The sequence below is a fragment of the Equus caballus genome, chromosome 12 (genome assembly GCF_041296265.1).
Source record: "Equus caballus isolate H_3958 breed thoroughbred chromosome 12, TB-T2T, whole genome shotgun sequence".
Taxonomy (NCBI): domain Eukaryota; kingdom Metazoa; phylum Chordata; class Mammalia; order Perissodactyla; family Equidae; genus Equus; species Equus caballus.
Genome location: NC_091695.1, coordinates 36,421,378 through 36,493,466, shown reverse-complemented (window position 1 = coordinate 36,493,466; position 72,089 = coordinate 36,421,378). Strand labels below are relative to the sequence as shown.

General features: G+C 37.6%; 4 protein-coding genes across 4 annotated transcripts; 1 reads left to right on the top strand and 3 right to left on the bottom strand.

The window, feature by feature from the left end:
• Positions 1 to 14,137: 14,137 nt before the first annotated feature.
• Positions 14,138 to 15,073, bottom strand: OR4D35 (olfactory receptor family 4 subfamily D member 35). The gene is given in 1 exon segment (NM_001391275.1): positions 14,138 to 15,073. A coding segment is annotated over 1 exon segment (936 nt).
• A 5,905-nt stretch (positions 15,074 to 20,978) lies between these two features.
• OR4D6 (olfactory receptor family 4 subfamily D member 6) lies at positions 20,979 to 21,922 on the bottom strand. The gene is given in 2 exon segments (XM_070230517.1): positions 20,979 to 21,589; positions 21,592 to 21,922. Coding segments are annotated over 2 exon segments (942 nt in total).
• Positions 21,923 to 46,739: 24,817 nt separating this feature from the next.
• LOC138916546 (olfactory receptor 5A1-like) lies at positions 46,740 to 47,697 on the bottom strand. The gene is given in 2 exon segments (XM_070229170.1): positions 46,740 to 47,375; positions 47,377 to 47,697. Coding segments are annotated over 2 exon segments (957 nt in total).
• Positions 47,698 to 67,689: 19,992 nt separating this feature from the next.
• LOC138916545 (olfactory receptor 5A2-like) lies at positions 67,690 to 68,649 on the top strand. The gene has a single exon (XM_070229169.1). It carries the CDS (start codon positions 67,690 to 67,692, stop codon positions 68,647 to 68,649), a length of 960 nt encoding a protein of 319 aa, XP_070085270.1.
• Positions 68,650 to 72,089: the final 3,440 nt, after the last annotated feature.

Sequence of the window (72,089 nt, the reverse complement as noted above, 5' to 3'; positions counted from 1 at the left end):
CCCACTTGATCATGGTGTGTGATTTTTTTAATGTATTGCTGTTTTCAGTTTGCCAATATTTTGTTGAAGATTTTTGCGTCTATGCTCATCAGTGATATTGGCATGTAATTTTCCTTGTTTGTGTTATCCTTGTCTTCTTTTGGTATCTGGGTGATGTTGGCCTCATAGAATGTGTTAGGAAGTGTTCTGGCTTCCTCAATTTTTTGGAATAGTTTGAGGATAGTTAATAAATCTTCTTTGAATGTTTGGTAGAATTCTCCATAGAAGCCATCTGTTCCTGTGCTTTTATTTTGGGGGAGGTTTTTGATTACTATTTCAACCTCTCTACTTGTGATTTGTCTATTCAGATTCTCTATTTCTTCTTGATTCAGTTTTGGTAAGTTGTAAGAGTCTAAGAATTTATTCATTTCTTCTAAACTGTCCAATTTGTAGGCGTATAGGTTTCCAAAGTATTCTTTTATAATCTTTTGTATTTCTGTGGTAGCCATTGTAATTTTTCCTTTTTCATTTCTAATTTTATCTATTTGAGACTTCTCTCGTTTTTTCTTAGTGAGTCTCCCTAAAGGTTTGTCAATTTTGTTTATCCTCCCAAAGAACCAGCTCTTTGATTCATCGATCCTTTCTACTGTCTTTTTTGTTTCAATATCATTTGTTTCTGCTCTACTTTTTATTTTTTCCCTCCACCCACTGAGTATGGGCTTTATTTGTTCTTCTTTTTCTAATTCTGTTAGGAGAAGTTTAAGGTTGCTTATTGGAGATTTTTATTGTTTGTTAACATGGGCCTGTATTGCTATAAATTTCCATCTTAGGATCACTTTTGCTGCATCCCGTATAAGCTGGTCTGATGCATTTTCATTTTCCTTTGTCTATAGTATTTTTTGATTTCTCCTTTAATTTCTTTAATCATCCATTTGTTGTTCAGTAGCATATTGTTTAGTTTCCACATTTTTGTCCCTTTCCCAGCTTTTTTCTCCTAGTGGATTTCTAGTTTCATAGCATTATGGTCAGAAAAGATGCTAGATATTATTTCAATCTACTTAAATTTATTGAGGCTTGCCTTATTTCCCAATATATGGTCTACCCTTGAGAATGTTACATGCGCACTAGAGAAGAATGTGTATTCTGCTGTTTTGGCATGGAGTGTTCTATATATAGCTCTAAAGTCCATCTGGTCTTTTCATTTAATTCCACTATTTCCTTGTTGAATTTTTGTCTGGATGATCTATCCATTGATTTAAAAGGAGTGTTCAGGTCCATACTGTTATTGTGTTGTTGGTAATATCTCCTTTTAAGTTTGTTAACAGTTGCTTTATGTACTTTGGTACTCCTGTGTTGGGTGCATAAATATTTATAAATGTTAATTCTTCTTGGTGGAGTGTCCCTTTAATCATTATATACTGCCCCTCTTTGTGTCTCTTTACCTATTTTATCTTGACATCTACTTTGTCTGATACAAGTATGGCAACATCTGCTGTCATTTATTTGTCATTAGCATGGGATATCTTCTTCCATTGCTTCACTCTGAGACTGTGTTTGTCTTTGGGGCTGAGATGTGTTTCCTGGAGGCAGCATATTGTTGGGTCTTGGTTTTTAATCCATCCTACCACTCTGTCTTTTGATTGGAGAATTCAATCCATTTACATTTAGAGTGATTATTGATATATGAGGGCTTAATGCTCCCCTCTCATTGCTTATTTTCTGCATTTCCCTTTTTTCTCGTCCCATGTATTTTGGATTACCAATTGGGTTAAGTAGTTTTCTATGATGATTTTCTCCTTATGTCTCTGTTTTAATTATTTGTTTACTGATTACCATTAGGTTTATAGAAATATCTTATAGATGAGCTAGTGCATTTTTGATAGCCTTTTATTTCATTAGACTAAACCAATTCCATCTCTTTCCTCCTCCCCTTTTAGGTTATCATTGTCATATCTTTTTCCATCTTGCGTTGTGAGTTTGTGTTAAAGTGACAAGATTATATTTATTTTGGTGTTTTCCTTCCCTTTATCTTTAATGTTATAGTTAAGTGTTTACTAATCTGTTCTAATAGACAGCTGCATTTTCCTGATTATTGCCTACCTATTTATCTCCTGGCTCAGGGCTTTGTAGCCCCTTTCCTTTTATTTTTCCACTATGAGGGCCTTACTGAGGATTTCTTGTAGGAATGTCATGTGGTGATGAACTCCCTTAGCTTTTGTTTATCTGGGAAACTTTTTATTTCTCTGTCATATCTAAAGGATATTTTTGATTGATAGACTATTCTTGGCTTAAAGTTTTTGTTTTTCAAAATTTTGAATATATCATTCCACTTTCTCCTAGCCTGTAAGGTTTCTGCTGAGAAATCCTCTGAAAGCCTGTTAGGGGTTCCTTTGTTAGTTGTTTTCTTTTGCCTTGCTTCCCTTAATATTTTCTCTTTGTCATTGACTTTTGCCAGCTTTACTAATATATGCCTTGGAGAAGGTCTTTTTACATTGATACAGTTAGGAAATATATTGGCTTATTTCACTTGCATTTCCAACTCCTTCCTCATGTTTGGGAAGTTCTCTGCTATTATTTCTTTGAACAAGCTTTCTGCTCCATTCTCCTTCTCTTATCCCTCTGGAATACCTATAATCCTTATGTTGCATTTCCTAATTGAGTCTGATATTTCTCAGATAATTTCTTCATTTCTTTTTAATCTCAGTTCTCTCTCCTCCTCCATCTGAAACATTTCTATATTTCTGTTCTCTAAGTTGGTAATTCAATCCTCCATAATATCAGCTCTATTGTTTAGGGAATCCAGATTTTTCTTCATCTCATTCATTGTGTTTTTCATCTCCACACAGTTCTGATTGGTTCTTTTTATAGTTTCAATCTCTTTTATGAAGAAGTTCCTCAATTCATTGAACTGCCTTTCTGCATTTTCTAGTTACTCGTTGAGTATTTTTTTAATGATAGTTATTTTGAATTCTCTGTCATTTAGGTTGTGAATTTCCATGCTGTTGGGGCTGATTGCTGGGTACTTGTCATTTTCCTTCTGTTCTTGAGATTTAATATCTTCATACAGCTTGATGGCCTGGATTTTTGTCTCCATCTCGTGATATTATCTTTTATTTTTTTTAGGAAGATTAACCCTGAGCTAACTGCTGCCAATCCTCCTCTTTATTCTGAGGAAGACTGGCCCTGAGCTAACATCCGTGCCCAGCTTCCTCCATGTTATATGTGGGACGCTTACCACAGCATGGCATGCCAAGCAATGCCATGTTCACACCCGGTATCCGAACTGGTGAACCCAGGGCTGCCAAAGTGGAACATGCACACTTAACTGCTGTGCCACTGGGCCGGCCCCTCATGATATTATCTGTTCACAGTTTCCAACTGCCACCACTGAATGGGGTCAGGCACTGTGTATTCTGAGCTTGCCACAATCTGCAGCTCCCTAGCTCAAAACAGACTCCTTTTCTGTTTGTGTGGCACTCTGGCCAGTTGCTGAGCTAGATCACTGGGCAGGGGGAGGGGCACTTTCTTTCACCTGTGTGATCCCCTCAGCTGCTGGCTACTTTTCTCTCTGTGCGGTGGTCTGTCTGATGGCAGAGCTGGAGTGCTGGGCAGGAGGAGGGGCACTTTCTGTTAAGATTTTTCTACTTTCTTTTAGTCCATTTTGGTAACCTATAATTCCCATGAAAATTATATACTTTAGTATATCCTGGAAATTTTAAAAATTGCATTTCAACGCACTGAGTCTTTACTTCTTTCTCTTGAAAGGCTGCAAGTCCATAGAGTGCATTTGTTTATATGTTCAATGAGAAAAGTGTAACTCCTGAATGTGCCTGGATCTTTGGGAAACAAAAGGAGGGTGTCTAGAAGAGAATATCTTATCAGGTTCCCATAAGATAAGTATCTTCATGTCTTCCAAAATGAGGAACTGTAGCTGTAGCATCTTTGGTCCCCTAAAGTGAGCAAAAATAGAAGTTTCACACTTTATTTTAATACCAAGAAAATGATGAACTGCGCATAAATAATGTAATGTGTTATTGACGATCAGAATTTGATTATAAAAATCTGCTTTGTACTAGTGAGTTGACCACAGTCTTCTGTGTTCCTAAAATACATGGCTGACAAAATAAAACTTGTTTACTTTTTACCTGTCTCTCTTTGGAAAAGTCTTTGTGTGTGACTGTGTGTGTTTGCATGTGTATGTGTGTGTGACAGGGACTGATTACCTCATACAGTCATGTGTTGCTTAATGGTGAGGATGTATTCTGAGAAATTCATTTTTAGGTGATTTCATCATTGTGTGAACATCATAGAGTGTACTCACACAAATCTAGATAATACAGACTTCTATACACCTAGGTTATATGGTATTAATCTTGTAGGATTACAGTCATTAATGTGGTCTGAATTGACCAAAATGCCATTATGTGACACATGACTGTATTTTTAAATATTCAATTTCTTGAGTTCTAAGATGAACTTTTCTTTCATATTTTAACATCCATGAAATTAAGATTTGTCTTACAATCAGTGAGTACATGTGATATGGAAATGCTTCATTTTTACTACTTAGCTGTCATTAAAGTGGCAAATACAGTTTACAGAGGATGACATTTTAAATTCTAATATGGTAAGTATAGTCAATATACAAAATGCTTGAGACTCCATCTCTGAGTCTCTTTTCATAAAGTCTAGGGGCACTTCAATTGATATCAAGTCATCTCACTATTAGCCAATTACATGTGGAATTTATGAGAGTGTTAAATTAGACCTTTACTTCAGATTTGAAGGTCGATTTCATCCTATACAGAGTTTTAAAGTGGTGACAGCTTGGGACTGGCTTCTCTAGCCCATTGCCCTTGTACTTGAGATTTGTGCATGGTGTGTTGCTCATTCTTAGGCTTTTGGGAGAAACATGTGGGCACCTTCCCTTGATTGAGCCCTGTCCCACCTCTGACCCTTTTTATTCATTTTTCTCTTTCTTTCCCTTTTCAGTCCATACAGCCCCTTCATCTCCAATTGAAGCATTCTCTTATATTAGTTTCCTACTACTCCTGTTACAAAATTTCAAAGAGTTAGTTGTTTAAAACAACACAAATTTATTGTCCTAAAATTCTGTAGGTCAGAAATCTGACATGGGCCTCACAAAGCTAAAATCAAGGTGTTGGCAGGATGCATTCTTTTCTGGAGGTTCTAAGGCAGAACCCATTCTTCTCTTTTTCTAGCTTCTAGAGTCTAGCTGCATTCCTTGACTTGTGGATACTTCCGTCTTTAAAGCCAACCATGTCAACTCAAGTACTCCTCACGTTGCTTACTCTGACCTCCTCTTCTGTCTACCTCTTCCACTTTTGAAGGCCCTTGTGATTTTATTGGCCCTCTCCCGATAATCCAGGGTAATCTCCCTCTTCCAGGTCAGCTCATTAGCAACCTTAATTCCACCTGCAACCTTAATTTCCTTTACTATCTAAATAGGATACTCACAGATTCTGAAGATTAGGATGTGAATATCTTTGTGGGGGGATTACTCTTCCTACTACAACTCCCTCTTACTCAGCTTCTGCATTTTTTGCAAGTCATTCTGAAATCTCAAAACTCTGAATGCTGGAAAATTTTTAGGAATACATTTGGCAGTAAACTCTGATCTGACATGAATTAATTTTGTTGCAAAATTTGATCTGAATTTATGTGACACCATGCACAGTTTTTATTTATTGCATGTTTGTGGAAATATTCATCCATTTGCCTGCAGAAATATTAAAGTGTGTGTGTATCAGATGCTTCCCATGGGAGAAATTACATAATACATAATACATGCACTGTATTATGTTTCTAAAATATAAGAAATTATAAATTAAAAAATCTAGCTGTTTCCAATAAATGAAAATGAAGGAATGCAGTCTTACATTATCATTATTATTATCATAATAATTAGCCTACTGCTACATTTCAATGAATCTGTTTACTTACTCAATCTTACTAGGATTTGTGCTCTAGAAGAAAGAGAGAGTAAAAAAATTCCATCCTCCCATATATGATTGTCAGGTATTTCAAGTGTCTGTCTGGACATACTCAAAGCACTGGTTTATTGAAACTCCGATTGAATGAATTTGTACATTCATTTTCCATGAATATTGCAAAACACTCATTTTTCCTGGGATGTTTCTATTCTATGGTGTACATGGGTCTCAACAAATGTTATTGAATCTAACATTTGATTTGGTGTTCTCATAAAGACACACACAGATGCCCAGATCTTGAGTATAAGATTGCAGATACTGTGATTCAAATACTTCCATTTCCTTTGACTTCCATGATGAATTATCTGTTCAAGAAACAGAGACAATTTTAAATACTAAAAACCAAGGAGGATCTCGTCAAGATGGCAGCATAGGCAGACTCTGAACTCACCTCCTCCCACAAACACAGCCAGATCACAACTATTCTTGGAAAAATTATCCCAGACAGACAACTGAAATGTGGATAAAAAGAACACCCACAACAAGAAACTGTCCTGACTGAGGCAGAAGAGGGAGAAATTACTTATGGAGAGAAAATGAAGCCCCCTTTGTGAGTGGTGGAGCTTCACAGCCAGCCAGATGGGAGCCATCCTAAGGTATGCAGCCTCCCTTGGAGAAGTAGGGCCCTTAGTAAGGGCACTGTACCACTATAAGCATCCTTCAGACTCAGCACAACTGAGATAAGTGTCCTACTATCTGGCTCCACTGGCTATTAACTGCAATGGGGAATAACCCCAGAAAAGCTATCAGAAGAAAGCTGGAAATATCCAGCTCTTAAAAGGCCCATACATAGATTCACCCATCTCAGACAGCAACCTAAAATCACCAAAAAGAAAGCTCCACAGTCCTTTGGTGAAAAGAGACTCACCTGGCAGGCTCTGGGTGCATCTCAGTGAGTGATGAGACCTCTCCAGAGACTGAGACATTAGTGGCAGCCATTGTTGTGACCAAGTACAGGAGAGCTGACATAGATGCTGGCAGATGCCATTGGAGTTCTTCCCCTGGCTTGTTAGTTCAAGGGTCTGCCACACCCCCGCACCCAATAAAGAATGGATTTAATTCAGTTCATCCCAGGCAGGCAGCCCACTCTAGGGACTGGAACCACGTAACAACAAGCCCTCATGCTACTTGTCAGCCTGCGTAGACTGGGTACCTTAATCCTCTACAGACAGGCTGGTGTGTCCACCTCTGTGGAGCAGGGCCTGTGTGAGGACCAGATGAACTGTGGGGGGCATTGGTGGAGGGGTGGGGGCATCTACAGTGGGGTTACAGAGTACCCTTCAGGAGATCAGGAAGTATTCATGAGCCAGGACTGTGTTTATGGTGTGTGTGGACTGGGGGCGGGGGGGGGGCTTATCAGTGGCAGAAGACTTGTGCTTCACAAAAACCCACAAACAAGATTTGCCCCACCTTCTGAAGCCTGAAACAGTTTAGTGCTCCCCATGCCTAGGGCCTGCCCCGCAGAACTGTGATTCTAAGAGAGCTGAGAATAGCCTTGCAAGCCTGAGGCCTACAGTAACTGTTATCCCCTGAGCCTAGCAACCAACTACATTGGGTACCTACTCAAGTAACAGGAAAACTGCAACAAGAGTGTGCTATTAGATCTTGTTGCCAATGCTGCTGGGGCTCCCCAAACCCAATTTACAAACAGCTGGCCAGGGAGTGAAAGACTAGACTCCTTGAGTATCTGCAGTAACAGCAACCCTGACACAGCAGAAGGACATAAATAGCACACACAGGGGTCACTCATGGGTCATTTGGATTGCTGATGAGAGGGAAGCACACTACTGGGCCTCTAAAGGCTTTTCTTACATAAAGCCACTTCTCCAAGATCAGTTGACATGGCTGACTCACCTAAAACATAGAAATAAGTGCAGAGAAAGAGGCATAATCAGTAGGCAAAGGAATACATTCCATGCAAAGGAACAGGACAACCCCCCTCCCAAAAAGAATTAAATGAAACAGAAATAAGCAATCTACCTGACAAAGATTTCAAGCAAAAACTCATAGGGATTCTCATAGATATTGGGAGAAGACTGGATGAACACACTGAGAACATCAACAAAAAATTAGAAAATATAAAAAAGAACCAGTCAGAAATAAAGAATACAATACTGGAAATGAAAAATTCACTAGAGGGACTTAATAGCCAAGTAGATGATACAGAAAGGATCAGCAAGCTGGATGAAAGACTAGAGGAAATCACCCAAGCTGAACACATAAAAGAAAAAAGAATTTAAAAGAATGAGGACAGTCTAAGAGAACTTTGGGACCATATCAAGCACACTAACATTCGTATTATGTGTGTCCCAGAAGGAGAAGATAGAGACAAAAGGGCAGATAATCTATTTGAAGAAATAATAGATGAAAACTTTCCTAACCTAAGGAAGGAAACAGACACCCAAGTACAGGAAACACAGAGAACACCAAACAAGATAATCCCAAAGAGACCCAGACCAAGACACATTATAGTTGAAATGTCCACATTTAAAGATAAAGAGAGAATCTTAAAAGCAGCAAAGAAGGGCCATAAATGACATACAAAGGAAAGCCCATAAGGCTATTGGTGCTCTTCTCAGCCTAAACCCTAAAGGCTAGAAGAGAGTGGCATGACATATTTAAAGTGCTGAAAGGAAAAAAAGCTACAGCCAAGAATACTCTCTTCAGCAAGATTATCATTCAGAATGGAAGGAGAGATAAAGAGCTTCCCAGACATGCAAAAATTAAAGGAGTTTACTACTATGAAACAAGTTCTAAAAGAAATGCTGAAGGGACTTATTTAAGTGGGAAAGAGAAGATCACAAATAGGGATAAGAAAATTATCAAAAAACCAAACAGATAATAAAAATCTCTGGTAAAGGCAAAAATACAGTAAAGGCAGCAGATCAACCACCTCTGAAGATAATATGAGGGTTAAAAGACAAAAGTACTAAAATTACCTATTTCAACAATAAGAGGGTAATGAATAGACACACACAAAATAAGAAATTAGATATTATTTCAAAAACATAAAATGTGGGAGGAGGGGAGTAAGAGATTAGAGATTTTACAAGAGCTCAAGCTAAAGAGACTATCAACTCAATATAGATTGCTGTATACGTAGAATAGTATATGGGAACCTCATGGTAATCACAAATCAGAAACCTATAATAAGTGAACAAATAAGTGAGAGGAAAGAAATCAAACACATTACTAAAGAAAGCCATAAAACCACAAGGGAAGACAGCAAGAGAAGGAGAATGAACAGAGAACTACTAAAACATCTAGAAAACGAAAAGTAACAAAATGGCAATAAATACATACTTATCAATAGCTACTTTAAATGTCAGTGGACTAAAGGCTCCAATCAAAAGGCATAGGGTGGCCAACTGGATAAAAAAAAACAAGACTCATATATATGCTGCATATAAAAGACACACTTCAGACCTAAAGGCACTCACAAACTGAAAGTGAAAGGATGGAAAAAGATATTCCATGCAAATGGCAAAGAAAACAAAGCAAGGGTAGCAATACTTATATCAGACAAAATAGATTTTAAAACAAAAACTATAACAAGAGACAAAGAAGGGCACTACATAATGATAAAGGGAACAAAGCAACAAGAAGATACAACACTTGTAAATATCTATGAAGCCAATATAGGAGGCCCTAAATATATAAAGTAATCATTAACAGACATAAAAGGAGAAATATGCAGTAACACAATAATAATAGAGAACTTTAACATTCCACTTACACCAATGGATAGGTTACCCAAACAGAAGATCAATGAGGAAACATTGGCCTTAAATGACACATTAGACCAGATTGACTTAGTAGATATATATATATATATATAGAACATTCCATCCCCAAACCACAAAATACATATTGTTTTCAAATGCACATGGGACATTCTCCAGGACTGATCACATATTAGGCTACAAAACAAGTCACAATAAATTTAAGAAAACTGAAATAATACCAAGCATCTTTTCAGACTACAAAGGTAAGAAACTAGAAATCAGCTACAGGAAGAAAATCAGAAAAGCCACAAAAATGTGATGAATAAACAAAATGCTACTGAGCAACGATTGGGTCAGTGAAATCAAAGGAGAAATAAAAAAAATACTGGCAGACAAAAGAAAATGAAAATACAACATGATAAAATCTATGAGGTACAGCAAAAGTGCTTCTAAGAGGGAAGTGTATAGCAATTCTGGCCTGCCTCAACAAACAAGAAATACCCCAAATAAACTAACAGTGCACCTAAAGGAAGTGGAAAAAGAAGAAGAAGACAAAGCCCCAAATCAGTAGAAGGAAGGAAATAATAAAAATCAGAGCAGAAATAAAGGAAATAGAGACTGAAAAAAATAGAAAAAATTAATAAAAGCAAGAGCTCGTTCTTTGAAAAGATAAACCAAATTAGCAAATCTTTAGCTAGAAGCACCGAGACAAAAAGAGAGAAGCCTCAAATAAACAAAATCAGAAATGAAAGAGGAGAAATTACAATGGACATCTCAGAATTACAAAAGATTATAAGAGAATATTATGAAAAGCTATATGCCAACAAATTGGATAATCTTGAAGAAATAGATAAATTGTTAGAATCATACAACCTCCCAAAACTGGATCAAGAAGAAGTAGAGTATTTGAATAGACCAATCACCAGTATGGAGATCAAAACAGTAATCATTGCCTACCAAAAATCAAAAGCCAGACGGCTTCCCTGGTGAATTCTACAAAACATTCAAAGAATACATAATACCTATCCTTCTCAAACTGTTACACAAATTTATAGAGGAGGCAAGGCTTCCTAAATCTTTCTATGAAGCCAACATTATCCTGATATCTAAACCAGACAAGGACAATACAAAAAATGAAAATTACAGGCCAATATCACTGATGAACATCGATGAAAATAAAACTCAACAAAATACTAGAAAATCTAATACAACAGTACCTTAAAAAGATCATACATCATGATCTAGTGGGTTTCATTCCAGGGACACAAGGATGGTTCAACATGTGCAAATCTATCAATGTGATATACCACATTAACAAAATGAAGAATAAAAATCACATGATCATCTCAATAGATGCAGAGAAAGCATTTGACAAGATACAGTATCCATTTATGATAAGAACTCTAAATAAAATGGGTATAGAAGGAAAATACCTCAAAATAATAAAGGCCATATATGACAAACCCACAGCTAATATTATTCTCAATGGAGAAAAACGGAAAGCTATCCGTCTAAGAACTGGAACCAGAAAAGGATGCCCACTGTCACCACTCTTATTTTACATAGTATTGGAAGTCTCAGCTAGAGCAATCAGGCAAGAAAAAGAAATAAAAGGGATCCAAATAGGAAAAGAAGTAAAACTGTCACTCTTTGCAGATGACATGATTTTATATGTAGAAAACCATAAGGAATCCACTAAAAAATCTTTTAGAAATAATAAATGAATACAGTCAAGTTGCAGGATGCAACATCAACATACAAAAATCGGTCCCGTTTCTATACACTAACAACGAAGTAGCAGAAAGAGAAATTAAGAATACAATACCATTTACAAGTGCAACAAAAACAATAAAATACCTAGGAATATCCTTAACCAAGGAGGTGAAAGATCTGTATACCAACAACTATAAAACATTGTTGAAAGAAATTGAAGAAGATACAAAGAAATGGAAAGATATTCCATGCTCTTGGATTGGGAGAATTACCATAGTTAAAATATCCATCCTTCCTAAAGCAATCTATAGATTCAATGCAATTCCTATCAAACTTCCAACATCATTCTTTCACAGAAATAGAGCAAAGAATCCTACAATTTATATGGAACAACAAAAGACCCCGAATAGCCAAAGCAATGCTGAGGAAAAAGAATAAAGCTGGAGGTACCACAACCCCAGATTTCAAAATACACTACAAAGCTTTAGTAAAAAAACAAGCGTGGTAATAGCACAAAAAGAGACACACAGATCAATGGAACAGAATCAAGAGCCCAGAAATAAACCCACAGATTTATGGACAACTAATTTTTGACAAGGGAGCCAAGAGCATATAATGGATAGAGGAGAGTCTCTTCAATAAATCATGTGAAAACTGGACAGTCACATGCAAAAGAATGGAAGCAGACTATTATCTTACACCATGCACAAAAATCAACTCAAAATGGATTAAATCCTTGAATGTGAGAACTGAAAACATGAAACTTCTAGAAGAAAATATACTCAGTACCCTCTTTGACATCGGTCTTTCCAGCAGTCTTTCAAATACCATGTCTGACCAGGCAAGATAAACAATAGTAAAACAATAAACCTACAGGATGACATCAAACTAAAAAGCTTCTGCACAGCAACAGAAACCATCAATAAAATGAAAAGACAACCTAGAAATTGGGAGAAGATATTTGCAAACCATATGTCAGATAAGGTGTTAATACCCAAAATATAGAAGGAACTCATATATCTCAACAATAAAAAAACTAACAACCCAATTAAAAAATGGACAAAAGATCTGAACAGAGATTTCTCCAAAGAAAACATATGAATGGCCAACAGGCACAGGCAAAGATGTTCAACATTATTAACTATCAGAGAAAAATAAATCAAATTGCAATGAGATATGACCTCACTCTGGTCAGAATGACTATAATTAACAAGACTAGAAACAGCAAATGTTGGGGAGGATGCGGAGAGAAGGGAACCCTTGTACACTCCTGGTGGAAGTGTAAACTGGTGCAGCTGCCATGGAAAACAGTATGGAGTTTCAGAAAATTATGAAATCAGAAAATTAAGAATGGATCTACCATATGATCCAGCTATTCCACTGCTGAGTCTTTATCCAAAGAACTTGAAAACACAAATTCATACAGATACATGCACCCCTATGTTCATTGCAGCACGATTCACAACAGCCAAGACTTGGAAGCAACCTAGGTCCTGATCAAGGGACAAATGGATAAAGAAGATGTAGTATATATACACAATGGAATACTACTCAGTCATAAGAAATGTTGAAATCTGGCCATTTGTGACAACATGGATGGACCTTGAAGGTATTACGCTAAGTGAAATAAGTCAGACAGAGAAAGTCAAATACTCTATGATCTCACTCTTAAGTAGAAGATTAAAAGAAAGGACAAACAAAAAGATAACAACAGAGACTGGATTTCTGGTTACCAGAGGGGAAGTGGGAAGGGAGGAGGGCAAAAGGGGTGATTAGGCACACATGTGTGGTGACGGATCGTAATTAGTCTTTGGGTGGTGAACATGATGTAATCTACACAGAATTTGAAATATAGTTTAATGTACACCTGAAAGTTTTATAATGTTATAATCCAATGTTACTTCAATAAAAATAAATAAATAAATTCTAAAAACCATGATTAAGTAGAACTGATGTCATACTCTTATATAAATTCCTTTCCTTCCATGCCACAAATTCAATGAACAAACACTAATAGCTTCTTACAGGTCAGGCACTTTTCTAGACACTGCGAATATAATGGAGAATTAGATCTGCTAAGTTCTCTGGAGCTCTTTAATGCACTGTGGTAAGGGAAATGACAAAGAAGTGCACATAGGAAAAAAATATTTATTGGCTTAGATACAGCTTTTCCTTTTTCAACTAGTCAAACTAACTTATGTCTGAGGCAATAGTATCAACAGTTAGACAGGTAGTTCCAGATTCTTACCCTTGCTGTAGGCATATATTGGAGCTTTAAAAATAAGACTGTATAAGTTCTAGGTCACATCCAACTGTTAGGAAGTCACAGGGAGTGAAAGACAATGAAGATCCTTAAAACTAAGTCTCTACACATACTGAATGGTTGTGTCCATGTTGCCTACTGCATGCCTGGACACCACAGTCCTATCTTTCATCCCATTGCCTGGACACCAAGAACTTCTACAGTATTTCACGTTTGTGCCCTGCTTGCTGTCAATTGCTCTTTAAGGACTATGTTCTGTCTGCTTAATTTCTTGCTGGTGTTCCTTCTCAATATCGTTGTGCCAGGTAGCTGATCCTTTGTGCCTGTGCCATCTTGCTATACTCGTCTATTTATGGTTGAGGCATGACAATATGTGACAGCTAATATTTTAAGAAAATATCTCAATTATATTCTTGCAGCTTGATCCACAATCTGTAATCAGGCTATCCCCTTTCAGAAAGCATGATTCTTCTCTTCAGTCTTCTCATGGATGACTTCATCTCTTGGTTCCTCAGGGTGTAAATCATGGGGTTCAGAACAGGGATGATGACAGTGAAGGTGATGGAGACAGCTCTGTCCATGGGGAGGGCAGTGAAGGGCCGGGCATAGACATAGATGCAGGGCACAAAGTGCAGTGTCACCACAGTGATGTGGGCTGTGCAGGTACAGATGGCTTTCTTCCTGCCTTCTCCAGTTTGAGTTCTCAGCATCATCAAGATCACTGTGTATGACACAAGAAGAAGGACAAACCACAGGGTAGTGACCAGGCCATTGTTGGAAATCATTAAAAGCTCAATGACAAAGGTGTCAGTGCAGGCGAGTTTGAGCACCTGCGGGACATCACAATAGAAGCCATCAACAACATTAGGTCCACAGAAGGGGAGGGGTGGCAAAAGGGAGATCTGCACAATGGAGTGGACAAAGCCCCCCATCCAGGAAGCCACAATGAGGGCAGTGCATCTCCCCCTACTCATGATGGTCACATAGTGCAGGGGCTTGGAGATGGCCATGTAGCGATCAAAGGCCATCACAGAGAGAGAAAAAATGTCTGCTCCACCGAGGAGGTGGAAGAAAAACATCTGTGTGATGCAACCGTTGAAGGAGATGGTCTTTCTCCTTGAAAGAAGGTCAGCTAGGACCTTCGGAGCAGTGATGGAGGAGAAGCAGATGTCCAAGACAGAGAGATTGTGGAGCAGGAAGTACATGGGGGTGTGAAGGCGAGGCTCACAGGTCACAGTGACCATGATGGCAACATTTGCTAACACAGTTGTTACATAAATCACAGCTGAAAATGAAAATAAGAGCAAGCTTAACTCTTGAGACTGGGTAAGGCCACAAAAAATGAATTCAGACACCCTGGTATGATTTCTCAGGGCCATTGGATGATATTTCCTCCTCCAAGTACAGCTTGGAAAGAAATAATATTACTTAGGTAATGAAATCAAAGTTTTACCTCATACAGAAAATGAACATACATAAATATATCTTATTCTTCATGAACTAGCTGTGTTACCAGGGAAATCACTCAGTTCTACTTGCTTCAGTTCCCTCATTAGTACAAGTTGAGTTTTGAGCTAGATCATTTGCTTTCCTACCGTACTTGATTGGGGACTTTGTGATCTTTTAAAGTTCACCCCTAGAAGTTGCTGAGGAAGAGATCTAAGGAAGGCTTTATGGAAGGAATTATGGGTTCCCTACATCTTCGTGAATCAGAGCAGCTCTGATTTTATTCAAGTTTCACTTTGTTTCTATGGCTTAAAAGCCATTGGAATAAATCAACCCTCAAATGCCTTTCAGTAACAAGATGATATGGGTCAATTTGAACAGCATATTATTGTTTTAAAAGCTACTGCACACTTAATTACAATAAAATTTCCTAATATCCCTCTGAGTTTAGGGAGAAAGCTGTTATTCCCACTTTAATAATACCAAAACTGAAATCAATAAGTATAAGCCAATTTTCCAAAGTAATTCAGAAAACCAGTGGCAGAGAAAAAGTAACAGTTTTCTTCTGTCTCTTAGTTCTAGGATCTTTCCATTATACCACACTGCCTGCCAGTTTCAAAATATATAAATCCATGAATAATTTGTGTAAGGAAGACTCTACAGAACTTTCAGTGGTGAGTTTTATTAGCTCCTCAATTTCCTCTTTCCATCAATGGAATTTTAGACCTTTCAGAAATGACATCTTCTCTTCAATGTTTTATTTCATTTCATAGATACTAAGAGGTCAAGGGTAAATGATGAATTTAACACAAAGAAGTTGACAAAGATGGTGATGGAGATGATTATGTTCACAAAGGTCCAGACATGCATACATAGAGAACGAGCATGAAATTCAAGGTTACCACAGAAATGTAGGCAGTACAGGTAAATGTGAATTTCCTCCTGTGCCCTTCCTATAAAAGATAAACAGTTTCTAGTGAGCTTGCGATTTTCACTTTCTGACGGAGTAAAATAAACACAAGATGGAAGCAATGGTTGTTCCCCATCCCTGAGGGTTGGTATGTTCTCTTACCATAGAGTCGTGGCTGAGGAGGAAGGGGCAGATCCAACTTAGAGGATTTTTATTTCCTTGTATTTTTCCCGTATGAGTCAGGAGTAAGCAACCCTTGGTTGTTTGAAGATCAATTAAGGAAAAATAAAGTTCTTAAGAGGCCCAAGTGACAAGTATAAGATCACGCAGGAAGCTAGTGATGGAGTTAGACTTTGACATTCAGCCCATGTCATTTCAATAATTTATAAGAAGATTTATGATGGTGGCAGTGGTCACAAAGTTAACTCAGAGTTATAGGTAAAAGCCATCCTCAGCCTAAGCATCTGCCTGAATCACCTGGCATTACCTTATTGATAGATGGTCACTGTCCAGATCAGTGCCCAACTGGGAAGCATCATGATTGGTCTGTGTAAAAACAAACTTTGGGAAGGTAAGAGTCTTGAAAAACTATGTGGATAAATAAGCCCAAAACACATGTTGCCTCTCATTTGCTCTGGAGAATTTGATGACTTGTCTTGTTTTCCCAGTTTATTCAGTCTCTGAGGACACACTTACCTCCACAGCATGTACTGATAGGCAGTATGTTTTATCCAAAAGACTTATATTGAGCCACCCACATGCAAGAGACCTGGGCACTGTTAAAACTCTCCTGAGGGTACTACTTTTTTCACTTCTCTCAATTTGTCCCATTCTCCTCATCCTCACTTAAACCTTTATCACTTCTCCTCAGATTGTTGCAGGAGTTCTGTAACTGGTCTCCTTTTCTTCGGTGTAGTTTTCTCTAATTCATCCTCTCTGTTGTTTGCAGAAATATCTTCACAAGTCATAAATGAGACCATTTATTCCCTTGCTGGAAAATTTCTAGTAGTTCCCTATTGCTTATAGAATAAAGATTAAACTTTTCTTATAGCATCTAAGACTTCCCTCCATCTTCGATATTATCTAGTGCCCTGTTTCCTTTGATTCTGTTTCAGGTGTTTAAATGTTATACACATTCTTATGCCTTTGGATCTGTGATCCTGTTGCTCCCTCTACCTACCGTATCCTCCCTACTCTCAGAATCTCCCATCTATCCGTCTTCACAAACACTGACCTTTCGACGCTCGGGTCCAGAGACTCCTCTTCTGTGAAAACTTCCCTGACACCCCTTTGTGACTCATTCCCTGCATTGACTTCTCTTCTGGTATTTTTAACAGTTTCTTCTAATTATATGTCTCTTTTCCCTTAGCACGCTATAATTTCCCTATTATACCTCAAGTTCATCCTGTCTGCTGAGTATTTCATCCATCCTAATATCATCAAATCTTCACTTAGTATGGGGCATGCGTTAGGTGCTCAATAAATGTTTTGTTGCTTTTTTAAAGATTGACACCTGAGCTAACATCTGTTGCCAATTTTCTTTTTTTCCCTTCTTTTCCCCAAAGCCCCCAAGTACATAGTTGTATATTTCAGTTGTGAGTGCCTCTGGTTGTGCTGTGTGGGATGCTGCCTCACCGTGGCCTGAGGGGTGCCATGTCCATGCCCTGGCTCTGAACCGGCAAAACCCTGGACTGCCCAAGCAGATTGCATGAACTTAACCACTCGGCCACAGGGCCAGGCCCTCAATAAATGTTTCTTAAATTTATAAATCTAGCTGGTAAGTGCACATCATTACTTATAAGCATTGGCATTGGAATGTGAGCGAGGGAGAAGGATCTTGACGAACACAGGCTAAGAAACTCTTTTGTTAACATCTTTGACATGGCCTGAGGGATGCCAGATAGAGATTTGTTTTCTGATCCAGGCTATAAAACACCTCTGTGACCTTGAGAAAGTCACATTGCCTCTCTGTTCCTTGGATCCTCAGTTGTAAAATGTGAGGGCAATCTAATGTGATGTGGTGTAGGGCAATGTTAAGAGTTTTCAGGTAGGGCAAATTTGGGTTGGAATTTTGCCTCTTCCTCATTTGTTACATGGAGCAAGTTCTTTATTTTCCTTCAATTTATTCCTCTGCAAACTGGGAAGCATACCACTTACATCAATGGGTGGCATAAGGAGTAACTATGATCATGTTTGTAAAGTACCAAGATCAGAGTGGACATTCAATTAACTTGATTCCTTTCCCTTTTTCCTGAAAACAGAATCTGACCTGCCTATCATGAGGGTTATTTATGAAGACATATGTAGAATATTCTATTGAATAGCAATAAAATGCGATTCAATAGAAGTACAACTTCTCTTTGAACCAACTTAACTATTTTTGTTTCCATGAACTTGCATGAATTAACCAAGTGGACTTGAGCCTTCAGCTCTGGGTCATTGGGTTCAGGAATAAGACAGGCTCTGGATCAAAGGCTAAAGAGACCCAGTGAGTCATGGGCAGTGTATGGAAATAGGGTTGCCTTTGAAACCTCCACAGTTTTTAAGATAATTTGAGGTTAAGATTATGTTTTTTAAGGAAGCACCAATGTTGTGGAAAGAGGCTCCATGATCCCATGGACAAACCCTAAGCTAGAATAAAATCTGCTCCTTATATGCAACTCAATTGTTCCATCAAATACGAGCTGCTTTCTCTTTTACCATGCTGACTCCATCTCTGTGGCTCCTTCTTCTTAAGGAGACATTCCTCCTTTTCCAGTATTTAAAATCTACTTCTTTGTTTTCCGTTACTAAAATTGTCAGCTATTTTTGCAATATCTTATACACTAGGTACATTTTCATGCACATCCTATCCATGTATAATCCACAATGTCTCACACTCTGACAGTTCAATGTTCTTACCCAAATCCTTCAGTATCCAAGCTGGAATTTATGCCATCTGAGACTGGATAGCTGGGCCTCAGTGTGTATGGTTCTGGGGAAATATCATGTTAGAAGTTGAAGTCCTTCTGCAGGTTAGTTACATTAGACTTCGGTATCTTCTCTTAAAACTTCACATTGGAAAGGGCAGACTCAGGGAGTTACATCATCATGGCTCTTCATCTGGTCCCAAAGCATCCCTATCACATACAGTAGTCCCTTAGGCTCAAGCCTAATATGAGAATTAGCAAAGGGAATTTTATTATATCTGAGTGTGGAAATAGAATGGACATTCTTATGACAGTGTTGGAGTTCCAGTGGGAGTTATTAAATATTTTCCAAGTCATTATTGGACACAAATCCACGCATATGTGCACACACATATATATGCATGCACTTACAGACACACACAAACAAAGATGCCCACATTTCTATGCTTTCCAAATTCTTGCAAGGCCCCAGAAGACATGTGCTATTTATTCTGTGATTCTTTGAATTTCGGGGAAACATGTTAATAGAAATATCTAATGCCATGTTATCATTCATTCTCAGTGTGGGCAATGTGACCAAGAGGGCAAAAATTGGTTATTGGTAGCCAAAAAATCTTAGATATTGCAATGATGTGTGGTCCTTCAAAGATCTTTGGTGTGTAAAAAGATATACAGTATATCTTTGGTATTACATTTTCTTGTGGGAAAGCAATTAGTAAAAATACCTAATAAAGCTCCTTGGGGGGGGGCAATAATTTTAAAAAGTTTGAGAAGCACTGCCATGTGGTTAAGAGTCTTGGCCCAATGTCTCTGTCTTGTAGGACTCAGAGAAAATCACAAATGTATGTCATCTACTAGGACCATTTTGCAAGTATTAATGCATCATAACAATTTCAAAAGAATGGTCTATATGTTGAAGTTTCCTGAGATTTCTTATTCCTCTTGGCCAATTTTTTAATGACTTTTGGAGGCTGAAGGGTAGAATTTGAAGCAGGAATAAAGAGAGAAGGGAGATTTATTGTCTCTCTACATAATTACATTTTTAGAATCGTCCTCTTTGGAGAGAGGTGGATTACAAAGAAGACCCAGTGGCTATTCCTAAATGGCCCTGCCTACAATGTGTTTCTTTTCTCTCCTGCTACAAAAAATGGATCTTGAGTGTGTGAAAAGGTATTTTTTTTTTTTTACCAGTGATTTATCTTGAATTGTCTGTGCATATATAGACAAAACTATAGTTTTGCTCCAGCTATAAAAGCCCTGGGAGTGAAGTGGAGAGAAGATAGAGGGAATAAAGAAGTTTAAGTTAACAAAAAATAAATTATCTTTGTGGATTTTGTGCAGATATAGCCCCAATTTGTACAAGTACTTTTGAGATTAATTTGAGTGAGAAAATCAGTAGAATGGATCTGAGAATGGTGAAATATATTGAAATATGTTGAAGATTCTGTACTCAAAATATTAAATCAAGAAGTGATTTTAATAATCAACTGGGAATAATCGGAGAAGGCAGAGAAATCTCAGAGACACTAGAGAAAGCATGTGAGAAAGAAATACATCCATATTCTGTATATATGCACATTTAGGAATATTATAACAGGGAAATCGTTTGTATGCCTGATTAATTCCAGGAGCAATACTAATTTTTGCAGCTATCATCCTCTCAACATTTGTAATTCTTCACTCTCTTGGCAACCTTGTGAGGAGACAATGTTATTTCCATATTACAGGTGGTAAAAGTGAGGTAAAGTATGTTGGCATGAGAGTCACAGATTACAACAAAATAGCATTAGGTTATTGATTTTAGTTTTATACCTCATTCCTCTCCCCAGTCTGCAAGCCCAATATCTCATGTTGTTCAACCTCATCTCTTCTTTTTGTTTCTATATTCCCTCTAATAGAGTTAAGCGTCTATGAGGATGTAGAGAAATGACCGTGGAGAAAAGAGATAGCTGTCTCTTACTCCCAGGATAGTGGTTTGAGAAATTAATCAGAGTTAGATTTCCATCTCAATCTGACTGCTCACCCCAGTTTACTGCTCTCAGAAAATCCAATCCTTCTCTGAAGTCTCTTCATGGCTGATTTCATCTCTTGGCTCCTCAGAGTGTAGATGATGGGGTTCACCATGGGGGTGATGACCGTGTTATTGGTAGACACAGCTATGTCCATGGGCAGTGTAGTGAAGGGCCGGCAGTAGATGTAAATGCAAGGCACAAAGTGAAGAGTCACCACCAGGATGTGGGAGGTGCAGGTGGTGAGGGCCTTGTGCCGGCCCTCCCCAGAGTGAGATCTCAGCATCACCAGAATAATAGTGTAGGACCCCAGGAGCCCGAGGAACCACAGGAGTGTCACCAGCCCATTGTTAGAGATCATAAGGAGTTCCAGAGCAAAGGTGTCAGTGCAGGCCAGTTTAACCACTTGGGGCACATCACAGTAGAAGGCATCTAGGACATTGGGACCACAGAAGGGGAGTGGAAGTAAGAGAATTATCTGGACAATTGAGTGCAAACCACCACCCATCCAAGAGGCGACCACCAAACCCACCCACATCGATCTCCTCATAATGGTCACATAATGCAGAGGTTTGGCAATTGCAAGGTATCTGTCATAGGCCATCACAGAGAGGAAAAAAAATCTGCCCCACCAGCAAAGTGGAAGAAGAAGATCTGTACCATGCAGCCATGGTAAGAGATGGTTTTCCTCTCTGATAAAAGATCCACCAGGAACTTGGGAACGGTGACAGCTGAAAAAACAATGTCCAGGACTGATTTGTTCCTCAGGAGAAAGTACATGGGAGTGTGGAGGTGGGACTCACAGGTGATGGTCAGCACAATGAGTGCGTTACCCAGCACAGTTGTTACGTACACAGAAAGGAAGACCACAAACAAGCAAAACTCTAGCTCCCGGAAGCGAGTGAGTTCCAGGAAGACAAATTCCTTCACGGTGGTGTGGTTGCTCTGGCCCATGATGGGGACTACCCTCTGCTAGCTCTACCTTAGGAGAAGATATGTCAGGATTAGGAGTATGCAGTCATGAGGCGGCAATATCATTTATCATATATTGTTATAAGGCTCTTGCAAGTATCCAGATCATAACGACTACTCAGAAAAACTGTGCTAGAGTCTCCCTTTTCATTGTGTGGAAACTCTTTATCCTGGTGATTTTCCTTTCTTGTTGTAAAACCCTAGGTTGACAAGAAGAACCATCACACTCCTATGTCCTTACTCTGACTAGAGGGAGATGGAAAGGCTATGGTCATTTGACCATGGCTTATTTTCTATCCTGCAGGAATAACTTCTTTACATGTATGCAAAGCTTTATAATTTACTAAAAGCTTTCACCTGCAACATTTCATCTTGATTTTGATTCTTGTGGTGTCTCTGTGGGCTCTGTAGAGTAGTTATGATTATCTCCATTTTACATAGGAGAAACTGAAGCTTAGAGCAGTTAATGACTTTCCCACATTTGCAAAATCACAAAGTTAATAAGTGGCAAATCAAGGATTTGAACCCAAATAATTTTTCTGACTTGACAGAGACTCCCTTCTTGACGAGATTTTAGTTAGGCCCTTCTGAGCCCTCTTCTCAACTAGGTGTCAACCTCGACCTTACACATTTTTCCTGGATAAACTCAGTTTTAGCAAGAATCCTGCTAAATCAGTTTAGCAAGAAGCCCCTACCCTTGATATCTGATCAAATTTCTCAACCCCCACCCTAGACATCTAACTCCTTGTATCAAAGTTCTTGGCTTGTCTTTAGCAAGAATCCTGTTAAGCCAATTTAGCAAGAATCCCCCTATCCTTGCATTCTCCCTTTAGTAATTCTCTATCCACTGACCCTCTCCCTCTGTTCATTGGATATAAATCCCAACTTCTCCTCATTGTTTTTGCAGTTGAGCTTAATCTCTCCCCTCTATGGCAATTGTCTTGACCTCTACTGCAACAGTCTTGAATAAAATCTGTCTTGCCATTTTTAACAAGTGTCTGGTGAATAATTTTTATTTAACAGTCTCCAGAGGTTTTTCCACTGTAGCATTCTGCCAGATCAGAGAGTGTGGGGCTTACTTTGCTATATCAGAATTATAGTGGGTAGATTAACTTTACAGTTAATTAAGTAGCCTGACTAGTTAATCCTCATCTCCTTTCATACAGGAGAGAAGAATCAGGCCCTCATAAGTACTCCTCCATGCGCTCTGAGACACTTGGATCTCACTTGGTCCACAAGGCTCTTGGTTGAGTGTAGAGCTGCAATCATCATTCAGAGCACATGAAATCATCACAAACAAACTCATCATTAAAACTTCCAGACCTCAGTGGTGACTTAATCTGATCCTCCTTACTTTAGGGGTGAATGGAGAAGGGTATTTATTTTTCTAGAATCAGTCTATGGATTGGTGAAAGATACATAACTTTAATAAAAATTTTCCGAGTCCTCTTTGAATTTTTGCCATGAGAATACTTAATATCTACCCTTTAAACAAATTTCAAGCATACAATAAAGTATTGTTAACTATAGTGCATTACATTTCCAGGACTTATTCACCCTGCATAACTGAAACTTTGTACCGCTCATATCCCTTGACTAGCATCTTCCCATTTCTCTCTACCCCAAGCCTCTGGTGATCACCATCCTACTCTCTGCTTCTCTGAGTGGAAGACATTATGCTAAGCGAAATAAGCCAGCCACAGAAAGACAAACACTGCATGATCTCACCTATAGGTAGAATCTAAAACAGTTAAACTCTTGCAAAGATAGAGAATTTTAACCTGGGATTAAATATAACCTCAAATTCCAGGGATTTTCTTCTGTTGCTATGTTGGCAAGTAAGGTTTTTTCAAATCAGATATCTGGCCATCAGAGGACAAAACTCTCTTAAATATGAATATTTGTATGTCCAAGGACTCTCGTATTGCAGATAATTTTTAAAAATTCAAATAGTTGAGATGACCCAAAGCCAGTTCAACAGTAGAAAGTAAACAGTTTTGGCATTCAAAGCAATGGAAGCATATCTGAAGAAAATAGGATAAAAAAGAGAGTAGACTAGATAAAAAAAGAACAGAGCACAATCCCTGAAATAAAAACATAATAAAGCACCCTGCAAATGACCTGTTTAGTGGCATTTCTTTTTTTCAGTTCTGTTACAGTTGAGGGTATTTTATGGTTTAATTTGAGGAGTTCAGACATGCAGAAAGCTTCTTAAATAAAAATCTTCTCTGTTGATTTTCCTAGATTTCTGATTTCACCATTAGAACCATTTAATTCCTGTGGAAAAGTGAATTTCCTCTCTAAGGGTCCTTTTAATATGATGCAATAAGAATCCTACTTTAATATCCCATCATAACACAGTACCTGGAGGTGGTATTCTGGAATTTTTTACTGCCACCTAGCAAACAACAGAAACCTACTCAAATTATGTTATTTCCCTTTATAAAAGGTGTCTACAAAGAAGAGCCCACCTTAGGATTGTATTGAGGGCAAGATATATTAGCTTCCCAACTTGAAACTCCAAGGGAAACATTTGTCCTAGACCCAAGTGTCAGGGACAGCTCCCCTAGGAGACCAGTAAGATCTTCCTCTTAGACAATGAAGACTACGTACTGGGCCATTTCTGTTTTGTCTTCCATACACTCAAAAACCTATATATGGGTTAATTTCCTACTCCATACTTTCTCAATTGTAATCTCTTAACAGTTTCCTACTTATATTTTGTTGTTCTGTTACGTGTTTTGCTGTTGTTGCTGTAAGATCTCCCTAATCCTTTGTAGACGTGATGGGTAAATACATTGGTTACTAAGGTAGAGACTGATTTTCATAGGTATAAGGCAATCAGCCATGTCCAGAACAAGCATTGGTTATGAAGGCAAGATTGGAATGGGCGCTAGGCAGGAAATCATAGCAGTCTTGGCCGACAGGGGTTGAAAAGGTAATATGGAAACTAAGGATGGGTGTGTAGCATTGGGAGTCAGGCTTGTAGAATCTACAGGAGGTGAGGGGCCACAAAAATCATACATTGCCACCTTCAGTTTGCCTAGTTGGGCCCTCATTACTATTTTCAAATAATGCTGCACTCAGCATTTTGGAAATGCGTTTTTGTGTACATCTGTAAGTCCAGACATGAACTTTACTGGGTCTAGGTCTAGTCAAAAATTACTTTAGTTTTCTAATTTTAACTAAGGATTAAGGTATTGTAAAGAAACAGCCTAATTCTAATTGTGGTTGGATGTTTGATTTCTTTTTATAGATGGATGTTATAAGCCAAAATAAATTACAACACATTTTAACTTGAAATGGAAGACTGAAGAGTTTGTCATCTTGATGATACAAATGCCAAAAAAACAAATTTATTATAATATTCGAATAAAATTTAAGTAATTGTTTTTTATAATTTTGGGGTTGAGAAGAACTTTGTAAGCATTACACCAAAGATTACCAAAGACTATTAGATTTGGTTGAATAAAAATATGAAACTTCCATGTTTCAAAAGCATTAAAAATAAGTTAAAAACTAAAAATGAATGAAAAACTTGGGAAAATGTATGTAAAAAATAATACAAAATAAGTTTACTACTTTTGCTATAAATAGAGCTTTTATCATTCAGTGAGAAATGTATACTTTAAAACAAAAGTGGGTCATGATTCACAGAGAAATATAGTTGGTCAGCTCATATATGAATTGATGTTGAATTACACTATTAAGCAAAGAAATGAAAATTAAAATTGCAATGAGATATCAATTTTCACCTGAAGTATTGGTCAATGTTTAAACGACCCATTATTTGCATGGATATGGGGAAGGAGATATATGGTTGGTAGGAGTGTACAGAGGGACAAACTTTCTGGGGTCATTCTTGAAATATGTGCCAAAACTTAAAACGTGCAAGTCCTTTGACTCAGGAATTCTATCTTAGGAATTTATGCTAAACAGTTAATAAATCAAGTGCTTAATGCCATAAGTGCAAAGAAAGTTTGTGACAGTACAGATTATAAGAAATAAGAATTTAGATTAATATCTGATATATAAAACTTGTTCAATAAGTTACTGCACAATAGAATAATTCAGTATTTTCAGCCAACAAAATTGATAATGTAGAACTTTACTCTTAGATGTGGTAAGAGTCCTTTTTAGTGATAGGTTGAAGTGCTGACTGTATCACATACTGTTACTTTTGCAAATAAATCTATTTTTTTTGTGAGGAAGATTAACCCTGAGCTAACATCTGTTACCAATCCTCCTCTTTTTGCTGAGGAAGACTGGCCCTGAGCTAACATCCATGCCCATATTCCTCTACTGTATATGTGGGACACCTACCACAGCATGGCTTGAGAGGTGGTGCCATGTCTGCACCCGGGATCTGAACTGGCGAACCCTGGGCCACTGAAGCAGAACATGTAAACTTAACCTCTATGCTACTGGGCAGGCCCCAAAATCTATATGTTTAAAAGAAGTCTGGAAAGATGTCTACCTCAATAGTAGCAGCTATTATCTGTGGGTATTTGGATTTTGGTAATCTAATTTTTAAAATAGATTTTAAATGGCTTCTGATTTTGAAAATTAGAAAAAGCGTATTAACATACACTTTGAAGTAAAAGGTTTTCCTCATTAATTTGAGCTCTGATGTTATGCCTCTTGTGTTTTTCTTTTCCATTTCCATAAAATTGTCCTAAGAAAGGTAACTTATTAAGGAAAGAGATGTGTGGGGAAAAGAATTCTAATTATTCTCTCAGTGTGTTACGGTTCCATGAGACATTGGCTGGAGGCATCATATAGAGAGCCTCGGACCAGCCAAGTCAGGTCTCTAGAAACTGAGATCGAAGCTACTTACTGCTGGCTTCTCTTTTGAATTAATACAGTTCCACTTGCTCTTCTGGTCAATTACTTTAGAAGGTTCTAGACTATCAGGTGCGATGTCAGGTCAGGATGGAATGGTGGATTGTCTATTTTGTAACCTCAGGGTTGCATTATGAAACTTAGAGGCGGCTTGTTCAAAAGACAATAGTCTTTGAACTGAGATTCAAGTATTTTAAATTTTGGCTGGATGGGCCTGAGCAATTTAACTTTTATGCATCTCAGCATCTTCTTCCATAGAATGGGGAGCATATGCCTTGCTTTGCAGTGGGGTTTACTTGAGATAATCTAGCACTTTTTACTGCCTGTCATTATGTATCTATTTATTTCTGCCTCTTGCTCCAAATGTAAACTCCTTGAAGGCAGGGACTTAGTTTTGTCATCATTGTTTCCCCAGCTCCTACTGGCACAAAGCAATTATTCTGTAATTCTTTTTGAATAGATGATGAACGAATGGCTGGCCAGTGACTAACATGCAGTAGTTACTTAACAAGTCCTTGTTCTCCTTTATCTCCAGTCTCATCCCACTTCTGTCCCTCATTCACTTTTGTTGCTGTAAATTCAATGAAATGACAATTCACATGAGAGCACATTGTACACTTCAAAGCATTATACAAACATAGGGTGTTAATATCATCATAATGCTAATGGTATTATATAATTGTGTTTCTCACCCTGTTCCCAGCTATCTTTGAATCTCTTTTTCATAAAGGAACTGGGCCAGTTATTTTCCCATATATTGTAAGTGCTCCATAAATGTTTATGAAATTTGTTTTAATATAAAGGAAATCACCTTCTAATCAGAAGGTGTCTTGAGACACCTAATATTTTATATGAGAGGCAGGAGATTTTAATCAGCCTAAGGCTTTCAGTTCTAAATGATGTACACTTCAAGAATTGCACATGAATATTTTACCTTTCAGGGACTGAAGACTGAACACTATCAAATCAAAAAATTATATGTGTGCTAAGCTGAGGTTGCCTGCACCTACCTTTGCATTAAAAAGGTGAGCCTGTCAGGTTCCCCATCTTCACTGCTCTGTTCGTCTTTACCCAAACACATGCACAGTCCACATTATTCCCTTAGACACTGAATTGGAAGTCTAATATAATAATCAGCATAGGGAACAGTGTCAGATATTTGTAAGAAACATAATTTTCAATGGAGAAGCTAGCAGTTGCAGATGCAATGGGAGTTATTAAAAGGTTACTAGGCAACATGTATATATATATTGGGATTTTTCCAACTAACTTTCTGTTATTGATTTCTAGTTTAATTCCATTGTGGTATGAGAGCATACTTTGTGTGATTTGTGACGGTCTGTTTTATAGCCCAGAATGTGGTCTATCTTGGTGAATGTTCCATGTGAGCTCGAGAAGAATGTGTATTCTGCTGTTTTGGGATGAAATATTTTATAAATATCAATTAGATCCAATTGATTAATGTTGCTTTTTAATTCAACTGTATTCTGCATACTGAATTTATGCCTACTGGGTTTATAAATTACCGACAGAAGGTATTGAAGTCTCCAAATATTATAGTGGATTGGTCTATTTCTCTTTGTATTTCTATCAGTTTTTACCATATCTATTTTGACACTCTAAGTGCATACACATTAAGGCTTGTTGTGTACTAGGAGAATTAACCCCTTTATCATTTTCATTATAAAAACCCTCTCCTAAGATGGGCATGGATGTTAGCTCAGGGCCAGTCTTCCTCAGCAAAAAGAGGAGGATTGGCAGCAGATGTTAGCTCAGGGTTAAGCTTCGTCAAAAAGAAAAAAACCCTCTCCTTATCACTGATAATTTTCCTTGTTCTAAAGTCTGCTTTATCTCAAATTACTATACAGTCATGCACTGAATGACATTTTGATCAACGATGGATGTGGTGGTCCCACAAGATTAATACCATACAGCCTACATGTGTAGTAGGCTATACCACCTAGGGTTGTGTAAGTACACTCTATGATGTTTGCCCAACGACGAAATCACCTAAAGACTCTTTTCTCAGAACTATCTCCCATTAATTGACACATCACTGTATCTTCTCCAGTTTTCTTCTGGTATATCTTTCTCGACTGAATTATTTTTAATCTGTGTCTCTATATTTAAAGTGAGTTTCTTGTAGAAAACATATAGTTGGGTCTTTTTTAAAAAAATCCACTTTGGGGGCTAGCCCAGTGGTGTAACAATTAAGTTTGCATGTTCCACTTTGCCGGCTCGGGGTTCGCCAGTTCAGATCCCGGGTGCAGACCTATGCACCGCTTGTCAAGCCATGCTGTGGCTGGCGTCCCACAGATATACAGTAGCAGAAGTGGGGCTGGCCCTGTGGCACAATGGTTAAGTTTGCACGTTCTGCTTTGGCGGTATGGGGTTCATGGGTTGGATCCTGAGTGCAGAGATGGCACCGCTTGGCAAACCATGCTGTGGTAGGCGTCCCACATAGAAAGTAGAGGAAGATGGGCACGGATGTTAGCTTAGGGCCAGTCTTCCTCAGCAAAAAGAGGAGGATTAGTGGCAGATGTTAGCTCAGGGCTAATCTTCCTCAAAAAAAAAATCTACCTTGCACTCTCTGTCATTTAATTGGTGTATTCAGACTGTTTGCATCAGCAGGTGGCTTAAGAAAACTTCCTATTGTAAATGACAGCTCACTTTCAGCAAAGTAAAGCACAGCTGTAGAACAAACTACGTGTTTGTTCTATAACCATCACCCAGATTGGGAAATGAAACATTGCTAACACTTCAGAAGCCTTAGAATGTTACACCCCGTCCATTTCCTTACCACTAGATCTAATGCCAATCCTGACTTTTATGGTAACCATTTGCTTGTCTTTTATTATTTTAGCCACTTATGCACCCATAAACTATAAAATTAATTTTGTCTGTTTTTGAACTTTATATGCATTAGGTAACATTTTAGGTATTATTTTGTGCCTGGCATCTTCTGCTTAACAGTATGCTTGTGAGGTCAATCCATGTTGTTGCATGTAGCTATAATTTGTTTACACTTATCACTATATGATATTCCATTGGATAATATAGCTCCATTATTCAACCACATCTTTATGGACATTTAGATAGTTTAGTATTTGGAGCTTTTATGAACAATGCATTGTGTTAGTCCGGGTCTTCCAAGAAGCAGAAACCAAGCAGAACTGAACATAGAGGGTTTTAGTAAAGGAAATTCCTGTGAGAGGAAATGTGAAGGGAGCCAGGAAAGATTGGGGTTGATGTCAGACTATGATGTGAGCCTGATCCTAAGTGAAGGAGAGAGGGAAGAAATATTTGGGTGGAAGCCAAGTTTAGTTTTGACCCTTGTGCTGGCAGAAAGGGATGGTAAGAGAGTGTAGTGGTTTAATATTGAGTGGGCTTTAGAGATAAGACAGTACTTGTTTCTAATTCTAACTGTAATTAACAAGTTGTGTGACTTTGGGCTACAATTATGCCAACAGGTTATTTTTGAGGCTCAGTTTCTTTTCTTGATAGGAATGATATTGCCTATCTCATGAGGCTGCTGAGACTCCTGGTTCAGAGGGTGTATATAAAGTTTATGATATAAGATAGGCACAAAGTGAGTGCTTATCTAAAGGGGCATTTTAAGAACAGTGGCTCTTGGGCATGGATGGATTATATATCATGAGACTCCATGTTGACATATGCTAAATACAGAAGTGAGTCCACTCTGAGAGATAATGCAAGTTCAAAGGAAGATGGTGTTAGAGGTGATGTTGGGAGTTTGGTCTTCTTGAGATTGAAAACTCCATCAAGCGGCTCTTTTTAACCATTATTTTATTTTGTCCTTAAAAATTCAGTTTAGGGAGTAGCCTTGAGGAAGAACATTCAAAGTTTAAGGGTAAGATGTCTCAGCACCATAACTTTTATTTTCTATTAGACAAGTTGACATCAGAAGAAGAGGAGTAGGGATATCCTACCCTGAATGTTACTTTAGAAACAAATTAGAATTATTTATGATTGTTAGGGGTTTTTAACATAATTTCGATCCCTGGACTCTTATAGTGAAAGATGTAGAAACACCTTGAACTTGGAAGAGGTGATTCTTTCCTTGAGACAGAGGGGAAAGCCCCTCCTCTCACCATAAAACAGAAAATTCACTCTGCACACAGAACCACATGGAGAGATGGAAACCTAACATAAATTGCACAGATTACATATGTGTATATAATTTAATTCACACACCTATTTTGCAAAATAGATGTGAAAATTAGATGTTAATCAATTTTAAACTAGAATTACTTCCTTGGTAGATTTTAGAGAATAAGGATACGAGAGCATAAGTAACATCTATAAATTGTCAAAGCCGTCAACGTTTGGATCTAGGATTAGAACCTTGATCATCTGAGAAATATCCACTTTGCAGGTTACTGACCTGATCACATCAAACAGAAACTGTGAAGTGTCTGGTACAATGCTCCATGAATAGTAGACACTCAGTAAATATTAATTTCTTTACGTATATGTAGGGAAATGGTGGCAGGCATCTTGGGAGTTGATCCTTCTTCAATTAGATGATAATACTAAAACCAAAAAAACAGATAAGATTTTACTAGTGTGCAAGACCCAGATGTTTTGCATCTAGCTCATTTAATTATCTCTTGCCATTCTCAACTGTCTTAAAATGTGTGACTAAGTTTGAGCTTGAGCATCTGTACTGCAGTTTTGATTTGACAGGTGTCCTGGCTGTGAAAGTGAAATGGCATAAATTGCTATCAGCATTATGTAACCAGAACTGTCAACCTGAGTTTGAAGTTTGTCTGTGAGTGCGCCTTCTTCTGGTCTGAAACTTTTCCTCACTCAGTATTTCTTTTAGCTTCTCAGGAAGCTTAGAAAGCTTTTAGCTTTCTCTCTCAGATCCTTACTGGACAAATGACTATGAAACTTAAAGAATAACTTCTTTTAAAAGAGAAAATTTGGCACTTTTAAAAGAGGACAAGCCTTAAACTAACAAATGAGTTTCAGATGGTAGAATTCCAGGCATCAGCATGCAAATAAGGGGACGTTTGGAAGTGAAGCACCTCCTTTGTGCTTAAGATATATATCACTTCCTAATTATTTGGGTAGGGGTCTGGAGCAAGCAACCTCCACAGGAACTTTTTTAAAATTTCTCTTCCTAGGAGCAGAACTTCAAACATGGGTCAGGATGCCCATCAGAGGATGTCATCAGAAGAGCAGAAGAGAAAAGGGAAGAATCTGAGTTGAGTTTATGGGAAGACAGAAAGATTGGAGTAATTTATGGAGAAGAAATACTAAAGAAGTTCTTGTCATTTCACAAAGTCTTACAGTTCCAGGGGACTTGTAAATAAGACTCCATGGTACATACACACAGAAAGAATGCAGACTGGATGTCATCACCTCTCCCTTCCCCTCTCTCCTGCCTCTCCCTCTTGCCAATCTATTCTATAACTACTTTATATTTTGATTTATTCTGCTTTCAATGCAGTCTAATCAGGCGCATCCAGCTCCTTCCCATCTCCAAGTTGCTCTCTAATGAGACTGAGAGAACTTGAAACTGGTGCGAGAAATGTGTGTTTGTGGGAAGATACTTGAAGCAAGAAGATAAAAGGAGATTGGAGAGAGATTGCAACCTCTAAGACATTCTTTTCTAGTGCCTATTATCATCTGTAGCTTTGGACAGTAGAGAAGTGGTTTTCAAAGTTCGTGGTTGGGGGTGCATTTGAGGAGATGGCTCTCTCTATCCTTGCAGATGAATCACCACATTTACAACTTGGCTGTCTCTACAAAGGAAGGATTTTCAGAATTCAAAATTCATGGCTGCATAAATTAATCACTCTCTGGGGTGTAAAAAACATATCCTCATTTAAATTTTCTGAAAGCAGAGATAATTAATTTCCATCCCAGTGGTCAGACCCTGAGATTCCCCAGGGTTGATCTAACTCAGAATTTTCCTTTGTGGTCCATGAAGAAAAAACACAGGAAGGTCTGGAAGAGAGAGCAAGGATAAACACTTAAATTCTGCCTTCTACACTTCCAAATAACTTGTTATCATAGAGAATCTCATAATTATTGAGTTTCTATTGTCTACCCAATGTTATGCTGGGAATTTTGCATATATTAACATATTAAATCCATTTACAGATGATTTGATGGGCACTGACACTCATAATTAGAGGGACACTGTGCACCACATCCTCGCATCATGAACTCATACTCTCTTCACCTCAGACGTTGCGACCTTTCCCTCAGGTGAGGGAGGGCAAAATGCACAGACTTTTCCTGGAAAATTTTGGTTTTGTTTTATTAAAAATGTAGCACTATTTAGGGTGGCAGTGGAGAATATCTTTTCTATGGAGGAATCACATGCATATAAAAAATCAATAGAGGGGAAATTGGCAGAACATGGTTAAAAGCATAGACTTCCAGTTATAAGATAAATAAGTCCTGAGGATGCAACATACAACATGGTCACTATAGTTAACACTGCTATATGGTATATTTGAAAGTTGCTAAGAAAGTAGATCTTAAAAGTTCTCATCACAAGGAAAAAACTATTTTTTCTTTCACCTATAGGAGATGATGGATGTTAACCAAACTTATTGTGGTAATCATTCCACAACACACATAAGTCAAGTCATGGTACTGTACAACTTAAACTTGTACAGTGTCATATATCAATATATCTCAATAAAACAGAAAGAAATAACAGCAATAGAAGATGACAGACTCATAAAAAAGCAACTTACCAGTTAAATATAACATTAAAATTTTTATATATAAACATAAAATTAAGTGAAAATATGATTTTATTTTTAATATGTTAAATTAAAAGTTTATTATAAATTTTCATAATATTAATAAACTATTTAATTTTAATTTAATATAAATGTTAATTTAACATAAATATAAACATTTTAATTCATTTGCTTCACCACAGAACATAGAATTGGACTTTTAAAATTAAATAGCTAAAACAGTGAAAAGGTAGAGAGAAGTTGAATCTTGACTCATGTTATGGCCAATTAAAGGAAAGAAAGGCATTTGATTTAGAAAACAGGGTATGACTTTCAAGGGCAAAAAGGTTGCTTCAGATCTTGATGATGTCACCAAGATGGCGGAGTGAGTAGTCTTCTTTGTCTCTCCCCCTTCGAATCTACAACTAATTGGACGTTCATCAGTTAACAAAGGATATCCATATAGCATCTCAGGACACCTGAGAGACCCGTGCTGCTATACATCGGAAGGTGGACAGACTTCCCCCTGGGAGGAGATGGAGATAGACGAAAACTCTCCGACCCCCGGCCCCCAGACAGCCTAGTACCTGCAAGCAGCTTTCTTCCAGCGGACTCCCCCATAGCATTGCCATGCACCAAGGGCAGGTGTGAGCATGCACCAGGGGAGCCACAGTGGAAACAGGTGACTACAGCCCCCCGTGATTACCCCTAAGCCCAGGGGGAAACTCCATGGTCCTGCACCAGCAGGGAAAGCCTCTACTTGCCATTAGTGGAGAGACCCCACCAAGCATTCAGAACAGCAGGAGGCTCCTGAAGAGGAGGATCCCAGGCAGGGCAGCAGCCCGCCAGATGCTGCTGACTCACAGACTCTGGCTGTGTCCAAGAGGGGGCAAGGGACAGCCAGAGATCCCATTGGAGTGGCTGGGGGCTAGGTGGAGCTCCAGTGGCCTGGCTCCACGGCCCAAGGGGAAACTCTATGGTCCCACAACAGCAGGCGGGAAAGCCTCTACTGGTGTTAGTGGAGAAGCCCTGCCCAGCATTCAGAACACTGGGAGGCTCTGGGAGAGGAGGATCCCAGGCAGAGCAGCAGCCCGCCAGCTGTCTCTGACTCACGGACTCTGGCTGTGTCCCAGAGGGGGCAAGAGACACCCACTGATCCTGTGGGAGTGTCCAGGGGATGGGTGGAGCTCCAGCTGCCTGACTCCATGGCCCAGGGGGAAAACTCACAGTCCCACAGTAGCCACAGTGAAAGCCTCTGCACAGCACTAGTGGAGAGGCCCCAACTGGCAATCACAAGGCTGGAAGGCCCTGGGGCAAAAGTAGCACAGCTAGGTAAGCTAACCACAGACTGCAGAAGATACCCATAGCTCTGCCGTGGCCTCTAGTGGACAAGTGAGATCTTGTGGGCCAAGAAAGTGACAGAGCTGCGAATATAGGTGATCCTGCTCCCGGACGCTGGGAAAGCCCATAACACCACTGCAGACCCTAAGGAGGGAGTGCGTCTAGGTGGTCTGCAACAGTAGGCACCAGCAGCCTGAGGCCCCCTTGTGATTGCCCCCACAGATGATGAGAGACCCCACAGGACCACTGTGACTATGAGGAGGGGCCCAGGTCCAGTCAGCAACACCTGACAGTGTTCCTGGTTGGTGCAGCCTAAACAGCTTCTCCCCCCTACACCAGTAGAAACAAGTGGAGGCAGTAACTAAACTCTATCTCTATGCAGAGGCACAAATCCACGCCATCAAGCAGTATGAAAAAAATATATTAAATCTCCAGCACAGAAGGAAAATGACAAGTACCCAGAAAACAATCCCAAAGACAATGAAATCTATAACCTAAATGATGATGAATTCAAAACAGCCATTATTAAAAAAACTCAACAAGTTAAAAGAGAATACAGATAGACAACTCAATGAGTTCAGGAGCTATGTCACAAAAGAGCTTGACACTATATAGAAGAACCAATCAGAAATACTGGAGATGAAGAACACAATGGAAGAGATTAAGAAAGATCTGGACTCTCTGAACAGTAGGGTCGATAATACAGAGGAGAGAATTAGCAATTTGGAGGATAGGAATATAGAAATGCTGCAGACAGAGGAGGAGAGAGAACTAAGACTAAAAAGTGTAGCCACCCCTGATGCAGGAAGTGTTGATAATCACTGGAAAATGCTTGCCAACAAACTGTGACCCAGAGGTGAGAAGGCCAGTTAGCCAATGAGAGGTAAGACCTCCAGTGGGAGGCAACCTAAGCCAGGCATGGTCACCCGGGGGCACAGATGGAGACATGATATAGGGAGCAGGAGGGGCCATTGCCTAGGAGGCCTAGCATGCTCCAAGATAAAAATATACGAGCACAGCAATAACATGATAATATCAAAACAGAGGCCAAGGGAGGGTTCCTTGAGAAATCACAAAGAATTCTTGGCATTTGCTAATTACATTGTCCAGAACACCTGTGTATGTTTAACAGATGTAAGCTATGTATATATTGAAACGCTGGTTATAATAAACTCAGAGTGGCCATCAGCCCTCTCCGCATCTATCTTGATGTGTACATTGGATTGCGACACCGACAAAAAGAAATGAAGAAACTCTCCAAGAATTATTAGACTCAATTAGGAGTCAAAACATAAGGATTATAGGTATACCAGAGGGAGAAGAGAAGGAGAAGGGGGCAGAATGCCTGTTCAAAGAAATAATGGCTGAGAACTTTCCAAACCTGGGGGAGAGATGGAACTCCATGTGACAGAAGCCAATAGATCTCCAAACTTTATCAATGTAAGAAGACCACCCTAAGGCATATAATAGTGAAGCTAGCAAAAGTCAATGACAAAGAGAAAATACTAAGGGCAGCCAGGCAGAAGAAAATAACCTGCAAAGGAACCCCCATGAGGCTATCAGAAGATTTCTCAGCAGATACCTTACAGGCTAGAAGAGAGTGGAATGTATATTCAAAACTCTGAAAGACAAAAATTTGCAGCCAAGAATACTCTACCCAGCGAAAATATCCTTCAAATATGATGGAGAAATAAAAACTTTCCCAGATAAACAAAAGTTAAGGGAGTCCATTGTCACAAGACCTCCTCTTCAAGAAATGCTCAGGAAGACCCTCATACCTGAAAAATCAAAAAAAGGAAAGGGGTTCCAAAACCCAGAGCAAAGGAGATAAGTAGAAGGACAATAACAGAAAGTAGCAACTCTCCATCAGAACAGGTTAGCAAAAGTTAAATAAAACATTAAAGATAAAAGGAAGGGAAACACCAAGAAAAAATATAATCCTGTCATTTTAACCACAAACCCACAACACAAGAAGGAAGGGGAAAAAAATCTGACAATAACAACTTGGAAGGGGAAGAGAAAAGGGATGGAATGTTTTAATTTAAGGAAATAAGAGGCTATCAGAAAATGAACTACCTCATCTATGAGATGTTTTATAAAAACCACCTGGTAACCATTAAATAAATAACAAGAATAAAGACACAAATTACAAATAAGAAGAAAGCCAATATAGAAATTTACCTACCTGAATTATTAGTCCAAAAATCATGGGACAAGAAACAAAGGAAATGAAAGAGAACCAGAAAACAAGTGAAAAAATGGCAGCGATAGGCCCCCACATTTCAATAATCACTCTAAATGTAAATGGATTGAACTCTCCAATCAAAAGACACAGAGTGGCAGGATGGATCAAAGAACAAGACCCAACAATATGCTTCCTCCAGGAAACACACCTCAGCCCCAAAGACAAACACAGACTCAGACTGAAGGGATGGAAGACAATACTCAAGGCTAATAATGAACAAAAGAAAGCAGGTGTCACCATACTTATATCAGACAAAGTAGACTTCAAAGCAAAACAGATAAAGAAAGACAAAGAGGAGCAGTTTATAATGACAAAAAGGGACACGCCACCAAGATGACATAACATTTATAAATATACATGCACCCAACACAGGAGCACCAAAATTTGTAAAGCAACTCTGAACAAAACTAAAATGAGACATCAACAACAATACAATAATAGTAGGGAACCTCAACACCCCATTAACACCAATGGGTAGACCATCCAGACAGAAAATCAACAAGGAAATTAAAGAATTAAATGAAAAATTAGACCAGATGGACTTAATAGAAATATATAGAACACTTCATCCAAAAACAGCAGGTTACACATTCTTCTCAAGTGCTCATGGAACATTCTCAAGGATAGATCATATCTTGGGAAACAAAGCAAGCATCAATCAATTCAAGAGGGTTGAAATAATATCGAGCATCTTTTTGGATCATAATGCTATAAACCTAGAAATCAACTACAAGAATAAAGCTGGGAAAGGAGCAAAAATGCGGAGACTAAACAGCATACTACTGAACAAACAATGGATTATTGAAGAAATTAAAGAAGAAATCAAATATTATATGGAGACAAATGAAAATGAAAACACGCCATACCAACTCATTTGGGACACAGCAAAAGCACTCCTAAGAGGGAAATTCATTGCAAGACAGGCTCACCTCAAAAAACAAGAAAAATCTCACATAAGCAACCTCAAACAACACCTAACACAATTAGAAATAGAAGAACAAACAAAGCCCAAAGTCAGTAGAAGGAGGGAAATAATAAAAATTAGAGCAGAAATAAATGATATTGAAACAAAAAAGATAGTAGAAAGGATCAATGAAACAAAGAGTTGGTTCTTTGAAAAAATTAACAAAATCGACAAACCCTTAGCTAGACTCACTAAGAGAAAAAGAGAGAAGACTCAAATAAATAAAATTAGAAATGAGAGAGGAGAAATCACAATGGATACCAAAGAAATACAAGGGATTGTAAGAGAATACTATGAAAAACTATATGCCGACAAATTGAACAACCTAGAAGAAATGGGTAAATTCCTAGACTCTTACAACCTCCCCAAACTGAAGCAGGAAGAAATAGAGAATCTGAATAGACCAATCACAAGTAAAGAAATAGAAACAGTAATCAAAAACCTCCCCCAAAATAAAAGTCCAGGCTTCTCTGGAGAATTCTACCAAACATTCAAAGAAGATTTAATGCCTATCCTTCTCAAACTACTTCAGAAAATTGAGGAAGATGGAGCACTCCCTAACACATTCTATGAAGCCAACATCACCCTGATCCCCAAACCTGACAAGGACAACACAAAGAAGGGAAACAACAGGCCAATATCACTGAGGAACATAGATGCAGAAATCCTCAACAAAATTTTGGCAAACCAAATACAGCATTACATCAAAAAGATTATACACCATTATCAAGTGGGATTTATACCAGGGACACAGGGATGGTTCAACATCCGCAAGTCAATCAACATGATACACTGCATTAACAAAATGAGAAGCAAAAACCACATGATCATCTCAATAGATGCAGAGAAATCATTTGACAAGATCTAACATCCATTTATGTTAAAAACCCTCAATAAAATGGGTATAGAAGGAAAGTACCTCAACATAATAAAAGCCATATATGACAAACCCACAACCAACATCAGACTCAAGGGACAAAAACTGAAAGCCACTCCTCTGAGAACAGGAACAAGACAAGGGTGCCCACTTTCACCACTCTTATATACATAGTCTATACATAGTACTGGAGGTGTTGGCCAGAGCAATTCGGCAGGAAAAAGAAATAAAAGGAATACAAATAGGCAACGAAGAAGTAAAACTCTCGCTGTTTGCAGACGGCATGATCTTATATATAGAAAACCCCAAAGAACCCATAGGAAAACTATTGGAAATAATCAACAGCTACAGCAATGTTCCAGGGTATAAAATCAACATACATAAATCAGTAGCATTTTTATATGCTAACAATGAGCTAACAGAAAAAGAACTCAAGATCTCAATCCCATTCACAATCGCAAGAAAAAGAATAAAATACCTTGGGATAAATTTAACCAAGGAAGTGAAAAATCTATACAACAAAAACTAAAAGACTTTCCTGAAAGAAATTGATGACGACATAAAGAGATGGAAAGACATTCCACGCACATGGATTGGAAGAATAAACATAGTTAAAATGTCCATACTACCTAAAGCAATCTACAGATTCAATGCTATCCCAATCAGAATCCCAGTGACATTCTTTACAGAAATTGAACAAAGAATCCTAAAATTCATGCGGGGCAACAAAAGACCCCAAATTGCTAAAGCAATCCTGAGAAAAAGGAATAAAGCTGGAGGCATCACAATCCCTGACTTCAAAACATACTGCAAAGCTACAGTAATCGAAAGAGCATGGTACTGGTACAAAAACAGGTGCACAGATCAATGGAACAGAATTGAAAGCCCAGAAATAAAACCACACATCTGTGGACAGCTAATCTTCGACAAAAGAGCTGAGGGCCTACAATGGAGAAAAGAATGTCTCTTCAATGAATGGTGCTGGGAAAACTGGACAGCCACATGCAAATGAATGAAAATTGACCATTCTTTTTCATCATTCACAAAAATAAACTCAAAATGGATCAAAGACCTAAAGATTAGGCCTGAAACAATATGTCTTCTAGAAGAGAATATAGGCAGTACACTCTTTAACATCAGTTTCAAAAGAATCTTTTCAGACACCATAACTCCTCAGACGAGGGAAACAATAGAAAGAATAAACAAATGCGACTTTATCAGACTAAAGAGCTTCTTCAAGGCAAGGGAAAACAGGATTGAAACAAAAAAAGCTACCTACTAATTGGGAAAAAATATTTACAAGTTATTTATCCGACAAAAGGTTAATCTCCATAATATATAAAGAACTCACACAGCTCAACAACAAAAAATCAAGCAACCCGATCAAAAAATGGCCAGGGGACATGAACAGAGATTTCTCCAAAGAAGATATAAGGATGGCCAATAGACACATGAAAAGATGCTCATCATCACTAATCATCAGGGAAATGCAAATCAAAACTACACTAATATATCATCTTACACCTATTAGCATGGCAAAAATATCCAAAACCAAAAGTGACAAATGTTGGAGAGGTTGTGGAGAAAAAGAACCCTCATACACTGTTGGTGGGAAGGATAGTGGTGCAGCCACTATGGAAGACAGTATGGAGGTTTCTCAAAAAATTAAAAATAGAAATACCTTATGACCCAGCCATCCCACTACTGAGTATCTATCCTAAGAACCTGAAATCAGCAATTCCAAAAGTCCCATGCACCCCTATGTTCATTGCAGCATTATATACAATAGCCAAGACGTGGAAGCAACCTAAGTGCCCAGCAACTGATGATTGGATAAAGAAGATATGGTATATATATACAATGGAATACTACTCAGCCATAAAAAAGGACAAAATTGTCCCATTCACAACAACGTGGATGGACCTTGAGGGTATTATGTTAAGTGAAATAAGCCAGATAGAGAAAGATGAACTTTGTATCACTCCACTCATAGGTGGAAGTTAACATATAGGCAAAGAGAACTGATTGTTGGTTAGCAGGGGAAAGGGGGCATGGGCGGAGGTCATAAAGGGTGAAGTGGTGTACCTACAACATGACTAACAATAATGTACAACTGAAATTTCACAAGGTTGTAATCTATCATAATCTTAATAAAAAAAAAAGGTTGCTTCAATTTTCACCATTATGTAGCACTGTGATGAGCATCCCTGGACATACATGCACACCTTAGAATACATTCCAAGAAGGACGATAGGTGAGGCAAAAGTATGTACATTGTTTTATCAATTATTTTATTCAGGTTGTAGTGGTTTTTAACATTGTGTAAAAGCATGTACATTTAATTACTTTTGGTACATGTAGTCAAACTGACCTTCAGAAAGATGATGCAATTTATGTTTTACCAATTATATATGAGAGGGCCTATTTTTCTGTAACTTTGTTAGCATTTGGTATTATTGTTACTTTTAACATCTGCCTTTTTAATAGAAAAAAATTCTCACTGCTATGTTTTCATTTCTTTGAATATTAGTACTCTAGAGTATTTTCTCATCAAATTATTAGCCATTTGTATTTCTTTTTTGTGAATTGCTTGCTCATAACTGTGCCCCCCCTTTTTTTTACTGAGGTAACATTGGTTTTTAACATTATGTAAATTTCAGGTGTACATGATTATATTTTGATTCCTGTGAAGACTGCATCACCTTCACCACCCACAGACTAATTACAATCCAACACCACACACATGTGCCTCATCACCCCTTTCTCCCTCCTCCCTCCCCTCTATAAAAAAAAAAAGGTGCTAAAATCACCGGTAAAGGCAAAAATACAGTAAAGGTATCAGATCAAACACCTATGAAGATAACATGAAGGCCAAAAAACAAAAGTACTAAAATTTCCATAATAAGAGGGTAACAATACACACACACAAAAAAAGGAGGTTAGATTTGATATCAAAAACAGAAACTGTGGGAGAAGGAGAGAATAAGAGTAGAACTTTTAGAAAGAGGTCAAACTAAAGAGACCATCAAGTTAATATAGATTGCTATGTACATAGGTTATTATATATGAACCTCATGGCAATTATAAGTCAGAAATCTATGATAAATACACAAAAACTTATGAGAAAGAAACCCAAACATAATACTAAGGAAAGCCATCAAACCACAAAGGAAGAGAGCAAGACAAGAAAGGAACAGAGAAGAACTATTAAAACACCAAGAAAGAAGGAACAAAATGGCAATAAGTACATACTTATCAATAGCTACTTTAAATGTCAATGGACTAAATGCTCCAATCAAAAGGCATAGGGTGGCTAACTGGATGAATAAACAAGACCCATATCTATGCTGCATACAAGAGACACACTTCTGACCTAAAGACAGAATTGTGCCCATTTTTCTATTGGTTTATCTTGTTCTAATTTTGTTTGTAAGATAAACTTATATAAACTACTGTCTACCATAAGTAGTGCACATATTTTTCCTCATTAGACTTCTGTCCTTTGACTTTCTTTATTTTGTTTTTTTGCCATATAGATTTTAACACTATTGTAGTCTAACCTGTCCTTTGTTTCTTTATGGTTTTGCTTTTAGCATTAAGTTTAGAAAGATCTTTTCTATTCCAAGATTACATGTATATATTTATCTATGTTTTTCTAATTGCCATGCAGCATTTTAACTTTTTAAAAAGCATATAGCTGTTGACTTATTTGCAACTTGCTTTATTTTGTTCATTGCATGAATATTTCAAGTCATCCTAAAATATTTTGAAACTACAAAGAGCAAAAGCAAATAAGTGGAGACCTTTTATCTCTGCTTAAAAACTTTATTTAAATATATCCCAGAACACGTTTCTGGTAAAATTGAGTTTGTAAATATTTATCAAATCATTTTGTACTTTAACCAAGTTAAGGTAGCTTCTAATTTCTAAGGGGAGAGAGCTAAATTTGAGAGATGGAAGATTTCTGAAGGAGAGGGAGAAAGCTAATCTTCACAGAGTATTTTGTTCTGGACACAGTGGATTCATGGGTGATAGAATAATGGTCTCTTTTTCTCTTTATAGTTAGAAAGGAAGGAAGCAGAAGAGGTTGAAAAAGTCTCAGGGGAGGTTTGCACTTGTCTTCAGGCACAAACTGGGTTAGATTTCTCAGATTGGGGAAATGAGTGCCTTGATTTCTGGTGAAGATGGGAGTCCACTAAAGCCAGAAATATGGTAACCTGGCTTTAATTTTAATTGAGTAATTCTGTGTGAGTTTAAATAAATTATGCCTAGAGATGGCAAAGATGGAAAGAAATTAAGTACTGCTGTATGGAGTGTTTTATTTGTGAGGATTCTCTGGTATCTGTTTTTCTATTTAACTGTCTCTAGTTGTGTATTATATTTACAGTAATCAGTACTGCTAATTTATTTGAATCGTTATGATTAGCAGTTTAATTAAAAGCCCTCCTAAAATTTTATAGAAGGATAATAGATGAGAAAAGTGGTCTAATTTTGTTCAGTCTCTCTTTTGTTGAAATACATCTATAAGAAACCTTGTTAGCCATACCACAAGACAATAATACAATCACTATATGCAGCAAAAGCCAAAGTTACTATAAACAATGAATTGTTTATTTATTAAAGAAATATTTATCATATGTCTACTATGTGCCAAACACTGTGTTAGATGGATGAATGAAAGTGAACAAGGGTCTATCTCTATCCTCAAGGAAGTTATAGTTTAGTGTAAGGTACATGCAATAGAACAAATGATTACAAACAGTAATGTTAGTGCAACAACTGGGTAAACCATGATGTCCTGGGTTTGGGAAATGGGTGGGAAGATCTTCATGGAGGAAGTGCTCTGAGTAGAGACCTGAAGGATGAACAACCATCAGTCAGTTAAAAAGATTATGGAGGAAAGAGGAAACTCCTAGTACAAAGAGCTTGAGGGGAAGAAAAAGAAATAGATGCCTTGGGACAGCATGCTGTCCCCAAAGTACTAGGGGAGATGTAGTAGGGGGTGAAGAGTTGAAGTAAGCAGAGCTGCAGCATGAAGCAAAGAGGACTTTATAATGCATGTTAAGGACTTTAACCTGAGGGCAATGGGGAGCTCATGAATGTTCTTGAGAGCTGGCCTCATAAACTCAAATCAGTAAAGTGACATCAAATGTTAAAAGAGCTAAGTAGGGAGAATAGTGGTCCCCAAACATGACAAAATCTTAATCCTATGAGCCTGTGAATAGATTATCTTTCAGGAAAAAGAGAGTTTTAAGATGTGATTGAATTATAGACTTTGAAATGGGGAGATTATCCTGGATTATCTCAGCAGGCCCAACCTACACTCAAGTGTCACATTCTGAGATATGCATCGTTAGGCGATTTTGTCATTGTGCAAACATCACAGAGTGTATCTACACAAATCTAGATGGTGTATACTACAACACATCTATGCTATATGATACTAATCTTATGGGACCACCGTCATATAGGCAGCCTGTTTTTGACTGAACCCTAGTTATGTGGCGCATGACTCTAATCACGAGAGTCTTTAAAAGCAGAGAACCTTTCCCAGTGAGGGTAGATGTGACATTGTGGGCTTTGAAGATGGTGGAAGGGAACCATGAGCCAAGGAATGTGGGTGGTCTCTAAAAGCTGCAAAGGGCAAGGAAATGGATTCTATCATAGAGCCTCTAGAAAGGGACACAGCTCTGCTACTACTTTGATTTCAGCCCAGTGAGACCTCTCTCAAACGTCTAACCTACAGAACTGTGAGATAATAACATTATGTTGTTTTAAGCCACTTACTTTGTGGTAATTAGTTACATTAGTGATAGTAAACCAATACACTCAGATTCCTCAGAGTGAACTGTGTAGAGGCCACATTGTATTTTGCTTATATGTAAAGTTCTCTCAAGAGGCCAGGTGGAGGGTTTATGTTATATGAACTAAGATGAGTTGGAACATAAAGCAGATGAGGAATGTGTGTGTGTTTTAAAGAAGGAGAAGAAGGTAAAATGATTTGATATTAAATAATTTGTACTTTTCCTTTAAGGTAAACCTTTTCCATATTTTTCATAAATTGAATCACTTCCTTTAGGAAGAAAAAATAATTCTACTTAATCATAGCTATTAATTTGAATGGAAATATATCAGAATTCAAGAATGTCAATTCTAAACTTCAAAGAAATCATCTATTCACATGTATCGAAATCTGCTCCGCTTGGCCTGACTGGCCCCTTCATTAGATCTTACATCTGAAATAATCCTAAAGACTTCCTCACATTGTACTCAGCCTGCTAAGGAAGCAGAAAACTAGAAGTATCCTGGGTATAACATCCATCAATAAAGGTGATTCCCAGAATTTCCAATACAGTGCCATATAAGTCCTAATATTCATAGAGGTAACTGATAAAAAAATTTCAGGAAAAGTTACCCATTGGGTAATATCATTGGATATTATTTGTATGAATCACTTTAAGTTTGTTTGACTTTGAATGGGAATGAATTTAGGAGACTCAAGAATCCAGGAGACCTGGGACAGAGATCTCACCTCCCCTGTGCGTTGTTTATGCTCTTCCAAATATGAAGTAGTTAATCCACTTACATGAACAATGAAATCAAATGAAGACTTTTTGCATATCCAATAGACCTCTATTAATGGAAAAATGAATGTGTTGAGAAGAGGACAGGGCCATAAAGGAATGATGGAGGGATTTACCAGCAGAAATGGTTGTGCTGGACAACTCCACTGTCCATGTCCTTTAAGAAGGACTAATGACCTGGAGGTGATGGCCTGAGACATACCTTCCAGAGATAGTGGCAAATAGTACTGAATGTGGGCTAATCCATTCAGGTTAAGAAACAAAGATTTTATGGGAGCAATGGGTTTGGATAGAAGAGAGCAAGAGGAACTCAGAGTGTGGTGATCAAAAGGGAGACTAAGCTGTGAAGTGGAGTCGGGTGCTGAACTGGTAAAGGAATGACATGGTTGAAATCAAGGAAATACAGACCTAGTAGGCACTTTAGGTGACAGAGACTGGGAAGAGAAGAGTACGGATGTGATATCATGGGACACAAATTTTCCAGGCCCCTACACAGCTCAGATAGAAATGGCGGAAAAGGGTAATGTACTTCGGTACATTTTGTTTAGAAAATTATTCAGTAGCCATAATGGGAATCCAACAGGGATACCTTGGAGAGAATGTTTAATGGAGTAAAAAGGCATCTTGTTTTGTAAGGTACCTCAGCTATACATAGTGTATCTTTTTGGATCCTGCCATATACTAGTAATAAGAGTTATACACATGTACAACTTCAGGGCTGTTTGTTGTTGAACACGGAAGGCAGCATTTGGGCAGAGTATGGGCTCTGGAGTCAGGAGGACCTAGGTTTGAATGGGATTCTTGCCCCTTACTTTCCGTATAACGCTGGGCAAGTCATTTTTTCTTCCTAGGACCTCATTTCTTCATTTGTAACATAGGGATAGTACTATTTGCCTCATAGCACTGCAATGAGTATTTTATTAAATAACTTTTGTGCCTCATATATGTTAAGTACCCAATAAAATGTGGTTGCTGTAATACTAATTGTGAGAATCCCAGGGAGATTATTTTTGTGCAATAATCATTTCCCCTTTTTGGCTATCCACGGTGGGGTCAGTGGACAGATCACCAGGGGGAACAGTGAGAAAAATTTGGCAGGAGGAGCCTCCATTTCCAAATATGCACACAAAATGTACCTCTTGCCTAAGCCAGAGGTGGAGGTAGATATCATATGTTATATAAGTCTCTGTCAGTTTGGAGAAATATGTTTTCAATCATAAACTAGGAAAACACTTTCTTATTCTCCAACAACTTCCACAGGGCATCTTTGATCTCTTTGTTCCTCAAACTGTAGATTAGAGGGTTCAGCATGGGGATCACCAGTGAATAGAACACAGACACCACCTTGTCCCTGCCAAGAGAGTAGCTGGAGCTGGGTCGCAGGTACATGAAAAGGGCTGTCCCAAACAGCAGAGTCACCACCATCAGGTGTGAGGCACATGTGTTGAAGGCTTTCCTTTGGCCTTCCACTGAATGGATCTTCAAGACAGCAGCAACTATGTAACTGTAGGAGATGACGAGGATGAGGAATGATGTTCCCCCAATAGTGACCACTACAAGAAAATTCACCACTTGACTGAGGAACGTGTCAGAGCAAGAAAGCGCTAAGACTGGTGGGAGGTCACAGAAGAAATGGTTGATGATGTTGGGTCCACAGAAGTGGAGCTGAAATATAGAGCAGGCCTGGATCAGGGAGCTCAGGAAGCCACTGAAATATGCCCCAATCACCATGCGTGTACAGAGACCCTGGGACATGATGGCAGTGTAGAGCAGGGGACTGGAGATGGCTGTGTATCGATCATATGCCATAGCAGTCAGGAGAAAGCACTCAGTTAGACCTATGCCAACAAAAAAAAAAGAACTGAGCAGCACAACCCAAGAATGATATGGTCTTCTGCTCCTGGAAGAAGTCAGTGAGCATCTTGGGAGCCACTGTGGAAGAGTAACAGATGTCAATGAAGGACAAGTTGCTGAGGAAGAAATACATGGGTGTTTGCAGACGGGTGTCACTTCTGATTAGAAAGATGAGGGCCAGGTTCCAGGAGAGGGTCACAAGATAGAAACCCAGGAAGGTCACAAAGAGCAGGACCTGGAGTTCTGGATGGTCTGCAAATCCCACGAAGATGAATGTGGTCACTGATGAGCTGTTCCAGGCCTTAGTTGTGGACGTGTTTCCCATGGACCACAATGACAAGATGCAGATCTGGGATAATAATGACAATCTGCATTACAGTGGTATCAACAAATAATTAAAAAATATGTGAGAGGGAGGGCAAAGTATTACAGAGGATTACAACTTTATGCAAAGATTCTCTCTCTTTCTCTCAGAAGGCAATTATAGTCATTGTCTTAAATATTTGCTTTTTAATATAGCATGGTTGATATGAGCTTAAACTTTGGATTCAGACTTCCTGTGATCAAGTCCTGCCTCTACCAATTCGCAGCTGTGTTACTTTGGGTGATATGTATATCATCTCTAGGCTTCAATTTCTTTTTCTTTAAGACAGATGACAGGATCAATGTCATACATTTATTTTAAGAATTAAAATAAGGCAAAGTTTGTAAAGTGCCTGATACATAGTAAATCCCCGATGAAAGTTATTATTTGGACAGTTTTTTGTATGTCCCAGATGAGTTACCTCATGCCCTGAAAATAACTATTCATCTAACTTATTTAAGTTTCAGTATTAGAATGGAGAAACCAAGGGAGAGACCAGGTTCAGCTACGTAATTGTGAAACAACCAATCAGACATTTAGAATATTTTTTTTAAACTTAAAGTCTCAGCTATGTTCCATTTTGACATTTTATGTAGACTCTAAGTAAAATGAAATTTCTTTTTACTTTTATTAAGATTATGATAGTTTACAACCTTGTGAAATTTCAGTTGTACATTATGGTCAGTCTTGTTGTAGGTGCCCCACTTCACCCTCTGCGCCCACTCCCCCATCCCGCTTTTCCCCTGGTAACCACCAATCAGTTCTCTTTGTCTACATGTTTAACTTCCACCTATGAGTGGAGTCATACGGAGTTCATCTTTCTCTATCTGGCTTATTTCATCAAAAAGATTAGGCCAGATGTGTATAGAAATGCTCTGAACTGTCAAATATTAGATCTGAATATACTAACATAGTTCCACTTTCAAATTTGTCTTCAGTCTGAGCTCTCTAAGCTATTTAATTGTTAAGAATGTGGATTCTGGCTATAGCCTGCCTGGATTTAATTCCCAGCTTTACCATATAATATATGTGTGATCTTGGGCAAGTTAGTTGAACTCTCTATGACTCTGTAAAATTAGGGATAATAATAGCACTTTGTTATTAGAATTCCTTCTCTCTCTCTCTTTCTTTCTTTCCTTCCTTCTCTTCTTAAATCTCTTTTAAGACATGCATGGCCCATAGTAAGTGCTCTACAAGAGTTTTTTATTGCTGTTGTTATTTAAAAATCGAAATTACAATGTAACCTCAATCAAATTCTTATAACTTTCAGTATATGAAGTATCTTTCAAGATCAGGGACTTGATTCCACCCAATCCACATCTATAAGAATTTCCATCACCCCCTCCACATCCACACTAAGTCTCAATCCACATAAATCAGAAAAGAACACTTACCATCAGTGGGTCTTTTAAACCTGAGGTCCCAACTCAGCAGAAGGCACTAGGAAAAGTGTGGTCAGAGGGCCTGGTGGTTCATGGTGAATGACCCTTATAGGTGTGGGATATATCTTGATCCTTCTTCAGGTTTTAACCCAAACAATTTAGAAATCATCAAAATTACCTATCTTTTAAACAATATTTTCATTCTGTTCTACCTATCTCTTTAAATATGATGAATCTCACAAATTTGCTTTTGTTTTTCAAAATGGAAATGTTATTTTATGAATTTTAAAGCAATATGTGAGAACTGGAAGATAATTAGGTCAATAAACAACGGTGAAATAATAAACCTAAAAATCATGGGCACTTCCTGATCAATGCAAAAAAATCCTCTTAAAACTGGAAATTATGACAATCTATCTCCTGAAATTAGAGCTCTTAACATTTAGGTGTATGCCTTTCATGTTCAAGTATATGTATATGCATATGGCTGTTTGTATCAAAGACCCTCTACAATTTACATATATTATAGAAATTATTCCAAGTCAATAACTTCACAATTTGGGAAGTAATGCTTTCTCTATTTGCTATCAATTTTTCTGGCTCAGTTTAGGAAAGCCACGCCATTTTATTATCTCCAATTTTTCATAAGTCAATCTACATCTACCTATTGCCAGTCAGTCAAGCTATCATTGATCTTTACTTTCCTCTTGGAAATTGCACAGAGATATGCCCTTGGTATAGACTCCCTCTCTTCTTGCACTCAATAGCTCCTGTTACAGATTTTCCAGTTCTAAACCTTAAAATTTGGGTAATGAGAGAATGTGAAGCTCCTTTCAGCCATCACCATGCCATCATTTGTGCAGAGTTTCAGAGATCTCTTACACTAATCTCAATCTTGTCAAATATGGCTTTAAGATTTGTATTATGTTTAGAGGCTCTGCAACTGTTTGTGAAAGGTGTGTAGAATTTCCAGGATCAGGAGGGGATTCTTTCCTTTTGAAGAAAATAAAAGGGCCTCCAGCAAAGTTTGACATAACTCAGTGCAGATGTAGTGCCACGTAGAGAAATTGGGAGCTAAACAAAAACAGCTCTACCGGAACCCTCACCCATTCTGTGTTGGGTCTGCCATTTAGCAAGGTAGAGACCTGAGGTCTGTGATGTTATTAAAGGTCATTTGGGCACCTACTCAGGTTAGCACAAAGGGAAGGGGGATGAGTTGGTGGTGATGATTCTGGGTAGGCTTCAGGATAAGCCTGGTTCTAATCCTGTTTCTACCATTTGCCAGCCGTGGGATGTTGGGCAACTCATTTAGTCTTTCTGATCTTCTATTTCTCCATTTGTAAAATGGGGATAACTGTGGTTACTTAAGAGTTGTTTGAGGGTTGTTTAAGATAATATGTGAAAGCCTCATGGGTCTTGAGATAGGACGTTTGCTTAATAAATTGGGAATGTTATTGCTATCAGCAGTGAATATTCCATAAAGAATTATTTATGGAAATTAGCCTTATTTTGGAAACGCTTCCTTCTCATGTGGCAGGTTGAAGTGTGCTTATCTTACAGACATAATGAGTTCACTGATAGACCATGTAGCTTTGTAAAAAGTGTTTAGGAGTGAGATTGAAGAATTTAATCATCTGGACTTGATGGGTCAACTGAAAGTCTGTTTAGAGTGTTGCCATTAGGGCAGAGAACTTCCACATTTGGAAGGAACAGAAAGTGAAGCTGGACAAATTGAAACAAAAAGAAAAGAATATCCCGGGTTTTATTCCCACATATAGATTCTCTGAATCTTACTCTAAAACATTAAGTGAAAGGTATATTAAGAGTTGTATGGAGCACTTTATGTCACCAAACTCTACTCATGAAGTAGTGCTTCTTCCCTTGAGAAAGGAAATCTCCTTCACTCTTACTGCAAACTCAGGGAGGCTCAATTTGGTCTGAGTCTGGACTCCCTTTGATCCTAGAATACAGGTATAATCAACACCAGGCCTCTTTTACAGAGCTGAAGAAGGAGAGTTTGAGAGGCTCAGGACCTCATTGGATTCATAGACGCTGGAGGTGAATGTTTGTGAATAACACTAGCCTTCAAGACCATAGTGAAGATAAAATAATACAGCAAAATTAAGCATCTAGCACAGTACCTTGCACATAGCAGACACTTAGAGATTGATGAGAACTGGTAGGGTGGATTTACAACTCAGGTCATCTTTTGACAAAAATGGCAAGAAAGTGTTAAGTTTTATAGCCAAATCTTCCTAATCGGAGCTTAACAGGTGCAGTTGGTGATGGAAGAGAAAAATGGAATAATGACGCAGAGAACCTGAGCTAAACTGTGGAGGTGATGTGGGTTTTCTATGGTTTCTCCATCATTCATGATCTGGGCTGTGTCCTTCACTTCATGATGCCTCCTCCTCTCACTCCTCCAGGAACCTGGTGTCCACAAGGTCTTGCTCTTCTAGCTCTGTCTATCATCTAAATGCACAAATGGTTGATGTAACTGAAAGAGACTCTCTCAATGTGAGGTGAGAATTCAAAAGGCACCAAGAGATTAATTCAAGAATTAAGATTCAGATGGTAAAATTCAAGCCATCAGTCAGAAAAGAGAAACCGGGTTTTAGAGATTAGAGATCTCTTCAGTGTTTGGAAAATCTGCTATGTCAAGTCTGTCTCAATCACACCCCTTCCAAATTACTTTTCAGACTACTTACTAATAATTGGGGCTGTGTTAAAGGACATAGCAATCCCTTCCAAAACTTCATTCCCTCTTAAATCTCTTTCTAGCTGCAAGTGCTCAAACATGGTCCAGGAGGACCATCAAAGGAGCAGAAAGGTAAGATTTGGGCTGAATTTGAGGAAAGACAGATAGAATTGAAAGGTATATGGAGGTAAACTAAAATCCAAAGAGCTTCTTAGCCATCTATATGGGCTTGTAGATCTAGGGTGCTTTATAAGTGAGATTAATACGAGCATGAAGACAAAAAGTAAAATATGAATGGCTGCACCCACCTTCTCCCTCTTGTTCTGTCTGACCCTTAGCTGATACTTGTCTTGAGTTCTGCTTTGGAAGGAGTCTAATCAGGCTTTGGTAACTGCTTCCAATCCCCAAAGTGCTAATGAGTTGGAGAGCAAGCTTGAGGCTGATTTATTTATCAAAGGTCAAAATATCCACTTGGTGAATAGAATGTGTGGGCAGAAAAGTGGAGGGAAAAGATACACAGAAGAGGAAAGATGTAATCTTAAGAAATTCTTCTGCTGTCTGCTAATATCTGCATTTGGGGTCATTTTTGAAGTGTTTCAAAGCTGGGGCTGCAGGGGAATTTGAGAGAGGTTTTTTTTCCTCTCTCCTTGGAGGTGTTTCATTACATTTTCCCTTGAGAGTCTTTTTGAAAAAGAAAGAAATGTATTATCCAAACTTCACAGATTTGTAGTTAATTGATCTCTGGGGTGGTATGCTCATATAAGTGCTCTGAAGAAGATGCTTATTAAACTCCATCCCAATGGCTTTCTCATCCTCCAAGGCTACTCAAGATCTCTTCTGGTAGTACATAAAGAACAAGCTCAAGATAACATTGGGACACATAGGGCAAGATAGACGCCTATTCTGCAGAAGAAAGAAAGATTGTAAACAAACAAACAAACACACAAACAAACTCTTTTCCACTCCTTCATAGAACCTTTTTGGCCTGAAGTATTTTAAGCGGATGGGAATTCAAACTTATTGAGCTTCTACTATGTGCTAAACACTGTACTAGGTGTCTTATGTGTGATAACTCACTAAATCCTCCAAACCCTCCCTTGCAAGGAGGAAACGGAAATTCTGAGAAAGAGTAAGCTGTTCAAAATTTTACAGCTAATAAGGGATTGAGCCACTATTTGAACCAAGGACTATGTGACAAGAAATCCTGCATTTGCATGTATGGTACATGCATTTATTTTGGAACTCAATTGCACATAAATGTGTATATATGGTCAATCGTATCTCTCAACTCATAATCCTTTCTCTTTTCACAGAAACCTACTACCTTCCTCCAGGAGAAAGACATTAGATACAGAAGTTTTCCTCTAAAATTTTTAGAAACTTCCTCTGACTTAGCATGATAGAGTATAAAGATGTAGGATTTTTATTCTACGGAGGGCTACATACAACAAAAAATAATTTGGGTCCAGGCATTCAATAAAAATCAAGGCTTTAATTCATGTATTTGAAGATGAGGGGAGAAAAATAAAAGGTTTGATTCACCTGTTTCTTAATCTGAGAATATTGAACTGTCATCTTTTAAAAATAACTAGAATAAATAGTGGAAAATTGATTCCAGCTCATGGCCAACTAAGAGAGAGAAAGTTTTTCTAACCAGACAAAGAAAGAAATAGAGGGGGAGACATCCAGGAGAGGCTAAGGAATAGAATTCCAGTGAAAACATGGATAAGGGAGATATTATTTATTCGTCCATTTTATAAGTCTTTATTAATGCCTCTTCTGTGCCAGACCCTGTGTAACTCATCAGAGACACACAGAATGGAAGATGAGATAAGAATTTTGCCTGTATGGTGCTTACATAATAATGGAGCTACTTACGATGAAGTTGTCACTGAAGGCAAGCTTTGGAAAACCAAGCTACTGCTGCCTTGACCATTATGTTTGTCATAACGACTAATATGATGGCTAGATGGGATGGATGTTTCTGACTCCACTGAAGAGTTTTCATAAAGAAAGTGACAAGCTTGGGGTTTTAAACTCTCAGCTCACCTCCAAGACAACCAGAAAGCCTCTATAAAGGCTCTAAAATAAATATTTTATTTCTTGTAGATTCAAGGTCGATAAGACTTAAAATCAGATGCAAACTTAATTGTGCAGATCGCAAAGCCTCTTAAATTAAAGTTATGACATGTTTGAAAAAGAGGAAGACCCTGAAATTTGGATTGGGGATACTTCAGTAGGCTCTAAGGAAGTTGATAATCTTGAACTCCTAAATTATCCCGAGCCTTTCTAGCCATGAGAATAGTCCCTTTTAATCTGTCTGAAGAGACTAGCCTTCCTTTTTGCAATAAGTATTTATTAGCCTCGTGTGAAGCATTGCCTTGCAAGGGGATGCCTGTCCACATTAAGCCCCACCAAACCAGCCTTCATTGCTGCCAGATCATAATTAGATTCAAATATCAGCATGCTCCAGGAGGACAAGTAAAAAGTATGACTTTTGAGAAGAGATTATTTTTCCCAAGCTTGAAAGATATTGAGTTATTTTGGAAAAATCCTGGGGGAACATATGTAGAATGGGTTCTAAATGTGTTAGCAAGAAAGACAGACTATAGCATTAGGTTGGGTAAAATGTATTCACATACTCTGGACTGTGGCTCAGTACAAAGGAAAGAATCCAATGTTTTAGGGAGATAGAAATTTTAAAGTAGGTTTATCATGTGTGATCTACATGCTAATCCCTCCCCAACCACGTCTATCTAGAGGGTTGAGAGGGAAGTCCCGTCATTCAGGCATGGAGGAACAACAGAAGGGGGAGAACCAGCATCTGTGAAAATTAGCATGTAGAATGACAGTGAAAGATGCTGTCATTGAGAAGATGTCTTGATTTTGTTGTACAGGCAAATGGTGGTGCTGAACCTCCAGAGACAAGGTGGACAAAGTTAATATATTAGGCAGCAGGACTTATACAGTCTGAGTCTGGCTTTTTTCATCTAGCATCTTGCATTCGTGATTCACTCGTATTGTTGTGTGTATCAGTATCCCATTCCTTTTTATTGCTAAGTAGCATTCCATTGTGCGAATGTAAGACAATTTGTTTAATTATTCTGCAGTTGAAGGACATTTGGATGGTTTTCACTTATGGGCCATGGTGAATAAAGCTGCTATTAACATTTTGATACAGATTTTCTTGGGAACACAGGTTTTCATTTCACTTGGGTATACATCTAGAAGTGAAATTGCTGGGTCATGTAGTAACTTCATGCTTAATTTGATGAGAAACTACCAAAATGTTTTCCAAAGTGGATGCCTCATTTTTCATTTTTATTAGAAATGCATGAGAGAATCAGTTGTTCTGTATCCTTTCCACCTTTCGGCATTGTCAGAATTATTTATCTATTTATTTATTTATTATTTATCTTTGAGGAAGATTAGCCTTGAGCTAACATCTACTGGCAATCCTCCTCTTATGTGAGGAAGACTGGACCTGAGCTATCATGCATGCCCATCTTCCTCTACTTTATATGTGGGACGCCTACCACAGCATGACTTGCCAAGTGGTGCCATGTCCACACCCGGGATCCGAACCGGCGAACCCCCGGCTGCCGAAGCGGAATGGGCGCACTTAACTGCTGTGCCACTGGGCCAGACCCAGAATTTTTTGTTTTTTATTTTGCTGTCCTACTAGGTCTATGTGGGATTTCATTTCAGTTTTAACTTGCATTTTCCTGACAAATCGTGATGTTGAGTATCACATGTTCATTTACACATGTGTTTTGCTGAACTACATGTTCAAATGTTTTGTCCATTTTTTATTTGGTTATTTTTTAAAAGAAATATTGAGTTTTGAGGATTCTTTTTTCTGGACAAGTACTTTACCAAATATATGATTTACAAATATTTTCTTACAGTCCATAGCTTGCCTTTCTTTCTTTTAATAATGCCGTTCAAGAGCAGAAGAAATTACTTTTGATAGCTGATTTGTCACTTTTTTCTTTGATGGGATTGCGCTTTTGGTATTGTATCTTGGAAATTTTTGCCTAACCCAAAGTCATAAAGACTTTCTCCTGTGTTTCTTCTGGAAATTTGTAGTTTAGATTTTACGTTTAGTTGTAAGATCCGTTTTGAGTTATGGTGTGAGAAATGGATTGTGTTTCACATTTTGACACATGGATATCCAAATGTCCAGCATTGTGGAAAAGAATATCTTTTCTATATTGAATTGTTTTTTGCATCTTTGTTGGAAACCAATTGATCATAAACATGTGAGTCTATTTCTGTACTCTCTATTCTGTCCCATTGATCTATACTATATTTATCCTTTCTCCCATACAATACTTTCTCGATTTCCTTTGCTTTAGAATAAATCTTAAAAACAGCTAATGTGAGTCATCCAACTTTGCTCTTCTGTATAAAAATTATTTTGGCTCTTCTAGTTCCTTTGTCTTTCCATGTAAATTTTAGAATCAGCTTGAAAATGTCTACAGAAAATGCTGCTGAGATTTTGGTTTGAAATGCATTGAGTCTAGAGATCAATTTGTGGGAATTAATATCTTCCTACATTGAGTATTCTAATAAATAAACATAATGTATGCCTCAATATACTCAGATATTTGATTTCTTTCATGAGTGTTTTGTAGTCTTTTTCGTACAGATTTTGTTAGATTTATACCTAAGTATTTCATGTCGTTTTTTGGTGAGAATGTAAATGATACATTTAAAAGTTTCAATTACCAATTGCTCGTTATGAGTATGCAGAAATACATTTACTTTTTAGATATTAATCTTTTGTTTTGTGGCATTGCTTAACTTATTCTTTTTTCAACTTTATTGAGGTATAATGGACAAATAGAAATTTTACATATTTAAGGTATACAATGCAATATTTTGGTATACATTGTGAAATGATCACAATCAAGCTAATTAACATATCCATTACCTCACATAGTTACTGTTTCCTTTCTTCTTTCCTTCCTTTCCTCCTTCCTCTCTTCCTTTCTTCTTTGTTGTAAGAATGCTTAAGGGCTACCCTCCTACCAAATGTCAAGTATACAATACAGTATTGTTAAGTGCAGTCACTGTGTTGTGCATTAGATCTTTAGAACTTATTCATCTTGTGTGACTGAAACTTTCTACCCTTTGACTGGTATCTCCCCATTTTCACTCCACCTCGCATCTAGTAACCATCATTCTACTCTCAACTTCCATGAATCTGACTATCTTGGATTCCACATTTGAATGAGGCCATGGAATATTTGTCTTTCTGTGTCTGACTTATTTCACTTAGCATAACCTCCTCCAGGTTCATCTACGTTCTTGCAAATGAAAAGATTTTTTTCTTTTTAAGACTGAATAATATTTCTTTATATCTCTATATACCATATTTTCTTATCTGTCCATCTGTCAATGGATGTTTAGGTTGTTTTCACATCTTGGCTATTGTGAACAATGCTGAAATGAACTTGGAAGTGCAGATACCTCTTGAACACACTGATTTCATTTTCCTTGGATATATAACAAGAAGTGAGATTGCTAGATCATATGGAAGCTCTATTTTTAATTTTTGAGAAACCTCCATAATGTTTTCCATGTTGGCTGCACTAATTTACATTCACAGCAACAGTACACAGGGGTCTCTTTTTTCTACATTCTCGCCAACGCTTTTCATCTTTTGTCTTTTTAGTAATAGCCATCCTTAGAGATGTGAAGTGATATCTTAGTGTGGTTTTGATTTGCCCATGCACACTCGTGTGTGTGTGTGTGTGTGTGTTTGTGTGTGTTGGGGGAACAGAATGAATGCAAAGAATGACAAGTTAATTGTTTTCTTCAAGGATTTTTCCTTCCCCACACTCTCACTGGTCCTCTGTTTTTCACCCTCTACACATTTTGTTTATGCCATTTCCACTTCTCTCAGAGTTTAAATCAATAATGGTATACAAAACCAGTGCTCCTGCTAAAATCAGCTGGGGGATTAAAACATGATCAGAAAACAATGAACAAACAAATTTTCCAGAGTTTCTTCTCATCTAGATTCATTCACATTCCTATGCCTGTGACTCTTCAGCAGAGAGTCTCACATGCGTTTGTACAACAATCTATCATTGTGTTACCTACTATTTTCTTTCCTTCCTGGTCTGTATCATGGTGGTGTTTCCTGCGGATACCTGCCACACCACTAACTATGATGTAAACCAACATTAGCGTCAAAGCTGAAATGCTGGCGTTGAAGACACAGATATCTGCTCTGAGAGGATCATCACCTGATGCCACCCAAACTACTTTCACTTTCAATGCCCCATTAAGTATTAGTCAACACTCTTTTTCCATTTCTTTTTCTTTCCACTATTCTTTTTCGAGGCCTCTTGTGCCAGAACTCAGGAATGAATTTTGGGCTGGGCTGAAGGATGATTTGAGTGATAGAAAAATGGCTCTTTCCAGAATCACCTCTCTCTTCTGAGACGGCATCATTGTTCTGAAACCAGACGAGTACAATTTGATTCTTTTCCTTTGAGATTCTCCCTTTGAGAGTTCCCAAGAGACATTCAGATGAATGGACATTTAGTCAGAGCAACATTCAAAGGCTTCTTGGAAAATTCATACTCAAGATGGTGTTGATTCATATGTATCTTCAAATACCTTGATAAGCAGGGAAAATTTTGTGCTTTTTTTGCATAAACAATTATTTGAAAAATTTCCTGCAATTTTCACTATATCAATGGTTAAGGATATTTTCATTTTATTTAGGAATCAGTACTTATAATTTCCTAATTATTCTTTTTTAACAGTTTTGCTTGTATTTCGAAACTCTGCTATTGAGTGCATACACATTTGAGATTATAGCTTCCTGTTTGAGATAACCTTTTTATTTCTAGTAATGTTTCTTATCTTAAAGTTTGCTCTGTAACATTGGGAAAGCTACAGCAGATTTTTTGGGTTAATTGTGTGATACCTCTGTCCTTTTGTTTTCAATCTTTCTGTGTTCTTATATTTAAATCATGTTCCATTAGTAACGTATAGTTGGGTTTGTTGTTTTTAACTAGTCTGACGATCTTATCTTTCACTTTGAGTACTTGGAGTAATTATTGAAAAACTACGTATTTCAATTTAATCAGCCGGAATTGACTCTTTGAAATAAAAAATGAATTAGTACTTTCTCCCACTTCTCCTCTTAACTGCTTCCCAGTTATTACTGTTATTTTTCATTTATTTATTTTTTTCATTCTGTTGACGTCATACTGGTTTATTACATTGTATAATTTCAGAAGTACATTATTTTATATAAATTTCTGTATAGACTGCATCATGCTCACCACCAATAGTCTAGTTTTTATGTCACCATACATATGTGCCCCTCTACCCCTTTCACCCACCTCCGACCCCCTTCCCCTCTGTGTAACCACTAACCTGTTCTCTTCGTCCATGTGTTTGTTTATCTTCCATATATGAGTGAAATCATACAGTATTTGTCTCACTCTGTCTGGTTTATTTTGCTTAACATAATAGCCTCAAGATCCATACTTGTTCTTGAAAATGGGACAATTTTATCTTTTTTATGGCTGAGTAGTATTCAATGTGATGTATACATCACATGTTCTTTATTCATTCATAAGTCAATGGGCACTTGGGTTGCTTCCAAATCTTGGCTATTGTGAATAATGCTGCAATGAACATAGGGGTGCATAAATCTCTTTGGACTGTTTATTTCATATTATTTGGATAAATACCCAGTAGTGGGACAACTTGATCACATGGTATTTCTATTTTTAATTTTTTGAGAAATCTCCTTACTGTTTTCCATAGTGCCTGCAGGAGTTTGCATTCCCAATAGCAGTATATGAGGGTTCCCTTTTCCCTACATCCTCACCAAACTTTGTTATTTTTTGTCTTGGTAATTATAGCCATTGTGATTGGTATAAGGTGATATCTCACTGTAATTTTTATTTGTATTTCCCTATTAACTAGTGATGTTGAATATATTATCATGTGCCTGCTGCCCATCTGTATATCTTCTTTGGAAAAATATCTGTTCATATCTTCTGCCCATTTCTTGGGCCGGCCCAGTGGCGCAGCGGTTAGGTTCGCACCTTCCGCTTCTCGGTGGCCCGGGGTTCCCTGGTTTGGATCCCGGATGCAGACATGGCACTGCTTGGCACCCCATGCTGTGGTAGGTGTCCCACATATAAAGTAGAGGAAGATGGGCACGATGTTACCTCAGGGCCAGGCTTCCTCAGCAAGAAAGAGGAGGACTGGTAGTAGTTAACTCAGGGCTAATCTGCCTCAAAAAAAAAAATCTTCTGCCCATTTCTTGATCAGGTTGTTTGTGTTTTTGTTGTTCAGTTGTATCAGTTCTTTATATATTTTGGGAATTAACCCCTTGTCAGATATATGATTTGCAAATATTTTCTTCCAGTTGGTGGGTTGTCTTTTCATTTCACTAATGGTTTCCTTTGCCTTGCAGAAGCTTTTTAGTCTGATATAATGACGTTTGTTTATTTTTCCTTTTGTTTCCCTTGCCTGAGTAGACATGATATTTGAAAACATGCTGCTAAGACCAATGTCGAAGAGTGTACTACCTACATTTTCTTCTAGGAGTTTTATGGTTTCGAGTGTTACATTCGAATTTTTAGTCCATGTAAAGTTAATTTTTGTGGATGGTGTAAGATAATGGTTTAGTTTCATACTTTTGAAAGTGGCTGTCCAGTTTCCCCAACACCATTTTTTGAAGATACATTCCTTTCTCCATTGTATGTTCTTGCTTCCTTTGCTGAAGATTTGCTGTCCGTTGATGTGTGGTTTTATTTCTGTGCTCTCAATTCAGTTCCATTCATCTGTGTGTGTGTGTGTTTCTGTATCAGTACCATGCTGTTTTGAGTACTATAGCTCTGTAGTATATTTTGAAGTCAGGGATTGTGATGCCTTCAGTTTGATTCTTTTTTCTCAGAATTGCTATGGTTGTTTGTGGTCTTTTGTTGTTCCATATAAATTTTAGGATTCTTTGTTCTACTTTCATGAAGTGTGTCATTGAGATTCTGATTGGGATTTCATTGAATGTGTAGATTGCTTTAGGTAATATGGGCATTTCAACTATGTTTATTCTTCCAATCCATGAGCATGGAATATCTTTCCATTTCTTTATCACTCTCCAGTTTCTTTCACTAATGTCTTATAGTTTTCAGCTTATAGGTCTTTCATCTCCTTGAGTAAATTTATTCTTAGAGGTTTTATTCTTCTGTTGCAATTGTAAATGTGATTGTATTCTTGAGTTCTATTTCTGCTAGTTCACTATTAGTGTATAGACATGCAACTGATTTTTATAAGTTGATTTTGTACCTGCAACTTTGCTGTAGCTTTGGATTATGTCTAATACCTTTCTGGTAGATTTTTTAGGGTTTTCTATATAGAGAATCACATTGATCACAAACACCTAGAATTTGGCTTCTTCCTTTTTAATTTTACTCCGTTTTATTTATTTTTCTTGCCTAATTGCTCTGGCAAAAACCTCCAGTACTATGTTGAATAGGAGTGGTGAGAGTGGGCACCCTTGTCTTGTTCCTGTTCTCAGAGGAATGGCTTTCAGTTTTTCACCATTAAGTTTGATGTTGGCTGTGGGTTTGTCCTATATGGCCTTTATTATGTTGAGGGAGTTTCTTTCTAAACCCATTTTATTGAGTTTTTATGGTAAATGAATGTTGGATCTTATCAAATGCTTTCTCAGCATCTATGTAGATGATCATGTGATTTTTCTTCCTCATTTTATTAATGTGGTGTATCACATTGATTGATTTGCAGATGTTGAACCATCCTTGCATCCCTGGTATAAATCCCACTTGATCATGGTGTATGATCGTTTTAATATATTGCTCTATTTTATTTCCAATATTTTGTTGAGGAATGTTACATGTGCGTTCATCGGTGATATTGGCCTGTAATTTTCCTTCTTTGTGTTGTCCTTATCTGGTTTTGGTATCAGGGTAATGTTAGCCTCATAGAATGAATCAGAAAGTGCTGCATCTTCTTCAGTTTTTTGGAATAGTTTGAGAAGGATATGTATTAAATCTTCTTTGAATGTTTGGTAGAATTCTTCAGAGATGCCATCTGATCGTGGCCTTAGTTTTTTAAGAAGTGTTTGATTCCTATTTTGATGTTTTTCCTTGTGATTGGTCTATTCAGATTCTCTATTTATTTTTGATTCAGTTTTGGGAGGTTGTATGAGTCTAAGTATGCATCCATTACTTCTAGGTTTTCCAATCTTTTGGCATATAGTTTTTTTATAGTGTTCTTTTATAGTCCTTTGTATTTCTGTGGTTTTCACTAAAATATCTCCTCATTCAATTTTAATTTTATTTATTTGAGACTTCTCTCTTTTTCTTAGTGAGTCTGGCTAAGAGTTTGTCAATTTTATTTATCTACTCAAAGATCCACTCTTAGTTTCGTTGATCTTTTTTCTTTTAGTCTTTATTTCATTTATTTCTAGTCTAATTTTTATTATTGCCATCATTCTGCTGACTTTTGGCTTTGTATGTTCTTGTTTTCCAAGTTCTGTTAGATGTAGTTTAAGATTACTTGTTTGAGATTTTTCTCATTTGTTGGGGTAGGCCTGTATTGCTATCTCCTAGGATGCTCTTAGGACCCCTTTTACTGCATCTCATAAGAGCTTGTATGTTGTGTTTTCATTTTCCAGGTACTTTTTAAAAAATTTCTCCTTCGATTTCTTCGTTGATGCAATGGTTGTTCAGTAGCATGTTGCTTAGACTCCACATAATGTGAATTTCCCAGTCTGTTTCTTGTACTTGATTTCTCATTTCATAGCATTGTGATCAGCATGATATGATTTCAATATTCTTAAATTTATTGAAGTTTCCCCTGTTTCCCAACATATGGTCTGTCCTTGAGAATATTCCATGTGCACTTGAGAAGAATATGTATTCTGCTGTTTTTCAATGTCATTTTCTTTATATATCTATTAAGGCCATCTGGTCTAGTGTCTCATTTAAGGCCACTGTTTCATTGTTGACTTTCTGCCTTGATGATTTATCCATTCACGTAAGTGAGGTTTGAGGTCCCCTACTATTATTGTGTTATAGCCCATTTCTCCCTTTATGTCTATTAATAGTAGCTTTATTTACTTTGGTGCTCCTGTGTTAGGTGCATACATATTCATAAGTGTTATGTCCTCTTGATGGAATGTTTCTTTTATCATTATATACTGCTCCTCTTTGTCTCTCACTGTCTTTTTTATCTTGAAGTTTGATTTGTCTGATATAAGTATGGCAACATCTACTTTCTTTTGTTTGCCATTTGCTTGGAGTATCATATTCCATCCCTTCTCTCTGAGGCTGTGTTTGTCTTTAGAGCTGAGATGTGTTTCCTGGAGGCAGTGTAATGTTGGGTCTTCTATTTTAATCCATCCAGCCACTTTGTGTCTTTTGAGTGGTGAACTCAATCCATTTACTCTTAGAGTGATTATTGATATATGAGGGCTTAATTTTGCCGTTTTGATGCTTGTTTTCTGGTTGTTCTATATTTCCATTGTTTCTTTTTCCTTGTATTTCTGACTGCCATTTCAGTTTTGTGGTTTCCTGTGAAGGTTTTCACTTTATTTATGATGTGGGTCTGCTCTGATTTTTGTTTAGGGGTTACCATGAGGAGTAAAGATCTCATAGATGTGATAGTCTATTTTCTGATAGCCTTTTGTTTCCATTAGCCTAAGTAGGTTACATCCCTTTCCTCTTCCCCTCTGGTCATTGTTGTCACAAATTATTCTTTTTTGTGCTGTGGATTTGTGACTAAATTGAAGTGTTTATAGATATTTTTGATGCTTTCCTTACCTTTATCTTTTATGTTTTAATTAAGTTTTTACTAACCTTTCTTGATATTGAGCTGCAGTTTTCTGATTCTACTTGTCTATTTTTCTCCTTGCTCAACATTTTGTAAACCTTTGCTTTTTAGTTTTAGATGAGAGGTCTCCTTTCAACATTTCTTGTAAGGAAGGCCTAGTGGCAATGAACTCCCTTAGCTTTTGTTTATTTAGGAAAGCTTTTATTTCTCCATTGTATCTGAGGGATAGTTTCACTGGATAGAGTATTCTTGCCTGAAAATTTTTGTCTTTCAGTGTTTTGAATATATCATTCTATTCTCTCCTAGCCTGCAATGTTTCTGTTGAGAAATCTGCTGAAAGCCTGATAGGGATTCCTTTGTAGGTTATTTTCCTCTGCCTTGCTGCTCTTAATATTTTTTCTTTGTTATTGACTTTTTCCAGTTTTAATATTATATGCCTTGGAAAAGGTCTTTTTGAATTGATGAAATTAGGGGTTCTATAGGATTCATTTATTTGTAATTCCAGTTTCTTACCCAGATTTGGGAAGTTCTCAGATATTATTTCTTTGAACAAGCTCTCTGCTCAGTTTTTCAGGTGAAGAAATTGACATTTGAGAGATTTTAAAACTTCATACATGTTTATGTAGATAAAAGGACAAAGCTAGAATTTGAACTCAACCCTTTCAGTTGGAAATTTGTGTTTTTAAACACTATACGTCAGTACAAGGCTTGATCTATTTGTGTGCAGTTTACTTCCAATGAAGGGTAAGCTGTCCATCAAAGCAAAAGGAAATCTTCCCGGAGCCAGATCAGGGAAAGCTCCAAAGAGAATAAGACAGGGGACTGTAAATAAGACTCTGGTGATGGGTGGTTGGCCTCTTTCCTTGTCACCTCAGAGAACAATTATCAACCAGAAATGTTTAGCTCTAATGATCACTGGGCTTTTACTTTGGATGCAGGAGTGGGTGACAGGCAGCCACATGGTGAAAGAGTGTGGCTACACCTGCCCATTAAAATAATGAGCTCCCAAAGGCCATGTTGAAGACTTCATAATAAAGGAGCAGGAATTCAAGAAACAGATATTACTACTTGAATGAAGTCAAAGTATAAAAAAATGACTGAATCAGAAACCACGCATAGAGCAGTGGAAATGCAGATGAACTGAAGTTTGCAAAAGATGTTATTGGATCAAAGCAATCAATAATTCTTCTCTTGTAGCATGAGATCTCAGGACACTTCTTCCTAAAGTAATTCAGTAAGTCCAACTCCTTCCCTCCTATCTCATTCATCCAACACATGACAGTTATAAATTTACAGCCTATTCCACATTTTATCTGTAAAAGGGCAGAGTAACTCTACCCACCTTCAGAAATGAATAAATGAGTTAATATAAATCAAGTCCCTAGAAGAGTACTTGGTACTCAATAAGCCCTCAATAAGTACTTGGTACTCAATAAGCCTTATATATATAATATAATTATATTATATTATTATAATTGAGTACTCACTATAAGCCACTCTGCTAAGCTCTCAGGATAAGCAGTGAAAAAAATTCATTTTTTTATATAAATATTTTCTGTACCTGGGTCCTATACACTGTTCTAGGGACTCAGGATAGATACAACAGAGAAAATTCTCTGCCTGTCTTTGAGTAGCTTACATTCTGGTAGGGAAGATTTTATTAAGATAAGAAACACCAAACTCATCATTTCCTCTTCCGTAGGATTACCAGATTGATGTCATAGTGAAGAGTGGTCTTGGTTTTGGGTGCTCAATCAGTGACTGATTATGAGAAGATTTAAAATTTTAGAAAACACAAAGCTAGAAGCACTATTTATTTATTTTAACAGTTTTATTGAGATCCCTTTAACATATAGAAATTGTTTATATTTAAGGTGTATAACTTGATGATTTTGTATATATGCACACATTGTGAAAAGATCACTGCAGTCAAGCTAAATGACTTACCCATCACCTCTAGATAGTTACCCTTGTGTGTGTGGTTATAAAATTTAATTTAAGATCTGTCCTCTTAGGAAACTTCAAGTATACAATACAGTAATGTTAACTATTGTCACCATGCTGTTCATTAGATCCCCAGAACTTAATTATCTTGAATAACTGGAACTTTGTACTCTTTGACCAACATCTCCTCATTGTCTTCTCCTCACACCTGCCCCTACTGATCTATTCGCCTGGAAACTACCATTCTACTCTCTACTTTTATGAATTTTGATTTTTTTAGATCATGGAGAATTTGTCTTTCTGTGTCTGGCACATTTTACTAGAATAATATCCTCCAGGTTTATCTACATTGTTGTAAATGACAAGACAGTCTTATTTTTTATGGTGGAACAATATTTCATTATCTATCTATCTATCTACCTATCATGTATCATCATCTATCTATCTCATATTTTGTTTATCTATTTACCCATTGATGGACATTTAGGTTGTTTCCATATCTTGGCTATTGTGAATAATGTTGCAATGAACATGGAAGTGCAGATAGCTCTTTGAGATACTGATTTCATTTCCTTTGGATATATACCCAGGAGTGGAGTTGCTGGATGATATGGTAGTTCTATTTTTAATTTTCTGAAGAACCTCCATACTGTTTTCCATAGCGCCTGTACCAATTTGCAATCCCACCAACATGCAAGCGCTCCATTTTCTCTACATTCTTGCCAACACTTGCTATCTTTTGTCTTTTTAACAGCCATTCTAAAGGATGTGAGGTGGTATCTCATTGTGGTTTTGATTAGCATTCCCCTGATGATTAGTGATGTTGAACACCTCTTCATGTAGAACAGTGTTTAATATGATGAATGAATAACACAATCAGATAATTGCAATTTGATGTAAATGTGCTGTGTAATCAAATTCTATAAAATGATAAAATATCAACAACTTTGATTTTACCATCGGGTCTTCTCTAGGGCACTTCTACCTTTTTACACCCATTTATATTTCCTCATTTGATCTTACACTAGTGAGGTCTTTATTAATGCAATGACCTGTCTTTCTTAATGCAAAATGTTCATGGGCTTACCTCATGTCTTCAGAATGATAATCTGGTTGGCCTGATGACATCAAAGTTGTCCTTTGCTTATACTGAAATTATTATCCTTAAATATCTAATGAACCATGTTCAGCTGTTCTTCTTCAGGAGATACTGGTTTTTGCTTGTTTTTGACCACATGGCTCACCCAATTTCAGTCAACTTTGGTGTTGCTTCCCCTCTCCCCCCATGGAGATACGTCCATAGCACTTCTATCTCATAATGGTACTGATGAGTTAGTCCAACTTTTGATCTTTTCATGCACTTTATTGAGTGACTTGTATAAAAAAATTATATAATTAGAAAAAAATTCTAGTTCTAAACATGCATGTATATGTGTGTGTATATATATATATATATATATATATATATATATATATATATACACATTTCTCTTAGTTTTACTTTAAAAGAATAGAATGTTTTGTTATGGGTTGAATTGCTTCCCTCAAAATGGAATATGTGAAATCTTATAGCCTGTTGTGTTTAGTGCCTTTTGGGACTCTTATACTAAAGATTTATAAAATATAAGAAATTCCTAACTTTATTATTAATTTGGGTTTATATTTTGAAGTCAGAATTCTAAAAAGCCATATGAAACCCAAGTCCAGAGGAACATTGAGACTCATTAGATTCAATCTTCCCATTTTCAGTTGAGACAATGAGGATCTTCAGAGATGAAGTGAATTTTCCACAGTTTCCAAGGAGTTAGGAATGGAGCTTCAGACAACACTCAAATTACTGACTCCCAGTTGCTCTCTGCTCTATTAGATGGATTCTTTTCTGGTCAACGAAGTATATAACATACAGATTTTAAATAGTGCCAAGAGATTACCATAGGCCGACTTCCTCCGAGAAGACTTTGCCCAACAGGTGGCTAGGACGTTATTGGTATTAACTGTTTATATGACCTTCTAGAAAACATCCATTCAAATAATGACAAACAAAATCTAACTGATCACAAGATTGCTTCTTTCCTTTATGAAGGATGCAGTTCTATGGCTGTAGGAAGGAACAACACAATTGTGACAAAATTCACCCTCCTGGGATTTTCAGACCATCCTCAAATGAAAATTTTCTATTTTGTGTTGTTCCTGGGGATTTACCTCCTGACCCTAGCCTGGAACATGAGCCTCATCATCCTTATCAGGATGGACTCCCACCTACACACACCCATGTACTTCTTTCTCAGTAACCTGTCCTTCTTAGATATCTGCTATGTATCCTCCACAACTCCCAAGATGCTCTCTGGTATCATCACAGAGAAGAAAACCATTTCCTTCATTGGGTGTGCCACGCAGTACTTTGTCTTCTGTGGAATGGGGCTGACTGAATGCTTTCTTTTGGCAGCTATGGCATATGATCGGTATGCTGCAATCTGCAACCCGTTGCTCTACACAGCTGTCATATCCCATACACTTTGTTTAAAGATGGTGGCTGGGGCCTATGTGGGTGGATTCCTTAGTTCTTTGATTGAAACATACTCTGTCTATCAGCATGATTTCTGTGGGCCCAACCTAATCAACCACTTCTTTTGTGACCTTCCTCCAGTCCTGGTTCTGTCATGCTCTGATACCTTCACCAGCCAAGTGGTGAACTTCATTGTGGGTGTTGTTGTTGGAATGGTATCTGTCCTTGTGATCCTCATCTCTTATGGTTACATCGTTACTGCTGTCGTGAAGATCAGTTCAGCAAGAGGTAGGACCAAGGCCTTCAGCACCTGTGGCTCTCACCTGACTGCTGCGACCCTCTTCTATGGTTCTGGTCTCTTCATGTACATGACACCTAGTTCCAGCTACTCCTTAAACCGGGACAAGGTGGTGTCAGTGTTCTATGCTCTGGTGATCCCTATGGTGAATCCCATCATGTACAGTCTTAGAAATAAGGAGATTAAAAGTGCTGTAAGGAAAGCTATGGAAAGGAAACATGTTCTTTCTCATGAGCACTCATTTTTCTGACCCCGAGGTAATGTTTACAATAAAGCTGTGAGTTGGGTCAATTATGCTGACTTTCATGTAGTTCTGGACTAGTTGATTGACACAATGATTTTTGTTTACCAGGATTTGTGTAGATTCAGCTTATAAACGCTCAATTTAGGAAAAAGCTTCACCATGACAAAGACTGAGCAATCTGAAACATCAAAATAGAGTTGTTGTCTGTAGGAGGAAAACTAAAAAAATGTTAGTCCAGCATTCAGGGTGACGATTCTAAAGGTAGGATAGGAATATATAGCATAATAACCTGAGGACAGGGACATTTTTTCTAAAAACAATTGCCTTTCCATCTTACGAGGTTCTAACATGTTTCCTTTAGGGCAGATGAGCACTGCAAGTCAGACACCCTTCCCTATTGAGAATCATGACTATCGTGAGCCACTGTGACTGGTGGGGGTATAGTCCTGACTCTTTAGATGTAGTAAGGCAGGAAAGAGATTGAAAACTTTTGTTTAGGGCCTTAATGACTGAACAAATGGGCTGACCTCATGGCTAATTCAATCAATGATACAAAAATTGGTCACTGAAATGATTTGAAGAAAACCAGGGAATTGTCACTTCAGTCTAAAGTAACACCTTTCTAAGCAACACTCAAAGTTTCTTAGGAATCTACAGAAGAGGAGCACACTTTCATTTGGTGAGAAAGGTTCTCTGTTTTCATCAATTTTGTGATAAATTTGTGAAGAATTTAGCCAAGGAATTGAAGAGAGTGATTTTTCTCCTCCACATTGTCTAAGAACTTGTTAAGTGTCCTTTAACCAGCCGTAAAAACTAGAATAAATTTATTCAGCTGTGGCCTCTCTTGGTCAGGCCATAAATAAGTGAGTAAATGAGTATCTACCTGTATATCCTTGGATAAGATACTTGGGCCGTGTGTGCCTTAGTTCTTCATCTGTAAAATAGGAATATTAATAGTAATTATCTCATAGGCTTATTGTGAGGAATTCGATGGATCAGTATATGTAAACACTTAGAATAGTGCCTGGTGTACAGAAAATGCTCATGAGGTGATATTGTTATTACTATTATACTATAATGATTTATCACCATCTGAGCTAAAGAAGTAGAAGATGTTTCCTTAGTTTGGTAGGAAATGTGATCTTTGTAATGGCTTTGATGTGTTAGAAAGTGGGTCTACAGAGACTATAGTGAGGAGTGGTTAAGGGTGTTTGTTAAGTATTCTTAAATCATCAAACCTGTGATTATTAATCTCATCTCTGCCATTTTAAAGATATGTGGCCTTATGCAAGTTACTTACAAACCCTATCTTCTTCATCTGTAAAATGAGAAGAATAATTGTATCTACCACATAGAGCAGATATAACAATTAAATGAGAATATGCATGAAAGGGCTTAGCCTATTGTTTGATATATGGCAATACTTCATAACTGTTAGCTCATAGTACTAGTTAATTAGTCAATTTTATATAAATCAGGAGAAATCCAGGTTAATGTGCTAAAAAGAGACAAATTAAGTAGCTTTGAAATGTCTACTCAAATTGGGACATAATTGTCTCAGTAAAAGGCAAGCCCATACCTCTCACCTCTGGTACCTCTTTTGCATATAGGAAGCAGTCCTTAGGGAAGTAGAAAGAACTCAAGTTCATATAGGTGATGACATATGGAAATGTTACCATTGTACCGACTCTCTCAGCTTCCTGGGCACCCTGCTCTTACCCTTATGACCAGTTTTTCATCTACGTTTATCTGTATTCCACTTCACTGAGCTCCTATCCCTCAATTTGCCTTTGGTAGCTAAGCTTAAATTCTCCTAATACCAAATTCAGTGGAACAATAAATAAGTAAATAAATAAACAAAGGAAAAAATACCTCATGCTTTGGATTTACATGGAGCTGTCACTGATCTGTTGTGTCTAATTTTCTTTTGCTGAACAAAGACTCTGGATATTAAGGTATTACAAAAATCTTTCTTGTTTGGCCACATATATGTTCGCCAGTAATGGAAACTTTTTATTTGCATTGAGAAGATACAAAGTACTTTTGCAGTTTGTCCAACTACCAAGGAGAAAGTAATGCTCATTCATTAATAATTATTAAATCCAGAGCACAGGATGGAGATTGGTCTCAAGGCTTGAATAAACCAAAAATTATCTGCATTTTACAATAAGCTGCATGTTAAATAATACTTCCCAAATAAGAGCATTTATTATGTGACTACAAACAGACATACATTAAACAGAATATATTTGGCACTGAAAGAATCCAGCATTTTATAACTATTTGAAGCAGGACAAGGTACATCTGTCTCCAAGGGAGCTAGCCAGCTGCAGATTGCATCAGTTTAGTAAAATTACCACAATCCAGGGTGTGGCACTCATCTTTGCAACCTCCAAAAATCTTTTCCAGGTGGATTGAAGTTAATCAAGCTCACAGTTCTGCATAAGCCCCAATACTATTTTTAGTTTTCAGTGAAGAAAAAAGCAGCCATGCTTGTACTTGTGCCCATAGCACAATTCTCTGTGCTTTTGAGGAAACCACATGGAAGAACAAATTACAATCAAAAGTCTATTTGGAGAGAAAGGAATCAAAGCAAAGTGGATAATGTGTATCAGTGCCTGATGTGTCCAGCTATGGGGTCCTGACTGGCTGAGGTGCTACCAATGTTTCTCCCCAACCATTCATTTTTTTCTCTTCTAAGTGACTATCTTCATTTCTAATCAATATATTATTTACAGATTGATTAATTAACAGGTCTTACTTCTTTTGGTCTAAGAAATATTTTGTCCCTGAAATGCCTTTTTTACATATTTGTTTATTATGATCTGATTTTGTTGTTTAATTTTTAGAGTTTTCAGAAACCTGGTTATTGGCCATATCTAATACATACATTCCCCTAATTTTTTTGCTAGATATGTATGATTAGAAACACACACACTCACTCATTCACTCAAATACTCATAAATTAGTGACTGATGTATTAAGTGGGCTCTGATGAGATTTTAAACTTTTTTCTAAAGATTAATCATCTCATGTTTCTAGTCTTAAACCCAGACAAACCTAGAGATTGCCTATTCTGTGAACATCCACACAAATAAGGAAACACTTGCATTTCACTTCCCTGTGTCCAGACAACTGACCTGGATCTTGCTGACCTACAGTTGAGTGGGGAGAGCCTGACTGACTTGCAAATAAGCAGATACACCATGTATACCAGCATTCTCCCATAAGCTTGATCCATGACTACCTTCCCTGAATTCTTGTGTGTCTCATTGTCTATAACATCTCTTAAACAACTGGGGAACATAAACCAACTGCTTATATCTTGCCTTTGTGGCTTTTATTCCATCCTCACTCTTCTCATGTTTTCCTTTCCTCTTCTAATGCTGGTCAAGCCCTCCTAGGTGCAATGCTGACCATGGATCTGGTCAGGGATAAGGTTCCTC

Coding starts and splice junctions, on each gene's coding strand:
- LOC138916545 (XM_070229169.1), top strand. CDS start 67,690: ATGGCTGTAGGAAGGAACAACACAATTGTGACAAAATTCACCCTCCTG.